A 72,089-nucleotide genomic window follows, 5' to 3' on the forward strand; every position below is an offset into this window, starting at 1 on the left:
CTGGGGCCTTTCCTAGCCCAGTAACCAGTGCTCAGACCAAAACCAGTTCAAGGACTCTTCCTGGATGTGTTTCTTTTCCTCACACTCAGTAATCAATATATATCAGTGAACTCCATTGGCTCTACCTTCAAAATATATCCACTGCTTCCCTTGTTGCCACTACTCCTAGCCCCTGAGCCTTGACACAGCCTACCAGTTCCATGTCATCCGGCCCGCTGCCACCTTCCTGGGTTCACCTCCTGCCACTCCCCCTACTCTGCTCCGGCCACATTGGCCACTTGCTGCTCCTCAGACACCCCAGCCTCTCCTGCCGTGAGGCCTTTGCACAGCTGTCCTCCGGGCCTGCAGTTTTCTCCCAGGAACTCACAGACTGGCTCTCTCATTTCCTTCGGTCTTTGCTCAAATGTCACCTTTTCAGTGAGCCTTTCCTGGACCACCTATGTAAGACAGCAAACTTTTCCATGCTGCACACTCCAGATCCTTCTTCGTTGCTATTTTTTTTTTTTTTCAATTATAAGAAAAAGTTTACTTAGAAAATCACAGAGGTAGAAGAAGTGATCCGTAGGGAAAAAAAAAAGGGCTCAAGAAGCAAGTTACAGAGGCAAAAGAAGGACCCTTGAAGCTTAGGATAGAGAGAGGCAGGAGAATGTGCCTGGGGGAGGGGTGGGGAAAGACGTGGGCAGGCTCCATAGAGAGAGTTGTGCACTGCATTTTATTTTTTGTTAATCCTCACCCGAGGATATTTTTCCATTGATATTTGTTTACTTATTTATTTTATTTTTTTAATTGATTATTTAGAGGGAGGAAAGTAGAGAGAGAGAAAAACATAGATGTGAGAGAGAAACATCAATCGGCTGCCTCCTGCACACTCCCTACTGGGGATCGAGCCCACAACCCAGGCATGTGCCTCGACTGGGAATCGAACTGGGACCTCTCAGTCCATGGGACAATGCTCAATCCACTGAGCCACACCGGCTGGGCTTCCCATTGATTTTTATTTTTTTTTTATTTTATTTTATTTTTTTTTAATCCTCACCCGAGAATATTTTTCCATTTTTTGTACAGATAGAGTGGGAGGGAGAGAGAGGAAGGGAGAGAGAGAGAGAAACATCGACGTGAAGGGACACATTGAGTGGCTGCCACCCGCACGACCAACCAGGGCCGGGGACAAACTGCAACCGAGGTATGTGCCCTTAGCGGGAACCGAACCCGGGTCTCTCCGGACCGCAGGCCGACACTCTAACCGCTGAGCCAAACTGGCCAGGGCCCCATTGATTTTTAGATAGAGTAAAAGGGATGGTGGGGCAGAAAGAGAGAGAGAGAGAGAGAGAGAGAGAGAGAGAGAGACATTAATGTGAGAGAGACACACTGATTAGCTGCCTTCTGCAATGACCCCAACCTAGGGCCAGGGATTGAACCTGCAAACCAGGTACTTGCCTTTGACCAAGAATCAAACCCACTACCTTTTGGTCCTCAGGCCAATGCTCTAACACATGAGCCAAATCATCCAGGGTCATTGCATATTTTTGGTTTTAGGATTTTTAAAAATTGATTTCTAGAGAGAAAGGGAGAGGGAGAGAGAGAGAGAGAAACATCAATGTAACATTGATCGATCGGCTGCCTACTGCTCACTCCCTACCAGGGACCAAGCCTGCAACCTGGGCATGTGCCCTGATGGGGAATCAAACCAGCAACCTTTCAGTGCACAGGACAATGACCAGCCAACTGAGCCACACCAGCCAGAGTTCATTGTAATTTTTTATAGCACTTATCACAACCTGGCATATTGTGTGTGTGTATGTACAGATATAAAAATATTTCTTGGTTGCCCACTCAGTGTGGCTCACTGGTTGAGCATAAACCCAGGCACCAAGAGGTCGCAGGTTGGATTCCTGGTCAGGGCACATGCCCAGGTTGTGGGCCAAATCCCCAATGGGGGGCACGCAGGAGATGGCCAATCGATGTTCTCTCTCATCAATGTTTCTACGTCTCTCTCTTACTTCCTCTCTCTTTAAAATCAATAAAGAAAAAATATTTAAAAAAATTTTCTTGCCCTGGCCGATTTGGCTCAGCTGTTAGAGTCTACCCGCGTACCAAGGAGACCCAGGTTCGGTTCCCGCTAAGGGCACGTTCCTCGGTTGCAATTCATCCCAGGCCCCATTTGGGGTTGTGTGGGTGGCAACCAGTCGATGTGTCTCTCTCACATCAATGTTTCTCTCTCTCTCTATTCCTCCTTCTCTCCCTCCCTCTCTATCTGAAGATAAATGCAAAAATGTCCTTGGGTAAGGATTAAAAAAAATTCTTGGTTATTTATTATCTGCCTCTCCCCTCTAGAATATAAAACCCTGTGAGGGTGGAGAATTTGTCTGAACTGTGTACTGCTAGACACAGCATCTAGAACAGTGCCTGGCATATAGTTCCATAGTTATTAAAGTTGTTGAATGAATAAGGCTTAATGAAGCTAAATTAGTTCCCCAAGGCCACACAACTAGCAAATGTAGAAATGCAGAGGATTAATTAACTTTCCCAAAGTCACACAGTGAGGGGAAAAAACCAGAATTCAAATCCAGGTCTGAATTAATCACTGTCTGTAACCACTGTGATTTCTACCCCTGGATCCTCCTAGGGCCAAATACCTGGATTCACCCGACCACCCTCTTCCTGATCAGTATCCTGCCCTTCAGCCTCTACATAGCTTCAGTCCATTCTTTAGAAAGCATAATAGGTTCTTTCTATAAATACAGCATAATATATGTTCAGAGAAAATAGAAAAACATTTTTATTTTTAATCCTCATATGAGGATATTTTTCCATTTGTCTTCAGATAGAGCAGGAGGGAAGGAGGAAGGAAGAGAGAGAGGGAGAAACACCGATATGACAGAGACATATTGATTGGCTGCTTCCTGCATGACCTCAACCAGGGCCGGGGACGAACTGCAACTGAGGTACGTGCCCTTGGCCGGAATCGAACCCGGGACTCTTTGGTCTGTGGGCTGATGCTCTAACCACTGAGCAAAACCAGCCAAGGCTAGGAAAATATTTTTTAAGAGCAGAAAAAAAAAGACTAATTGCCCAGAATCCAGAGACCACTGTGGTTACTATGTTGCTATTTTATTTTAGTCTTTTCTGTGATATTTGTGTATAATAGAATCATCATAATCCGGGCCTCTAGTCACAAATCCTTGGTTCTAACTAATCCCAACATAGTAAGACAGGCAGGCTTTGAACAGAAGACACAAAGACAGAGATCTCCTCAGGCAGGGACAGACCAGCAGGATGGACGAGAGCATCTAAGGGAGAGGAGATGAGGGACGGGGTGGCTATCTCAACAGAAGCACCAGGGAAAGTGAGTACAGTCAGGTAGGAAGAAGGTATGGAGAGCTATGAACTATATCAGGCTGTGGAATCTAAACTCAACAAAGGAAACTTCCGAAGATTCCTGCATGTGGCATGGAGATACTGGATATAAGGAGATCATTTAAGGATAAAGGGTTCTTACCAAAGATCATCCAGAGGCCGAGGCAACTGACCTAAATGTGGGTCATAAGAAAGAAAAATCAACAAATCTTCAAACAGCAAATGCTGGCAAAGATATGGAGGAAAGGGGACTCTAGTACACTGCTGGTGGGAATGCAGACTGGTGCAGCCACTATGGAAAACACTATGGTGTTTCCTCAAAAAATTCAAAATGGAACTGTCAATTTGACCCAGAGATCCCACTCCAAAGAATATATCCTAAGACCCCTGAAACACCCATCAGAAAGAGTATATGCACCCCCTTGTTCATAGCAGCACTATTTACAATTGCTATGATCTGGAAACAGCCCAAGTGTCCATCAGTAGATGAGTGGATAAAAGCTGTGGTAAACCTGGCTGGTGTGGTTCAGTGGATTGAGTGTAGTGCCATGGACTGAGAAGTCCCGATTCGATTCCTGGTTGGGGCACATACCAGGGTTTCAGGCTCGATCCCCAGTGTGGGGAGTGCAGGAGGCAGCCAACTGATGTTTCTATCTCTCTCTTCCTAAAAAAAAAAAAAGCTGCCTGGCCAGTGTGGCTCAGCGGTTGAGCGTCAACCCACGCACCAAGAGGTCATTGGTTTAATTCCAGATCAGGGCACATGCCCAGGCTTTGGGCCCAATCCCCAGTGGGGGCCATGCAGGAGGCGGCCAGTCGATGTTCTCTCTCATTGATGTTTCTGTCTCTCTCTCCCTCTCCCTTACTCTCTCTCAAAAATCAATAAAGAAAAAAAAATTTAAAAATAAAAAAGCTGTGGTACATTTACACAATGGAATACTATGTAGCTGAAAGAAAAAAAGATCTCTTATCCTTTGAGGTCACATGGAGAGACCTGGAAAGTATTATGCTGAGCAAAATAAGTCAGAGAAAAAGACAAGTACTACATGATCTCACTTATTTATGGAATATCATGAACAAAATAAGCTGTCGATCAAAATAGATCCAGAGACATGGAAGTAGGGAACAGATTGTCAAACCTCAGAGTGAAGGGGGGTGGGGGAGTTGGGAAGAGATAAACCAAAGAACCTATATACATATGTGCACAACCAGTGGACACAGGCAATAGTGTGGGGAAGGCAGGAGGGAGTTGGGAGTGGGGAGGAGGGGGAGTCAATGGGAGAAAAAGGGAGGACATCTGTAATACTTTCAACAATAAAGATTTTTTAAAAAGGAAGGAAGGAAGGAAGGAAGGAAGGAAGGAAGGAAGGAAGGAAGGAAGGAAGGAAGGAAGGAAGGGAGGAAGGGAGGAAGGAAGGAAAGAGTTAGGCCCTGGCCGGAAGCTCAGTTGGTCAGTTGGCTAAGAGCATCCTCCTGATACCCCAAGGTTTCAGGTTCGATCCCCAGTCAGGGCACATACAAGAATCAACCCGTGAGTGCATGAACCAGTAAAACTATAATTCTCTCTCTCTCTCAAATCAATCAATACTTTTTTTAAGGGAAGAGTCAGAGACCACTCTGTAGGTGAGTGGCTGAGTGACTGGGTGAAAAGTGGTCGTTTTTATTGAGACTCAGAAGGAGGGAGGAGCCTGAAGGGCCAGTCCGCGCTTTGAGACTTGGCAGAGAGCAGCTGTGCGAGCTGCCACATCCTAGGGAGGCAGTGAACACAGGTGTGTCCCTGAGAAGGAGAGACTGGTGAGAGGAACAGAGAAATCTGCATAGAAGAATTTCCAGACAAGACAGTCCCAGGACCCTTCAGCCCACCAGCCCGAGCTTGCACTCCCTTGGCTGGTCTGCAGGACCCGCGCACCCCAGGACTCCTGCCTCCCAGTCAGGAAGGCCCTCCACCCGCAGGGAGCAGCGCCTTCTCCAGCACTAACTCCTCCACACAGATAACATAAGCTGGGCTGCTGTCCTCTCTGAGGGGTTCCCATGCCTTGCTCCCCAGCAGGCACACAGCAAAATCCCCACATACGCCCCTTAACTTGGCTTCTCTTTTCTGCTCTTCTCTTGCCATCCAGTTCCTGACTTGGTCAGCTCCCCTCCTTGCTGATGGCCCAGCTACGGAGAGCTACAGGCAACCTTGCGTATTTCTGCCAAACATCGCTGAGGGGCCCACCTAGCTGTGGAGGGCGGCGTCCAGTGCAGACCCCTCTCACGACTACAGACAGCCTTAGTGTGCCCGCACATTGCCGGGGGTTCATGTTTAAGTGCAGATTCTGTTCCTGTGGCCCGAGAGCCTGTGTTTCTGACAAGGTCCCGGGTGATGTTGATGGACTACATTTGGGGACAGAAGGACCTGGGTAGCTTCGAGCAGTCAGTTTAATCCCTCTCGGCCCCAGTATTCTCATCCGCCAAATAAGACTGACTGCTTCACTGGGTCATCACAGGATCAAATGAATCAGTGTTCATGAAAATAAAACAAAACCGAAGCCACTGAACAAATGTCAGATGTCATCCTCTATTCTGTGTGCTGCTGCCGGGATGGATGTGATAAAATACACGAAAGGCTGTAGCAGGTGTGCAATTGAGGTTAGTTGCTCCCCCTCCAGAGCCTCCGACATCGTGTACGTAACAGTAGGATACCAGGTAAAGAGGCTGCTAAGAGAGACCATTCTGCCTTTCAGGCAAAGGACTACTCTGAGCCGGGATGGAGGCAAGAGGGTGGAAGGAGGGATGTGTTAGGGGCACATAGTTCCACAGGCCTGGATCTTTCCAAGTGGGACTCCCCCTTCCCCAGCAAGGAAAACACTGTCCCTAGAAGCCAATCGGAGCTCCCATGCTCTGTCCTAAGAACCCCCAGCAACTCAGCTCTTGGCCCATGACTTCAATTCTTACACTTGCCCCACTTCTCTGACCTTCCTTACCCTGGGATTGACCTTGACCTTGACCATATCTCCCTATCTCCTCCCATCACCCTGATCTTTTCCATTATCCCATCATCACTGTTACACACCACTTTCAATGTTCGTGACAGACTCCCATGCTGATGCCAGCCTGTCCCAGGCGGGGTTCCATTCCGCCGGATCTGCATGACAGGTTCACCTGCTGTCACCTCACAGCCAGTTATAAGGGATGCCTGTGAAAGCCATTACCAGCAGCTAATCAAGCCATGCTGATTATGCCACGGTGACTAACTGTTACCTGTGGCAAGGGAGAGTTGAAAATATTCCTACGTTTCAAGAGTCTCAAGCAGACTGTACTCTGTCTCAGGTCCTAAATGGTTTCCATCCAGGCCTGTCATGCAGGGGGCTATAGGGCAGCAGACAGCAGGACAGTTGAACGTGGGTCTCACTTTGCAGTAGGTACTCAAGTCAGTGTTTCTCCCTTGGCCTTCCCTTTTGTCCCTCTGCCTGCTCCAGCTTGTGTTTTTAGACTGTATTCTCCCTCATCTAATTCAGTAGAAGCAGAGACTCAGAAGTTTCATATGGACACCCAGCTCCTACCCCAGGAGCTGTGAGGGGGCCCTTTGCCTCCTGTCCCCTCCCTGTCACTTCCACCTTCGCTCTGGCTAAGCAACAGGATGGGGAAACAAAAAGAGCCTCAGATTTCAACCACAGAGTTTTCCAAAAGGCTTGATATTGGAGGCACCAGGTACCACTCACTCGAAGTAAAGTTAAAGGTGGGCTTAAAAACAAAACTGATTCGCCCTGGCCGGTTTGGCTCAGTGGTTGGAGCTTCGACCTGCGGTACAGAGAGACCCAGGTTCGGTTCCTGCTAAGGGCATGTACCTCGGTTGCAGTTTGTCCCCGACCCTGGTTGGTCGTGTGGGTGGCAGCCACTCAATGTGTCCCTTCACATCGATGTTTCTCTCTCTCTCTCTCTCTTCCTCTCTCTCCCTCCCGCTCTATCTGAACAAAAAATGGAAAAATGTCCTCGGTTGAGGATAAAAAAACAAAAAAAACAAAACTGATTTGCCCATTTGGTATGGCTCAGTGGCTGAGCGTCAACCCATGCACCAAGAGGTTGCTGGTTCGATTCCTGGTCATGGCACATGCCCAGGTTGTGGGTCAAATCCCCAAAAGGGGGCATGCAGAAGGCAGCCGACTGATGTTTCTATCTCCCCATCTCCCTCCTCCTTCTCTAAAATCAATAAAAAAAAAGTTTTTTTTAATGTTTTAAAAAAACACAAGACTGATTAAATGCCTATTATTTATTTATTTATTTTTATCCTCACCCGAGGACATTTTTCCATTTTTTTGTTCAGGTAGAGTGGGAGGGGGAGAGAGGAAGAGAGAAAGAGAAACATCGACACATCGAGTGGCTGCCACCTGCACGACCAACCAGGGCCGGGGACAAACTGCAACCGAGGTACATGCCCTCAGCGGAAACCGAACCCGGGTCTCTCTGGACCTCAGGCCGATGCTCCAACCGCTGAGCCAAACCGGCCAGGGCAAATGACTATTATTTTTAAGAAGCAATTAGAAATAGAGTGGGGAAGGCAGGAGGGGCCGGAGCAGGGAGGAGAGGGTCAATAGGGGAAAGAAGCAGGGACATCTGTAATATATTCAACAATAAAGATAAGTTTTAAAAAAATTCTTCTAGTTTGATGGCCAGAAAGTATTTTCTGGTCACACTACTCACTTCCTTGGTTGAGCTTCATACATCATTGGCCCATTGCTAAACCACATGCTTTATTTTTTTCTGTGTGTTATGGGTAATAAGCCTGTGTAGTTTGTTACTGTCATGCGTCTTTGTTTACAGAGACTTCCTCTTAGGAAAAGTTCCATTTCTTATGTGGTCAAACCTGCCGTGGCTCCCTTTCTACTATTTGAGTTTTGGGTTCCTCTTACAGGGGTTTTCTCCTCCCCCAGCCCCCCCAAATTGTACTTCATTCTAAAAAAAAAAAAGAAGAAGAAGCAATTAGGCTCCTAATCCCTCCTCCACTATCCTTAGTGAGTGACTGTTCCTCCTCCATCCCAGCAGAAGACACCAGGGACTTCCATTAAGAAAAGATGAGTCCGGCCAGTGTGGCTCAGGGGTTGAACATCGAGCCAGGCACCAAGAGGTCGCTGGTTTGATTCCCGGTCAGGGCACATGCCCAGGTTGTGGGCCTGATCCCCAGTGGGGGGCATGCAGGAGGCGGCCAATCTATGTTCTCGCTCATCGTTGTTTCTATCTCTCTCTCCCTCTCCCTTCCTCTCTCTCTAAAATCAATAAAGAAAAAAAAATTAAAAATAAGAAAGAAAGAAAGAAAGAAAGAAAGAAAGAAAGAAAGAAAGAAAGAAAGGGAGAGATAGAAAAGATGATCCTTGCCCAGCTAGTGTGGTTCAGTGGTTGAGTGTGGACCCATGCACCAAGAGGTCACCAGTTCAATTCCTGGTCAGGGCACACACCCAGGTTGTGGGTCAAATTCCCAGTTGGGGGCATGCAGGGCGGCCAGTCGATGTTCTCTCTCATAGATATTTCCATCTCTCTCTTCCTCTCCTTTCTTCTCTCTCTAAAATGAATAAAGAAAAAAAAAAAAGAACCCTGGCCAGTGTATTCAGTGGTTAGAGCATCAACCCTTGCACCAAAGGTCTTGGGTTTCACTCCTGGTGAAGGGCATGTACTTGGGTTGCAGGTTTGATCTTTGGCCCAGGTTACGGCATATACGGAAGGCAACCAATCAACGTGTCTCTCTCACATCGATGTTTCTCAATCTCTCTTTCTCTCTCTCTTTTTTCTCTTCTCCTCTCTCCCCTCCTCCTCCCTCTCTTCCACTCTCTCTAAAAATCAATGGAAAAAATATCCTTAGGTGTGGATTAGCAACAACAACAACAACAACAACAAAAAAAGAAAGAAAAGAAAAGATGAAACATTTTCTGGACTAGGTGACATTAGCCACAGTGGAGGACACAGGTGTCCCACCAGCAACAGGGTGTTTAAGCAGGGATACTCTATGTACTAAATGAGGAGGCCACCACCTCTCTGTTCCCATCCTGCAACCAGAACACTGGCAGGCAGCCTCATTCCCTCTACGCAGCACATTGGAAGAAACTTTTCTGTCAACTCGGACCAAGCCAGAAAAAGAGCTACAGATATTGACATCAGAGGTTTCCCAATGAACTGACCCAGCCAGATCACTCTGCAGCGAAGCCCTCAGTTGACCTGCCCCACATATGCCCATTGGCTTCCAATTAGCCTTTTCTGTGCCCCACTCTTAAATATGTGTGCAGACAGGAGTCCTCAGGAAAATGGCCAAGTGAGACCCAAGGACCACCCTAAACAGCAGGCCTAAAGAGCCGTGCATACGGACTGATCAGGTCAGAAGCACTGGAGAGATGTCCTCAAGATGATGAAACTGATGGAGCACCTGTTACATTTGAACACACGGAGAAATCTATACCACTCTGGGACTGAATTAGCAATAAGTATACAGAAAGCCAGGCAAATGAAAAATAAGACATTTAGTAACTCTGGGGATACCAGAATTATGCAGGAAAGGGAATATATCCATTGGGATAACTGAGAGGTTGGGGTAGGGGGTGGGGTAACAAGGTATGGGAAGTCTGTGGGAAGTCATTCCTCACCTTCCATAAGAAGAAGTCAAGATAGAGCCCCTGAAACTCTTCCATGGGTGCTAGAGGCAACACCACCAGCTTTCCAAGACATTCTCCCTTTTTTGCTTAAGTTCATCAGAATTATTTTCTTTTTTATTTTTAATCCTCACCGAGGACATTTTCCCATTTATCTTCAGATAGAGAGGGAGGGAGAGAGAGAGAAACATCGATGTGAGAGAGACACATTGACTGGTTGCCTCCCGCCGACCTGACTAGGGCTGGTGACCAAAAGCACAAATGAGGTATGTGCCCTTGACCAGAATCGAACCCAAGACTCTTAGTCTGGCAGGCCGACGCTCTAACCGCTGAGCCAAACCGGCCAGGGCAGAATTATCTTCTATTACTTTAAACTGAAGGAAATGTAGCTAAAATGTCAGCCCGTGGTCTTGGGCTACTCGCTTCCTATCCCCCAGCCTGGCGCTCCTACCTTTCAACAGCTTTCAACAGTCACCTTTCTCCACCTCCTCTCTCCCTTCTCAGCCTTCCTATCAGTATCTGCCACTCCCATTTACCAAAACTGACTTCCTTTGGTGGGCGTGCCCTGGCCTGTGTGTGTCACAGGGCAAGATGTTGAGAAACCTTCAATAGAGGAAGCCTGCCTAGACAGTCCTTGGCGGGGAGGGCCCAGGCGACAACGGAGCTGAGTTCCTAGAATTTAGGTTTGATTCCACTCATTTAGTACATAGAGTATCCCTGCTTAAACACCTTGTTGCCTGTGGGACACCTATGTCCTCCACTGTGGCTAATGTCACCTAGTCCACAAAATGTTTCATCTTTTCTTTTCTTTCTTTTTTTTTTTTTTGTTGTTGCTAATCCTCACCTGAGGATATTTTTTCCAGTCTTGAACTTCAGCTTTGACTGTCTACACTTCAAATCCCAAGTTGCTTTATTTATCATTTTTATCCCACCTATATCTTAGACAGATGTGAATCAACTTTAAAAATTAATAAAATAGAGGCGCAAAGACAATAAAAAACAATGAAGACAGACCAAAACTCAAGGAAAAAGGTCAGAGAAATGAATGTTTCAAGGAACCTGTGATGATAAATTGATATGACGAAGTGGTAAATCTTGTTCCAAGTTTGTTGGTGGATAAAACAAAATAGAAATCACATAATTTTGGAGTAACTCCGCATTAAAAAAACATATTGACTACTGAATTCGTCTGGATTTTGTTTGGCTGCATATAACAGAAAAAAAGTAATAGCAGTATGTTTCCTTTGAGGGTAAAAGACATCGGGAAGTAGGAAAACCAGGGTTAGTGTAGCACCTGGTTATCAGGGACCTGAGATCCCTTCTTGTTCAATACTCCCTGTCAAGCTACAGCTATCACACTTGCATTCCAGATGCGCGTAGACATGAAGAGTGTGAGGGTATTTCCCTTCTATTTTAAGGAGACTTCCAGGAAGTCCCATATAATATTTCCACATACATTTTAATACCTTGAACTTAATCACATGAACACACCCAGCTACAGAGGAATCTGGGAAATGTCATCTTTTAGCTGGGTACATTGCTACCCCAAATGGGATCATGAATGAAGGCTGAAGTAAGCAACTAGCAATTTCTGCTGCAAACACTCACTACATGGCAGGTGCATCTGGGCTCAAGAAATACAAAGGTGAAGATGACACAGCCCTTGGCCTTAAGAAATTCACAAATGTTAGTACGACACTAAAAATCAACTGAATATAATACCATCAGGAAAAAAAACACCATTTTATAAAGATGTGAACACAGAATTGTGGGAAGAGAAATGAGGCAGCAATGAGTTTTGTCTAGAGAGTCAGGAAAAGAGTCATAGACAAGACGACCGTTGAGTTGGGCCTTAAACAGAATAGAAATTCAGAGCAGAGGCGGAAGCATTCCAGGTGCAGGAAGGAGCATGCACAAAGAGAAGCATCAAAACAGGTAGATTCTTTGAAGGTAATTTTCATGAGTTTTGTGTGTCTTTAAATAGGGTTGTCAGAGCCCTGGTAGAAGATGAGGCCAAAATAATGTGGTGAAGGACCCCAAAATCTCCACTGAAAGGAGTGGCGATTCGGAGGGAACAGGAAGCCTTGAAGGCTTATAAACAGGAATATCATGGGATGAGGTCCTTATGTTCACGAGAGACCATTCCATGAGAGAAGTAATGAACTAAGACAGAGGGGACATGGGAAGCACAGCAACTGGCTAAGGGGTGAGCTAACTGTTCAAGTGACGTGTGTTACAGACCTGAACTAGGCAGGGGAGCACATGGGAATGCGGGCAGGGAATAGTTTTGAGAGACAAAAGTTGGCTGATCACAGGTTGGATGTGAAGAGTGAGGAAAAGGCAGAGACAACTAGAGGGCTCCAAGGTGTCTCGTTAACCCCTCAGTGGCTTTTGATTCTCAGTCTCTTCTACCCCTTCCTTAAACAAGGTACTACCATGCTGGCCGGTGTGGCTCAGTGGCTGAGCATCCTCTCCTGCACCAAGAGGTTGCAGGTTGGATTCCCAGTCAGGGCATATGCCTGGCTTTAGCGTTGGATCCTCAGTAGGAGGAGTGCAGGAAGCAGCTGATTGATGTTTTGCTCTCACATAGATGTCTCTCTTTCTCTCTCTCTCCCTCTCCCTTCCTCCCTCTCTAAAATCAATAAATTTTAAAAAAGTGTTTTTTAAATAAAATTAAATTAAGAAAAGGATAACATTGAAAGTTTTGAGTCATTTTAATTTTATTTATATATTTATTTAAAATCCTCACCCGAGCCCTGGCCGGTTTGGCTCAGCGGTTAGAGCGTCCGCCTGCGGTCCGGAGAGACCCGGGTTCGGTTCCCGCTAAGGGCATGTACCTCGGTTGCAGTTTGTCCCCGGCCCTGGTTGGTCGTGCGGGTGGCAGCCACTCGATGTGTCCCTTCACATCGATGTTTCCCTCTCTCTCTCTCTCTCCCTCCCACTCTATCTGTACAAAAAAATAAAATAAAATAAAATAAAATAAAATCCTCACCCGAGGATATTTTTCCATTTATTTTCAGACAGAGTTGGGGGAGGGGAGGAGAGAGAGAGAAAGAGAAACATCAATGCAAAAGAGACACATCAACTGATTGCCTTCCGCATGACCCGGACCAGGGCCTGGGACCAAACTGCAACTGAGGTACATGCCCTTCACCAGACTCGAACCCACAAGTCCTTGGGCTGAGGGTTGATGCTCTAACCGCTGAGGCAAACTGGCCAGGGCTGATTTTTATTTTTATTTTTTAGATAGAGTGGGAGGGAGGTCAGGGGAGAGTGAGAGAGAAACATTGATGTGAGAGAGACACACCAATTGGTTGCCTCCCACACCACCCCAGGGAGTCAGGGATCAAACCGACACTGAGGTATGTACCCTTGACCAGGAACGGAACCCTCAGTTCTTTGGTCTGTGGGCTGATGCTTGAATCGCTGAGCTAAGCAGGCCAGGGCAGTTTTGAGTCGTTTTTAAATACAACATTTCAACTTTCAGCCAAGAAACATGAGAAAATCACACACACTTGCTTTAATTTCCTCTCCCCTTGCCTCCTCCTTCTAATTTTGTTGGTCATATTATTTTGATATAGGAAAGGTTAACAATGTTTACGTTCCATTATTTCACCACAATTCCCACAGGTCGGTTCTTTTTGAAACGGATCTGGTGTTTTTACCATGACTTCATTTCTATTTTTGGAGCTATTCCTTTATTGATGGGATTTTGTCATCAAGTGGTGTTTTTTGTTTTTGTTTTTTAATCCTCACCCAAGGACATGTTTATTGACTTTAGAGAGAAAGAGAAACATGGATGTGAGAGAGAAACATTGATCCGTTGCCTACCACACACGCTCGACCAAGGATTAAACCTGAAAACTAGCTACGTGCCCTAACTGGGAATCGAACCTGAAACCGTTTGGTGTACCAGGACTGTGCTCCAACCAACTGAGTCACCCAGCCAGGGCAACTTGTGTGTGTGTGTTTTTTATATAGGTCTCACAGATTCTTGCATGCTTCAAAGGGTCTGTGTCTTTGTACTTAAAGGTCATGTCGGGTAAGATCTTTCTAGACGTTCATTATTCCTTTGACATTACTCTAGACCAGCGATTTTCAACCTTTTTCATCTCATGGCACACATAAACTAATTACTGCAATTCTGCAACACCCCCAAAAATATTATATTTTTTACTGATCTGACAAAATAAAATAGGTATAATTTTGATTCATTCACACTGAACGGCTATTGTTGTATTGGCTGCTGTAATTTTTTAAAATTTGATAATCTAAAGGAAAAAAGGTCAGTGCCCCTGACTAAATAGTCAAGTATTTGTGTTTTAAAAATTCTTTCAGCACATCAGTTGAAAACCACTGCTCTAGCCCTGGTCAGTTTGGCTCAGTTGGCTCCCATGCACCATAATGTCACCAGTTCTATTTCCGGTCAGTGCACATGCCTGGGTTGTGGGCTCAGTCCCCGGAAGGGGGCATGCAGGAGGCAGCCGATGGGTATTTCTCACATTGATGTTTCTCTCTCTCTAAAGAGCAATAAAAGATATTTGAAAAAAAAAGAAAATCACTGCTCTAAACATCACTCCACAGATCTTTCTAGACATTACTCCTTTATCGTCTCACATGGGTGTTGCTTTCGGGGTAGCCTAAGGCCAACTGACACTTATTCCTCTTATTGACTTACTTCTACTTGGACGTACTTAAAATTTTTTCTTTACTTCTGCATTTCAGCAACTCACCAATATCGACCTAAATCAGTGTATTATTTAGGATATAAATTCAGACAGAAACCCAAAAAATAGTGATTTTCAAAGAGATAATGTTTGTGTTTCTTATTTAATGATATAAAATGATATAGCAGCAATGCTCTAATGAAATTGTCAGGGGTTCAGGCTCTTTCTATTTCGTTGTTCTACCGTCTTTGTCGACAGAGACCAAGATGCATTTTCTAGCCAATAGGAAGGGGAAAGAGAAAGGGAAAAAGAATACAATCTTCCTTCTCTTTAAGCATATACCCAGAAGTTTCACATACTAATCTTTGGCTCACATTCCATTGGACAGAACTTTGTCATATGACCCTACCTAACTACAAAGAAAACTGGGAAACCACATATCCAGTTAACAATATTCTACTATAATAAAAGAAGGGAGGATGAATATGGAGAAAAATTAGCAGTCCTTGCTATGATGAATCTAGACTGGTGTTTTCCTGGGATATGGTCTGTCTTTTTTTTTTTTTTTTCAATGGTCTGTCCTTTCAATCTGTAAATTCAAATCTTTATTTCAGGAAAGTTTTTTTCTATAACATCTGTGAATATTTTTTTTCTGTTCCATTTATTGTATTTTCTACTTTAGGAATGCCAAGTATACATCTTTTGTACTTCTGTATGTCTTTTTTATTTTAACATTTGTACCTATTTTGTATTCTTTGTACATGTCTTCCATATTGATTGTCTTTCCTCTAAATATTTTTACAATGCTTTTTTTTCAGTTTCATTTTATTTTTGTGTTTTCAGTTATATTCATTCAGAAAACCATTTCAGTTGTATTTATTCCACTTTTTATTGCTTCTGATTGGGTGTTTATCTCTGTGAGCTTGCTATGTTTTGTTTTCTTTCCTTCTGAACTGTCAGCCTGGTTTGTATCTCTTTCTGTGGCCTTAGAATCTCTTCCTTCTTTCGTCTTTGAGTTCTTTGGTCAGAGAGAGACTATTTCATCTCACATTTCTTGAGATCATGGAGAATTATTAGCTGAACTCTGTTTCTTGAAATAATCCTTCTTCTGATGTATGTTTTTCATCTGATTTTTGCTTATGTGTCTGTCCTTTTTGGGGAGGTGGAAGTCACTTATGGTCTAGGAGCAGAGTGAAGGAAGTTGCATCATTCTGGAGACAGACTTACATTTTCTTTATTTTTTGCCCCATGGTTAATATTTTGGCATTTATACTTCAAGACAAATACATACATATTCTTTCCTTACAAAATGAGATGGCAATATACATACTATTTTTTCAGTCTGTGTTCTTCATGTCATATATAACAAAAATATTTTTATGTCATTAAATATATTTTCCCCAGCCTAGCTGGTGTGGCTCAGTGGTTGAGCTTTGACCCATGCACCAAGTGGTCACCGGTTCCCAGACAGGGTACATGCCCTGGTTGTGGGCCCAATCCCCAGTGTGGGGCATGCAGGAGGCAGCCAGTCAATGCTCTCTCTCATCGATGTTTCTATCTCTCTCTCCCTCTCCCTTCCTCTCTCTCTAAAATGAATAAAGAAAAAAATATATATATATATACACACATATATATATTTATATATCTCCCAGATTATTTAATTTTTTTTTTTTATCCTCACTCGAGGACCTTTTTCCATTTCTTGTTCAGATAGAGTGGGAGGGAGAGAGAGAAACACTGATGTGAAAGGGACACATTGAGTGGTTGCCACCTGCACGACCCATCCAAGGCCGTCTCCCAGATTATTTAAATAGTTCCATTCATTCCACTGGCATGAAATGACCAGTCTCTATTTATGGACATTTCTGTTGTTTCCAGTAATTTGGCACTGTAATTCAGGTGATGCATAATTTAAACTCTTACTTTGATTCTCGAGACTTAAAGCTAAAGTTGTAGAGTATCTCACAGGTTTCTCTCTCTCTCTTTCTTTGAGATATAATTCACATACCATTAAATTTACCATTTTAAAGTGTACAAGTCAGTGGTTTTAGTATATTTATTTTGTGCAATCATCACTTCTATCTGTTTCCAGAACATTTTCATCACTCTATAAAGAAACCCCATATCCATTAGCAGCCACTCCCCATAACCCTCTCCTGCTAGGTCCTGAGAATCACTAATCTACTTTCTGTCTCTATGAATTTACCTATTCGGAACTTTCCACATAAATGGAATCATGTATAAGTGGTCCTTTGTGACTGGCTTCTTTCAATAACCATAATGCTTTCAAGGTCCGCCCGTGTTATAGCATGTATCAGTAATTCGTTCCTTTTCATGGCCAAATAATATTTCATTGTCTGAATATGCCAGATTTTGTTTACCCATTCATCAGTTGATGGACATTTGTGTTCCCCCCACCCCACTTTTAGACTATTATGAAAAAGCTTCTATGAACATTTGTGTACATGTTTTTGTATGGACATATGTTTTTAATTCTGTTGGGTATATACCTAGTAGTGGAATTGCTGAGCAGACTTACTTTTTAAAAAAAATATGTTTTTATTGATTTCAGAGAGAGAAAGGGAGAGGTAGAGGAAGAGGGGGAGAGAGAGGTAGAAACATTGATGAGGGAGAAAGATCCATTGGCTGTCCCCTGCACGCCCCCCATGGGTGATTGAGCCTGGAACCCAGGCATGTGCCCTGACTGGGAATCAAACTGGTGACTTCCTGGTTCATAGGATGATGCTCAACCAACTGAGCCACATCGGCTGAGCTCCTTTTTTATCTATAATACATCATCTGTATATTGTATCATGTGTTCACCACCCCAAGTCAAGTCTCCTTCCATCACCACTATCCCCCCTTTACCCTCTTCTACCTCTCCCCAGGCTCCCTTTCACTCTGGTAATCACCTTACTGTTGTCTGTGTGTGTAAGTTGTTTTTTCTTTGCCTAATCCCCTCACCTTTTCCACCCAGCCCCCGATACCCTTCTCCTCTGACAGCTGTCAGTCTGTTGTCTGTATCTATGAGCCTGTTTTTATTTTATTAGTTTATTTTGGTCATTAGATTCCACATATGAGTGAAATCATATGGTATTTGTCTTTCTCGGACTGGCTTATTTTACCTAGCATAATACTCTCCAAGTCCATCCATGCTGTCACAGATGGTAAGATTTCCTTCTTTTTTTACAATCGAGTCTACTGATAAGCACTTGGGCTGCTTCCAGATCTTGGCTATTGTAAATAGTACTGCAGTGAACATATGGGTGCATATATTTTTTTGAATCAGTGTTTTGTTTTTGTTTTTTATATATTCCCAGAAGTGGAATTACTGGTCCATTTTTAATTTTTTGAGGTAACTCCATACTGCTTTTCACAGTGTCTGTACCAGTCTGCATTCCCACCAACAGTGCATATCCTCACCAACACTTATTTGCTATTATATTGATGATAGTCATTCTGACAGTCGTGAGGTGATACTTCATTGCTGTTTTAATTTGCATTTCTTTGATGATTAGTGACACTGAGCATTCTTTTCATATGTCTATTGGCCATCTGTATGTCCTCTTCAGAGACTTGTCTATTCAGGTCCTTTGCCCATTTTTAAATTGGATTGTTTGTTTTTTTTGGTGTTAAGTTTTATGAATTATTTATTAATTTTGGATATTAAGCCCTTATCATATGTATCATTGATGAAAATGTTCTCTCATTCAGTGGGTTGTCTTTTCATTTAGTTAATGGTTTCCTTTGCTGTGCAAAAACTTTTTAGTTTAATGTAGTCCCATTTGTTTATTTTTCTTTTTCCCCCCTTGCCTGAGGTGATATATCAGAAAAAAATATTACTACGATAAATGTCTTAGACTTTACTGCCTATGTTTTCTTCTAGGATTTTTATGATTTTGACCCAACACCATTTATTGAATACCACCTTTATCCCATTGTATGTTTTTGCTTCATTTGTCAAATATTAATTAACCATAAAGGCGTAGGTTTACTTCTGGGCTCTGTATTCTGTTCCATTGAACTATATGTCTTTTTTTTTTTTTAATTCCCATCTGAGGATATTTTTTCATTTATCTTCAGATAGAGTGGAAGACAAAGAGAAAGAGAGAGAGATATCGACTGGTTGCCTCCCCCATAACCCTGACCAGGGCTGGGGACTAAACTTAACTGAGGTACATGCTCTTGACGAATAGAACCCACGACTCTGTATGATCTTTTTAATGTATTGCTGTATCTGGTTTGCTAATATTTTGTTGAGGGTTTTAGCATCTATATTCAACAAGGATAGTGACCTATAGTTTTCTTTCTGTGTAGTGTCTTTATCTGGGTTTGGATAATGCTGGCCTCATAAAATGAGCTTGGGAGGCTTCCCTCCTCTGGAATTTTTGGGAATAGTTTGAGAAGGATAGGTGTTAGTTCTTAAAAAAAAAAAAAATTGTGGGGAGCGATGGGGAGGAGGGTGTCAATGGGGTAAAAAAGGAGAAACATCTGTAACAAAAATAAAATTAAAAAAATTTTTTTTCTTTATTGATTTTAGAGCGAGAGGAAGGGAGAGGGAGAGAGGGATAGAAACATCGATGTGAGAGAACATCAATCGGTCGCCTCTGCACGCTCCCCACTGGGGATTTGGCCCACAACCTGGGCATGTGCCCTGACCGGGAACTGAACCAGTGACCTCTTGGTGCATGGGTCGACGCTCAACCAGCGAGCCACACCAGCCGGGCAAGTTAGTTCTTTGAACGTTTGGTGAAATTCATCTCTGAAGCCCTTTGCCTCACTCCCACCTTGCATGGTACCTGGTGCTCTCAGAGTGTCTGCAGACATTGTGAACCACAGCTTCCTCCGGTTCGCTAATGTAGTTGCCTCTTGCTACTCCATCCTCCTTCTGTCTTTCGAAAGTTTGTTGAAATCTCTCATCTACTAATGTCTCCTGACTCCTGTGGGGAGTAAGCCCTTTTCTATTCCTTCACTGTCATTTTAGAAGGGTTTGGAGGAGAGACTATAAATAACAGCTTGCTTAAATGAAAGTTTCACTAATTACGCACAAGTCTTCCTGATCGTGGCTCATCTTTGAAAGAAACCAGCTATTTGTTAAAAATTAATTTCAAGAAAGATGAGGCAAGTGATCTGGACAGACCACAGTTTTAAGTTGACATTTTTCCTCAAACACTTTATCACCAAATCTGTTTTCTTCTGGGTCTGGGGACATACCCCTTCAGCTTTCAGGATATAGGAAGTCAGTGTGGCAATACTTCCTAAGATAAGTTTTGTTTTAATCCATTTGGTCTGCTATAAATAGAATACTACACACTGGGTGTCTTAAATAACAAGCATGTCTCACAGCTCCGGAGGATGAAAGTTCCAAGGTCACGACCCCAGCACATTTGGTGTCTAGTGGGAGCCTGCTTCCTGGTTCACAGACTCTTGTTTTCTCACTATGTGCACACGTGCAGAAGGGATGACAGAGCTCTCTGGGTCTCTTTTATAAGGGGCACAAATCCCATTCATGAGGGTATCAGTGTGACCTAATCATCTTTTATTTATTTTATTTTATTTTTGTTTTTTTGTTCAGGTAGAGTGGGAGGGAGAGAGAGGAACAGAGAGAGAGAGAGAAACATCGATGCGAAAGGAACACATCGAGTGGCTGCCACCCGCACGACCGACCAGGGCCAGGGACAAACTGCAACCAAGGTACGCGCCCTTAGCGGGAACCGAACCCGGGTCTCTCAGGACCGCAGGCTGACGCTCTAACCGCTGAGCCAAACCGGCCAGGGCCTAATCATCTTTTAAAGGCCTCACCTCCAGATATTATCACATTGGGGATTAGATTTCAACATATGAATTTTATTTGGTTGGGGGGAGGGGAGAGACATTCAGTGTAGAGCAGAGTTTCTGATAATTACTGTTCCCTCATTTCCCCTCCCTCATCCTCCCTCACCACCTGCAGGTTCCCCTCAGCTGGGAGGCCAGAGACATAGGCAATTAACATGGCTTATTTATTACTTTCTCCTCCGCACTAGGGTGGAGCTATTTCTCTGGAGTTGTTCCAGCTGTTTGTCATATGTTTCCAAACAATGGACCATTATGATGGGACTTCCAGAACCGTGTCTTCACCTTCACTTGGCAGTGCACAGCTTGCTTGTGTCATTAAAGCTGGAGACAGGTATCAGAATGGTTAGCACTGTCTGTAATAACAAAAAAATAGAAACATGCAAATGACTGCCATCACGGGGAAAGGTTGACACAGGATCACGTCCAACGGAACACAAGGCACCAATGAAAATGAGTGAGCTGTCGCTGCACGCAGCAGCAGAGATGCGTCTTAAAAACACACAGTTGAAGGGAAAAAATGAGTCACAGAGAATTATACTTTGTGATGTTCATAAAATAAAAAACTCTCCCAAATTAAAATATACATGAGTAGTAAAACTCTGAAGAACAAGAAGGCAATGATTAAGTCAAAATTCAGGATAGTAGGTACCCCTGGAGGGAGAGAAAAGGGTGTGACCAGGGAAATGCATACAGGACCTTCGAAGTCACTAGTTAAATTAGATTTTCTTTCTCTGGCTTATTTTTTAAAATTAGATTTTTAAAAGCTGGTTAGATACAACACAACAAAAAGAAGACAAAGAATTCAATTTAAAAATGGACAGAAGACCTGAATAGACACTTCTCCAAACAGGACATGCAAATGGCCAAGAGGCATGAAAAAATGCTCAACATCACTAATCATCAGAGAGATGCAAATTAAAACGACTATGAGATATCACCTCACATCTGTCAGAATGGCTGCCATCAACAAGTCATCAAACAAGTGCTGGCGAGGGTGTGGAGAAAAGGGGAGACTGCTGGTGGGAATGCAGACTGATGCAGCCACAGTGGAAAACAATATGATGTTTTCTCAAACTATTAAAAATTGAACTGCCATTTGACCTAGTGATCCCACTGCTAGGAATATATCCTAAGAAGCCTGAAACACCAATCAGAAAGAACAAAAGCATCCCTATGTTCATAGCAGTACTGTTTACAATAGCTAAGATCTGGAAACAGCCCAAGTGTCCATCAATAGACTAGTGGATTGCCCGGCTGGTGTGGCTAAGTGGTTGAGCATCAACCCGTGCACCAAGAGGTCACCAGTTCGATTCCTGGTCAGGGCATATGCCCAGGTTGTGGGCCTGATCCCCAGTGTGGGGCATGCAAGAGGTAACCAATTAATGTTCTCTCTCATTGATGTTTCTATCTCTTTATCCCTCTCCCTTCTTCTCTCTCGAAAATCAATAAAAAAAAAAATTAAAAAAAAAAAGATGAGTGGATTAAAAGCTGTGGAACATTTACACAGTGGAATACTATGCAGCTGTAAGGAAGAAAGATCTCTTACTCTTTGCGACGACATGGAGGGACCTGGAGAGTATTATGCTGAGTGAAATAAACCAGTCAGAGAAAGACAAATATCACATGATATCACTTATTTGTGGAATATAATGAACAAAATAAGCTGATAAAAAAATGGACCCAGAAACATGGAAGTAGGGAACAGATTGACAAACCTCAGAGGGAGAGAAGGTGGGAGGGCAGGAAGAGATAAACCAAAGAACTTCTATGCACATATGCATAACCAATGGACACAGACAACAATACTGTGAAGGCGGGGACAGGCGGGGGGAACTGGAGCGGAGAGAAGGGTGTCAATGGGGGAAAAAGGAGAAACATCTGTAACAAAAATAAATAAATAAAAAGGGGGGGCTGATTAGTAGGTACATGTGTTCATTTTATTTTTATTAAAGTGAACCTATATATTAAGTACATTCTTTGGTTAGGATGATATTAGATAAAAAATGGAATAATTGCTCTATTTTTTCTCATCTTTTAAAATATAGAGTTAATTGTTTTTCATTCTTTTGAGGGTGTTAAGGGTGGGGAAAGCAGTAAAAATGCCTCCTCCCTTTTATCAGCGACTCTCCCCAGGGATTTGAAAATTGAAAGCATGGCACACAAAGGCTTGGGGTATTAGGGAGCTCGGCTTTCCATACGACACTGAAGGAAGAGAGTCCATGGAAAACTGACATCAAGAAGTTTTGTGACTTCCAAGATTGTTCATTTTTGAAATCCTTGAGAAGAAAATGGCTGTCGATGAGAAAATGGCTCATGCCCTTCTTTGGAGGGATGTAGTGAGGTAGGATTGATACTACCGTGATGGAGGGAAAAAGCTAAGGGACCTAACCTCCACCTGGGCCTTGATGACTCCCAGAGGGAAAGAGGGAGAGAGAGGGTAGAATGGAAGCCTGGGAGAGAGGTGGTCTAGGCAAGAACTGCTGGTTGCCATGCCCAAGTGGACCGGTGCCCACTCAAATGGCATGATGCCTGCAGGAAGGGTCCATGTTGAGGAAAAGAGGGGGGAAAATGGAGTCACATGGCCAGGCTGCTAAACTATTAAAATCAATGAGGCTGAGGCATGAGAAAATTACTCTATTCTTGCTTTAAGTAGCCTAGCAACTTAAACTTTGGGACTTTTCAGTCGTGCCTCTGTGCCTGATGTACGTAAATTCCATAGGAACTTTTGAAGAACTTAGGAAAAAAAGGTCGGTGTGCTGCTGCAGCGTATCTCTCACAGATGACCACTGGACGTGCTTAAGAAAGAATGTTTCATTTTCCCAGACTACCTAGCATCTGTTACTCAGACCACTGGACACCTGGAATGTGGCCGTCCCGAGCCAATCTGCAGGCTAAAAATGCAGGACGGACTTTTCTCAAATGTCTGCTTTCTACTATAAAAACACAGACCATTTGCTTTCTTTTTGGAAACACCCTGGGTGTTACCTGGAGTGTTTTTGATTTGCAAATCCTAAAACTCTTGAATAAATCTTTGTCATTTGTTTCTAGCCCAAGCCTCATGTTTTGAACTCTTTTGACTGGATCTTTCCCGCTCAGGCGCTCTGGCTCTATTCGTGCCAGGACAGGGGTTGCATTGTATGCCGAGGGCCCTGAGCCGCAGCCTGGAAGAGCCTTCATGTCAGAGCTTGGTGCATAGGCAAGGGTGGGTGCCGCAGATGCCAAGAGAAGCCAGGAGAATCTTGCAGTGCCTGGGAGGGAATCTGGACTTTATCCTGAACAGTGAGGAGCTGTTAAAGGCTTTTTTGTTTGTTTGTTGTTAATCCTCACCTGAGGATACCTTTCCATTGATTTCACTGGTTTTTTAGATAGAGTGGAAGGTTGGGGGTGGGGGGAGGGGGGGAGAGAGAGAGAGAAACACCATGTGAGAGAGATACATTGACTGGTTGCCTCCCTCACGACCCCAACAAAGGCCAGGGATTGAACCTGCAACCCAGGTATGTGTTCCCAACTGGGAATCGAACCCAAGACCCCTCGAGTCCAAGGGCTGACGCTCCAACTGCTCAGCTAAACCGGCTAGGGCATGTTAAAGGTTTAAGCTAGGAAGAGGCAAGATAAAATTTTAGTGAGAAATAGGCAATGAAATAATGGAGGACTTCATTGATTCGTTTAAAGGGTTCTGTACTGCATTAATCACACCAGCATCTACACAGGTTAAGTAATGTCCATATGTGGGCAAAATATGTTTCATTCTCTGCACAATAACTGGTGCACATCAGAATTCAGAGACTCTTTCTAAAACTTCGTGCCTACACCCTCCACTCCCCTGGGGGTTCAGTGCTCACAGGCTAGGCACTGCGGGTCTCCTCAATGTTAATGCTACACTGTTCTTCCTAGTAGCAATTAGCAACAAGTTCGGCTCCTTTCCTTAGCTTGAGAAGACTATGTCCTCAGCATAAAGAGGAATGCTGTCTTCCCATTTGCTCTAAGGAACACACATCTAAGTCACATGATGGCTGTTACTTCTAACCACTTAAATACAAGTGACTCTTGCCTGGCTGGTGTGGCTCAGTGGTTGAGCATTGACCCATGCATCAGAAGGTCGCCAGTCTGATTCCCAGTCAGGGCACATGCCCAGTTGGGGGCATGCAGGAGGCACCCAATCGATGTTCTCTCTCATCGATGTTTCTATCTTTTTTTCCCCTCTCTCTTCCTCTCTATCTAAAATCAATAAAGAAAACAAAAAGACATTAAAAAAAGATACAGTTGACCCTTGAACAATGTGGGGGGTAGGGGTACGGACCCCCACACACAATTGAAAACTCATGTATAACTTCCGATTCCTTCAAAACTTAACTACTAATAGCCTACTGTTGACCAGAAGCCTTACTAATAACATAAACAGTTGATTAACACGTATTTTATATGTTATATGTATTATATTCTGTATTCTTAAAGTAAACTAGAGAAAAGAAAATGTTATAAAGAAAATCATAAGGATAGAAAATACATTTACAGTATTGTACTTATTTATTGAAAAATATTCATGTATTAAGTGCCCCATCCCCCAGTTCAAACCCTTGTTTAAGGGTCAACTGTATATACAAACAATTAGGAAGGACTAATACCCAACACACATTTATACTAATTAGGACTGTTAGCAAAACTAATAAATATTATTATGACATCAGTTTTTAATTTGCCTTACTGATTTTTTTCTTTTTCTTTATTTGTTTTAGAGAGAGATAGAAACATTGATTGGCTGCCTCTTGCATGCCCCCACTGGGGATCAGGCCCACAACCTGGGCATGTGCCCTGACCGGGAATCGAACCTGTGACCTCTTGGTGCATGGGCCGATGCCCAACCACTGAGCCACACCGGCTGGGCCTGACTGACTCTTAATCCTCACAACATTTTCTGGGTAGATGCTGTTATTACAATTGGAATTAACTACTTAATTGTGTGATCTCTTATTTAGTAGCCATGTCTTGTGATAAATTGAGGGCAAGGAGCATATCTTTCTTGTTTCCCCTGGTGCTTAAAACAGTGCCTGGTAGCCCTGGACGTTTGGCTCAATGGTTGGAGTGTTGACCCGAGGACTGAAGAAGAGTTGTGGGTTCAGTTCTGGTCAAGGGCACGTACCTGTGTTGCAGTTCATCCCTGGTTCCTGTCGGGGTCGAGCAGGAGGCAACCAGTCGATGTGTCTCTCTGTCTGTCTCACGCTGATGTTTCTCTCTCTCTTTCTCCCCCTTCTTCCCCGTATGAAGATAAATGGAAAAATATCCTCTGGTGAGGATTAAAAACAAACCAAAACAGTGCCTGGTATGTGGTAAACATTCAAAATAGATTTATCCCAATGGACACAGACAATAGTTTAGGGAAAGCAGGGAGGGGGTGGGAGCAGGGAGGAGGGGGCCAATGGGAGAAAAAAGAGGAGACATCTGTAATACTTTCAACAATAAAGATGAAAACAAACAAACCATGTATTTGTGAAATAGATTTTGAGTCCTGCTTTTACGAGTGAGAACACCAAGGCTTAGAGAGGGTAAACAGCTTACCAACTGTTAGGTCAACGGCTAATCCAAACTCACATCTGCTGGACTTCATCTTCTTACTGACTCCCAAAGGGTCTAAGGTTTTATAAGGATCACATAGCTTGGTTAAGTTCCTAGTTATTAAATAGAAGACTGCTGAAAGATTAACACCTTTTAAAAAATCTTAGGCATTTTGAGAACATAAAACAGAATTCAGAGGTGAGCAATAGTAAAATGGTTGTGTTTAAACTTGCCACGTTTCATAAAGATATTACATTGGGAAATCCACACCTGGCATCTGAGAACAAAAGCTGGCATAGAACTTGGAGGATGGATTGTCAGATATTTACCCAAGTAAATCTTCCTAAGTTTATTATCAATAAAGAGGGTGCTTTCATTAAAACAGAGATCATTATGGTATTGTGGCTCTTTTTCCTCAACTGCAATCCTTATCAGGGATAGATTCAGTTTCCAGGGGCCACATGGCATTCATCATTTTTACCTTACAAAATAGTTGGCCAGGGAAGGCTGGGTCTTGATTCTGGTCCCTTCCCCATACCCAGCCTGACCTGGGCACAAATTCTTTTCTAAATACTAAGTACTACCGGGCCTCTGGAAGAAGCATAGAAAAATAAGCCCATTTCCCGTAGGAAGGATATTGAAGTAACTTGGGCAAGCTACCTATGGTGAGAGAGGTACTTAAGTCCTGGGAAAGGGTTCCATTGGGATTAAACAATCAGCCTTGGGCTATTCCCATTCCATGCCATTTCTAGGCAGGAGTCTAGCCGAGCTGCCAGGCAGGCCCTCAGCCAGACAATGCAAGAACATGCAGGTGCTACACCAATCAAGAGATGAGCACAGACCTTGCTTTCTCTCCAGGTTCCCTCACTCAGAGTGTGAGTAGAAGGAGAAATGCAACCCACCAGCCTATGACTCCACATTTTCTCTCTTCACTGCAACGTGGGGAGAAGTAAGAGTGCGAAGTCTCAGAAACTTGAATTCCCTGTAATTTTAGAAATGAATATGGGCCTAGATTTTGATGGTCTCTGAGCCATCTCTGAGATGCAAAGTATTTTCACATGTACCTTCCCACGGAGTTAGCTGGACCAATGTTATTATTTCCAAATTAGAGACAATGAGATTATATTACTCGTCTAAAGCTATGCTAGTCCCCCCAAAACCAGCCTCCTGGTGGACTGTTGCTCAGTCATTGTGTTTGGCTTTTCTTCCTCTTCAAGTCAATTATCTACTGCTTTTACATCATTGGTTCTCAGCCTTTGGTGTATCACCACTTAGAGAATCTAATGAACACTTTGGATTCTCTTCCCCCCCAAAAGCATATCTATTCACCAACATCCATAGGCACATACACACACACACACACTTTCAGAAGTAAAGTGTGTGAGACCAAAGAGGCCTAGGAACCAAATGCAATGGATGAACTATATTTTCTAGTTCAGAAATCCAGCTGCAGAACACATTTTAGGTACTGCCAGAGAAATCTGATTTTGGAATATATATATTTAAAATTTTTTCTTAGGTGATATTACATTAATTTATTTTTATTTATCCTCATCTGAGGATATTTTTACATTTATCTTCAGATAGAGTGGGAGGGAGAGAGGGAGGAAGAGAGACACACATCGATTGGTTGCCACCCACACGATCCCAACTGGGGCCAGGGATGAACCGCAACAGAGGTATGTGCCCTTGGCCAGAATCAAACCTGGGATTCTTTTGTCCGCGGGCCAACACTCTAACTGCTGAGCCAAATCGGCCAGGGCTGCATTAATTTTTTTTGATGTAATAATGGTGTTTATTTATAGAGAAAAATATCTTTTAAAAATATTTTTATTGATTTTAGACAGAGAGGAAGGGAGAGGGAGAGGGAGAGAGAGAGAAACATTGATGTGACAGAGAAATATGGATTGGCTGCCTTCCATATGCACCCTGACCAGGGATTGAACCCAAAACCTGGGCATGTGCCCTGACCAGGAATCAAACCGGCAACCTTTCAGTGCACAGAACAATGCTCAGCCAACTGAGCCACACTAGCCAGGGCTAGAGAAAAATATTTTTATTTTTAGGAGATGCTTAAGTATTTAGAGGTGGATATCATGAAGTCGAGAATATATTTTCAAGTGGTCCAGAAAAAATATAGAAAGGTATAAGATTGAACCATATGATATTTGCCAATATTATATCATTTCTAATCAATGAAAGGAGATATTTCATTTTATTTAACCTAATTTAAAAGTAAATATAGCAAACTAGTAATAATTTAATCTATGTCATGTAAGATGGATGTTCATTGATAAAGTCTTTCAACTTTTCTGTACATGGGAAATTTCCATGTTAAAATGGGGAAAAAAGAAGTTTCTGTTTGTGATATCTCTCAAATCTACTCCTCTATTAGTTATCTATTGCTATGTAACAAATTATCTCCAAATTTAGGGCCTTAAAACAACAAAGTTCTGGGTATGTATCCAAAAGAATCAAAAGCAGAGGCTTATTAAAGAGATACTCGTGCCCTGGCCGGTTTGGCTCAGCGGTTAGAGCGTCGGCCTGAGGTCCTGAGAGACCCGGGTTCGGTTCCCGCTAAGGGCACATACCTCGGTTGCAGTTTGTCCCCGGCCCTGGTCGGTTGTGCGGGTGGCAACCACTCGATGTGTCCCTTCACATCGAAGTTTCTCTCTCTCTGTTCCTCTCTCTCTCTCCCACTCTACCTGAACAAAAAATGGAAAAATGTCCTCAGGTGAGGATAAAAAAAAAAAAAAGAGATACTCGCACACTGTACACTCATGATCAGAGCAACATTGTTGACAATAGTCAAAAAGTGGGAGCAACCCAAGTGTCCATTAGTGGATGAATGAATAAACAGGATGTGAACGATACATATAATGGAATATTATTCAGCCTTAAAAGGGAAGGAAATTCTGACACGTGCTACAATATGCGTGAAACATAGGAACAGAAAGTAGAATAGTGGTTGCCAGGGACTGGCGACCTCATAAGGTCCTCAAAAGCTGCATCCCATTACAGCACTAGTTCAATACCCGGAATTTCGTTAATTAAGTTGGGGCCAGGTATGGATCTGGTTCCTAGTATAGTTTCTTTCTTTCTTTTTTTTATCCTCATCCAAGGACACTTTTCCATTTTTTGTTCAGATAGAGCAGGAGGGAGGGAGGGAGGGAAGGAGGGAGGGAGGGAGAGAGAGAGAGAGAGAGAGAGAGAGAGAGAGAGAAACATCGACGTGAAAGGAACACATCGAGTAGCTGCCACCCACACGACCCAACCAGGGCCGGGGACAAACTGCAACTGAGGTACGTGCCCTTAGCGGGAACTGAACCCGGGTCTCTCTGGACCATAGGCTGACGCTCTAACCACTGAGCCAAACCGGCCAGGGCAAGTTTCTTGAAAGCACTTCCTCTCCATTTGTGGACCTGTGAAACTAGACATGTTATTTGCCTACCCCTGGATATACACACTAGTGGAGCAGGCGTGGGATAAATGCTGTGGACATTCCTCTTGAAAAATGGGGAAAGTGAGAGCCATAAAGGATCCCTCAAAGGTTCATAGCAGTTCCAAAGCCCAGCCAGGCAAATGCTGGAAGTTACATAATTAGGTTTCGAGGACCGGGAATAATTCTCCACGGTTCTAGATTTTGCCATCTGGGCCTTTCTTTTTCATGAAAGGTAGCACCTGTGTTTGGAGATGTGTTGTTTTCTCAGCCTTTTCCCTGGCAGTTAGAATTTTGGAGGTCCAACGGCCTTTTTTTCGGCGTGTACCATCCCTGTCCCTTTCATTCCGAGTTGACACTGTTTTTGCTGATAGCATTCTCACAAAAACTTACTGGGTCTCATGTGATTCTCATTAGGGTTCACCCCATTAGCCAAAGCTACATCCACAAATCTCTGAGATAAGCCCTTTCCCTTTCCGATGGAGACAGCAAAGGAACAATACTTTAAGTGTCCCAGAGGTCCTATTGTTTGAGAGAAGCTGTAAAGCACATATCTGTCAAAAGGGTTCTTTGCGTGCTCGGATGCTACTACGAGCGCCTACCACTGATATTTGTGAGATCTTAACAAGAGACTTACAGTCACACCATTTGCTCTATCTCTAGATCACTGTTGGAACTGCCCCTTGGATTTACATTTTTCTCAGAAGCCATTTCTTTTGTTTGTTTGGGTTTTTTTGTTGTTGTTGTTAATCCTCACCTGAGTATATTTTTTCCATTAATTTTTTTAGATAGAGTGGAAAGGAGGAAGGGAGGGAAGGAGAGAGAGTGAGAGAGAGAAACATTGATGTGAAAAAGGGATCGAACCTGCAACCTAGGTATGTATCCTTGACTGGAATTGAACCCTTAACCCTTCGGTCCACAGGCAACACTCTAGCATCTGAGCCAAAACTGTCCAGGGCTCAGAAGCCATTTCTTAATTTTAGTATCTTCTGCCTCTGGAGAGGCTGAGAATTTGTAAAGACATCAAAGTCTAGCTCCTTTTTGTTTAATAGTCCTTCCTCCAAATTATCTCTGTCCTCTTGTGTTTTGCCGTACGTGGCAAGAAGAAATCAGCCATCACTTCAGTCGCTTCACTTGGAAATCTCCATAGCTGCCAACCACTGTCCCTTCCCCTTCATTCCCACTGTTACTACTCTCTCTAGATGAGCAGTTCCAAAGTTTTGGGGGTCGGGACCCCTTTAAACTCTAAAAATTATTGAGAACCCCAAAGAGTTTTGTTTATGTAGATTCTATCTATTAATATTTATTGCATTAAAATTGTGTGGGAGCCCTGGCCGGTTTGGCTCAGAGGTTAGAGTGTCGGCCTGCAGTCCAGAGAGACCCAGGTTCGGTTCCCACTAAGGGCACGTACCTCAGTTGCAGTTTGTCCCTGGCCCCGGTTGGGGTTGTGCCGGTGGCAATCAGTCGATGTGTGTCTCTCACATCGATGTTTCTCTCTCCCTCTCTCTCTCTCTCTCCCATGCTATCTGAAGATACATGCACAAATGTCCTCAAGTGAGGATTAAAAAAAAAATTGTGTGGGAAATTTTAGAAATATGTATTAGTTTATTAGAAAAACCATTACAGGCCCTCCTGTAGCCAGTCATCCTTGTGAGAGTGACATTGTCTTTAAACCCCGCATGGTGCTCAGCCCGTGTGGCTCAGTGGTTGAGCATCAACCCATGTACCAAGAGGTTGCTGGTTTGTTTCCCGGTCAGGGCACATGCCCAGCTCTTGAGCCCAATCCCCAGTTGGGGGCACACAGGAGGCGGCCAATCCAATGTTCTCTCTCATCAATGTTTCTATCTCTTCCTCTCCCTTCCTCTCTCTCTCTAAAAATCAATAAAGGAAAAATATTTTTTAAAAAAAAAACAAACCCCACATGGCAATCCCTGATATACCATTGTGATGCCCAGGAAAACAGGCTGAGTTGGAAGTTTGACTGCTTCCTTAAGATCATCCAACTTCTGGATGATTATCCAAATGCTTCATTGTGGGAGCAGGTCCGCACGTTCCTCCTGGGAAGGCTGTGCTGCTGATGGGCACGGACACCATGATGTGCAAGGCTGTCCAGGGCATCTGGAACACAACCCAGCTCCGGAGGACCTCCCTGAGATCAGCCACATGCTGCTGGCCTACAAGGTGCCAGCTGCCGCCCGTGCTGGTGCCATTGCGCCCTGTGACGTCACTGTGCCAGCCCAGAACACTGGGGCCCAAGAAGACCTCCTTCTTCCAGGCTTTAGGCGTCACCACTGAAATCTCGAGTGATGTGCAGCCAGAGACAGAGTGGGAGCCAGGGAAGCCACACAGCTGAACATGCTGAACATCTCTCCCTTCTCCTTTGTGCTGATCATCCAGCAGGCATTTGACAGCACAGCAGCTGCAACCCCAGAGTGCTTGACATCACAGAGGAAACTTCGTTCCCGCCTCCTGGAGGGTGACTGCAATGCTGCCGACGCATGTCTGCCGACCGGTCATCCAACTGGTTGTTGTATTAGTGCCCCACTCTATCATCAATGGGTGCAAGCGGGTCCTGGCTTTGTCTGTGGAGACTGACCGTCTCCCACTTGCTGAAAAGGTCAAGTCCTCCTTGGCTGATCCATCTGCCCCTGTGGCCGCCGCCCCAGCCAAGGTTGAAGCAAAGAAGAGTTGGAGGAGTCAGCCGAGGATATGGGATTTGGTTTCTTTGAGTAATCACCAAAAAGCAACCAGCTCAGGCAACTTTATTTGGGAAACAAGGAAATAAAGGCTAATTCTCTTAGAAACAAAAACATAAAAATATTACATGTTTGAACATTAGAGGGATGATATCATCACATGTCATGTAGCCTCTGGAAAACTCAATGGCATACTCAGGATAGCATGAGAATAAAAAAGGTAAATAACATCTTAGTGTTGTTATGAAAGTAGTTTGACCTCATAACCCCCCTGGAAGGGTCTTCAGGACCATGGGGTCTCTGAACCACACTTTGAGAACTGCCATCTGGATAATCCTCCTCAAAGCAATGACTCCTCATCCCCTCAGGGTCAACTCTCAGTCGCTCTTCACACCTGCTTCCTCCTCAGCTTTCCACTCACCCCCAGGACTCCAACCCTCTGGCCATCCCCACTCTGCTTGTGACCTTTCTTCTTTCCCCTCATACTCCCGTTGCCTGGAAGGTCCATATCCCCCTTTTCCGCCCACCCCATGGCTCAGTGGTCACTCCCACCACCAGACTCCCATCTTCTCCAGGACCAGAGGAGCCTGGGGTCACGAAGCACCTTGGATTCCTTGTGCCTTGCCAGCTTTGTTTACATTTTTTAATTGGAATAAAAATTACATAGTAGCATATGCTTCTTTAAACAATTTTTTTTCTTTATTGATTTGAGAGAGAGAGGAAGGGAGAGGGAGAGAGAGATAGAAACATGGATGAGAGAGAACATTGACTGGCCACCTCCTGCATGCCCCCCACTGGAGATTTAGCCCACAACCTGGGCATGTGCCCCAACCGGGAATCGAACTGTTGACTTCTTGGTACATGGGTTGATGCTCAACCAGTGAGCCATATTGGCCAGCCAGTAGCATGCTTCTTAAAGAAAAAGTCATACAAAAATATATAAGATGCAAATTTAAGTCTCGACTCCCATTCCCCAGTGGGTAACTACTGTGGACTGCTTGTCAAGTGTCCTTTTAGTACACACACGCACATATGTCATGTGCACATTTCTTTTTACTTTTATTTTTTTATCCTCCCTTGAGGACATTTTTTGATATTTTGTTCAGATAGAGTAGGAGGGAGAGAGAGAGAGAGAAACATAGACGTGAAAGGGACAGACACATCGAGTGGTTGACACCCGCATGACCCAACCAGGGCCGGGGACAAACTGCAACCGAGGTACGTGCCCTTAGTGGGAACCAAACCTGGGTCTCTCCAGACCGCAGGCCAATGCTCTAACCACTGAGCAACCGGCCAGGGCTTCACTTTTATTTTTTGACAAAGAAGAAAGCACTTTCCACTAAAACAAGGGTTATTTATTTGAATGATTTTATTAAATAAGTCCACAGGGTAACAATCCTCAGGACAAAGTACATTTGGACAAAAAGTCCAGGGGTTTGAGTTGGGGCAAAATGTCCAATTAGTGATTGGACCAGAAACCTCTAATATTTAAACTTATATTCCTTTTTACTGTATGTATTTTTTTTAATTTTTTTCTTTATTTACTTTTAGGGAGAGAGAGGAAGGAAAAGGGAGAGAAAGATAGAAACATCGATGAGAGACATCAATCAGCCGCCTCCTGCATGCCCCACACTGGGGATTTAGCCCACAACCTGGGCATGTGCCTTGACTGGGAATTGAACCAGTGACCTCTTGGTGCATGGATCGATGCTCAACTTCTGAGTCACACCAGCCGGGCTGTATGTATTTATTTGTTTATTTATTTATTTACTTTAATCCTCACCTGAGGATATTTTTACATTAATCCCCAAATAGAGCTGGAGGAAGAGAGGGAGGAAGAGAGAGAGAGAAACATCGATGTGAGAGAGACACATCAATTGGTTGCCACCCACACGACCCCAACAGGGGCCGGGAATGAACAACAACTGAGGTATGTGCCCTTGGCCGGAATCGAACCGGGGACGCTCTTACCGCTGAGCCAAACCGGCCATGGCATGGCTGTCTGTATTTAAATAATATATTTTTTTTAACTCTAATTCAGAAAAAACTTAATGTAAATAAAAAAGACACTCAAACTAGAAACAAAATAATTTACACAGTTTGGAGACCCAGTCTGTACCGTAGGAGGAACCTAAGGGAAGACTCTCCATGCTAAGTGTCCTGGGCTGTCCTGCCCAGGGATGTCTCCTCGCCCACACTGCTGGAGATGCCCACTTCCCGGTTGTTCGGAAGCTCCTCTCTTCCTTCCTCCTTGCCCTCTCCCAAGCAGTCATGAGCAAATTAGCAGGCCAGGTGGATAGATTTTCTTAAAAAGTGTACGGAATTCCTGCCCTCTTTCTTTCCACCTTTCAAACACCTTCGGCTTGAGCTGATCTCATTTTGCAGCACAAGGACTCAATGAAAACCACCCACGAGGGAGCAGGCTGTATCTCCCCACCTGGGTGAGGCGGCTCCTTGTGACTGGAGCTGAGTAAAGGGCTAGAAATGTACAGTTTCTCCATTCGAGGAACAGGAAGAGCACCCAAGAAACTGAGTCCCAGCCTCCCTCCCCATTTGCAGAGCACTGTGGAGCTCCCAAACAGAACCACTTAGGCGAGAATTTATTTAGAGCTTTGAGTTCTTTATAATACTGACATTTTAAACTGTTACGAAAGTTGTAAACCTGTCAGCTTTGCCCCTTTTTTTTTATGGCTTTTGTATTTTCACTCTTGCTTGAAAATAACTTTCCTAATTCCAAGATTTAGCAGAAAAAAGAAGTTAGGTCATTAATTTTAGTATTTTCACAAGATTGAACTCCTCAGTCTATGTGGAATTTATTTTGGGGTCTTTTCCCAAATTGATGGGTCAGCTAACCCTCTAGTAGCATTTTCCTATTTATTTGAAATGCCCCTTTTAACAGATAAAATATTCTTTTATTCCTAAGGCTGTTTCTGGACCGTACTCTGTTCAATTGATTCTGTCTGCATTGCATTGTTTTCATTGCTATAGCTTCAAGGTCTGTTTTGATATCTAAAAGGATATGTTCTCTCTTTTTTTTTTTTTTAACCCTCACCCGAGGACATTTTTCCACTTTTTGTTCAGATAGAGTGGGAGGGAGGGAGAGAGAGAGAAATATCGACGTGAAAGGGACACATCGAGTGGTCGCCACCCGCATGACCCAACCAGGGCCGGGGACAAACTGCAACCGAGATACGTGCCCTTAGTGGGAACCAAACCCAGGTCTCTCTGGACCACAGGCCAACGCTCTAACTGCTGAGCCAAACCGGCCAGGGCTCTTCTCATTTTTAAAAATTATCCCAAATTTTCTTAGCTTTTTTGTTTTTGTCTGTACTTCATTGGTTTTACAACCTAGAGTAAAACTGAGTGTGTTTTCTCATCTGAAAAGATTAAGACAGGGGGCTCAATGATCATTTTATCTAGGTATCAGTAAGGTGCACCTAGGAAAATGAAAAGTCTTCTTGGTCTTTCAAGCAGAGGGGATTTCATACAGAGAACTAGTGACATGAGATGAAAGGATTAAGAAGCCTAATGCAAGAACAGGAAGTTATTCCACTGGGGATGCAATTGGAGGAGGAGGTAAGGTTGTTGAAGCCCAGAGTAGGAGTCATGGAGGCACCCTGGTGAGAGCTGAGACCATAGAGGAAGGGCTTGTAGGGCAGATTCCAGAGTTGTAGAGGAGACACAGCTGTTGCCAGAGATACAACAGGAAGGAGAGACAAAGAGAGAGAGAAAATAATAAGGCTTCTCTCCTCTCTCTAAGCCTTCACTGGTCTTCCCATTGATTGAATCAACCTGGAAACCAGAGAGCAAGGGAGCCTGGGAAATGTAGTCCTCTCTAATGTAGCACAGAGGTTAGGAGAGGCAGGGAATGAATCTGAGCAAAAACAGGCAGTTGGCTACAACTACATACCAGTAACCTTGGGAAAATTGCTTAACCTCAGTTTGCTTCTGTCTTGTCTTCCAAAAAGCGGGGACAAAGAATAATAGTACTAACCTCACAAGGCTGTTGTGAGGATTATATACATTAATGCGCGTTAGCATTTATTTTTTTTTTTTTTTTTTTTTTTTTTTTTTTACAGATAGAGTGGTAGGGAGGGAGAGGGAGGGAGAGAGAGAGAGAGAGAGAGAGAGAAACATCGACGTGAAAGGGACACATCGAGTGGCTGCCACCCACACGACCAACCAGGGCTGGGGACAAACTGCAACCAAGGTACATGCCCTTAGCGGGAACCGAACCCGGGTCTCTCCGGACCGCAGGCCGACGCTCTAACCGCTGAGCCAAACCGGCCAGGGCAATGCGCGTTAGCATTTAATAAATATTATTTATTATTATTATTCTGTAAAATGCAAATAACCATACCTATCTTGCTGAGTTATGGTCAACAATAAAGTGAGGTAATGACTGTAGAGTGTTTACATGGTATTGTGTACATGGTACTAGATACTTTATAACTGTTAGCTCTCCTTGTGGCTCCCCTGCCTCACCCTTAGTTCATGCTCAATAGTGTCTGGAGCTGACAATAATGATGGCCTGGACCTGAGGAGGGGCAGCCTCCTGAGAGTTGGGAGGGACATTCTTTTTTTTTTTTTTTTATCCTCACCCGAGGACATTTTTCCATTTTTTGTACAGATAGAGTGGGAGGGAGAGAGAGGAAGAGAGAGAGAGAGAGAAACATCGATGTGAAAGGGACACATCGAGTGGCTGCCACCCGCATGACCAACCAGGGCCGGGGACAAACTGCAACCGAGGTACATGCCCTTAGCGGGAACCGAACCCGGCTCCCTCCGGACCGCAGGCCAATGCTCTAACCGCTGAGCAAAACTGGCCAGGGTGGGAGGGACATTCTTGATTTGTTGGAGAGCTAGGGGGACTCCTGAGGGCTGGGACTTCAAGGGTCTGGGCAGTGCACAGCGCTACATCAACCAATACATGCACACATGGAGGTGCATTTGGAATGACATCCTGCATCCTTTTCAGGGGTTTCTTCTCCTCCCGTTGGTGCCCCTTCTTGGATTTTAGTCTGTTCTTCTCGGCTCATGGTAATAACTGTTCACTTCTGTGTTTACATACATGTGTGATTCATGAGTGTACTATCCCCTGTGTGTGTGTGTTGAGTGCTTTGCCATTTATGGACATTGCCCCATCTGATCCTCCCAATAAACCCTCAATGCAGACTGAGCAAACTTCACTATTACTGCTGAACAGCAATGGAAGCCAAGACTCCGAGAAGACAGAGGACCCAAACACTCAGGGACCGGGGCAAAGCCACTGCACTCCAGTTCAGGTTTCTTCCTACTAGTATCTCAGGATGCCTCCCACAAACATGTGTGAGTTAATGTACACACACACTCTCACACACACACACACGGACATTCCTCCACCACCACACACATTCATTAGGTTCACTGCTCCTGAAGAGAAGGTTCATGCCTTTCCAGTCTTAATATTCCCTGCAACAGATAAAGTGTCTGGCAGCTAGAAAAGAATAAGTGGTTGTGGAATTGAGTTGACTTTAACTCCTGAAATGGACCCTCCTGGGGAGGGGGAGGGGCACATAGATGAGGATCACCGCCAGAGGTAGAGTTCAAGTCCAACTTGATCGAATTCCAACAGTGGCCTGGCCTGGATTCTGGTTCTACCCAGACCCTTCTCAGGCCACGAACAGAGAAGAGGGGCCTCGTCACCAGGAAAGGTTGAGATGCCCAGGAAAGTGGATCTGCCCACCTGGCTCTGCCCCAAGGTGTATAACAGCTTCTTCTGGAGAGTGGGGGCCCTGGAAGACAGGAACTTGCTCTAAAACTACAGTGCTAATCAACTAGCTGCCCAGCTGCCAGCTGCCCACCTCGGGCCTGGCATTCACACCAGTCAGAGCAGAGGCCTCACTCACATGAGCGTGGAGCCCTGGCAGGAAGCACGGAGCACTAAAATTTACAAGCCTGAATGAATAAAGTGGCTCTTCACTAGGGCTCTTCTACCTAAATCTACCTGGTTCTACTCTTCACTCAGCCAAGGCAGAAATGCTGCTGAACTCTGACCCTGCCCTTTGCACTGGCTTCAGCTATGAACCTGCTCTCATCGACATTTTGCAGAATCTACATACTCAACTGATTTGACTTGGCTTTGCATCTGAGCTCTTTCTCCTAACCTCAGATGGGAGGCCACAGCGTCCCGTCAGCCTGAAAGACATCTGGAGGAGGGGTGTGGGGGCGGGCCCAGCACAGGTGGTCCAGGCAGCTGCCCACACCGCTCCATGCTTTGGAGAGCCCTGCTGGCTGCCACTTTCTCCCCTCCGCCCACAGAAGTCCCAGCACGCTTGAGAGTCAACAGGAAAAGGCAAGGTCATGAATTAGACCACAAGTAGGGAAGAACTAAAGCCAAAGGCTTCACGACAGACTCTGAGACCCTTCAGCCGGCCCCTTTATTCCTCAGGCCCCATTTCCTCTTCTCTCACATCACTCTGTGTCCGGAACATGCCAGGCCCACTCCTGTCGCTGGGTCGGTGTGCCACTCGGCACCCAGAAGCCCCATGCTACTTCCTGTTCAGGGCTCTGTTCTAATGTCTCGTTCTCACTGAGGCCTTCCTTGACCCCCCTCTCTACAACTGCAAGCCCCCATCCCCTCCTCTGCTGTTTCCTGGCACCTCTCACCACTCCCTTATCTCAGTGGCTGTTGGTCCCCCACCTCAGCAGTTTGGTCTGTCTGCTCACTGCTGCCTCTCCAGCACCGAAACAGCACCTGACCGTAGAACATTCGGTGATATTTGTGAAATTCTTGCATGAATGAGGCTGAACTCTGAGTCGATACCAGGAAGCCATGGTTTGAATTAACTTCACTCCCTTCAGGTCTGACTCAGTTCATCTGTCTAATGACAAAGGCACATGTGCTGTTGTGCAAGCTGCCTTCCAGCAGTAATAATTGATGATTCCAGGCAATATCCTCTTACACCCCAGAGAGGCTCAAGTACAGGCAACGAGGGATGGGAGGCGAGAAGCAGCTGCCAGTTGACTAACAGGGATCTCAGTCATCCACCCCGAGTGTTAATCCTTATAGTCCTGAGGGAGGCTCAGGATTATTAGCTCATGCGACTCACAGTGGCCTCTGGCTTGACCTGGTTCTAAGTGACCATGAGCTGTACTTGAAAAAATGACTCCTTCATAGGGAGGTGACACTGAGGCCTGGAGAAGAAACAGAGTTGCTGGGCTTTGCACAGAAATTGTGCAACATTAGACTTGATCTAGCTCTCATTCAACAAATGCTTATAAGGACTTCCTCTGCGCCAGGCACTGTCCTAGGCCGGAACAGAGCAGTGCACCAGAGGGACAAGGTCTGGACACGACCTGTGTGTTTACTGGGAGCCATTCCTCCCCAAGGCCTGGGGCTGATTCCCTTTGACATCTGCTCTCTGGTATCTTAAATCTCCCTTGACCTCCTCTTCTCTCAAAAACAAAACAACACCCACCAGACCTATGAGATTCCGCACTGATGTTGCCAGATCCCCTCCTGGGTCCCGGTCACATCAACTTTGTACTCCTGTCCAGCTCTCGGGAAACTCCAAATCTCTTCCTCATTCTCACCACCTTCCTATATTTGGCCATAGAATTCCTCCAGCAAACTCCCCTTCTCCTCTCTGGAGCTAATTGCCTCAGAGGCCTGCACGCTAACTGCAGGTCTGCCCTCTTCAGCACCTTCCTCTGGTTTTCCCTATCTGACCATCTCCCCTCCCTTCCCTCTGTCTCTTCCAAGCTGCTCATCACAGCTAAGCCAACGTTCTCATCTTCAGGGCAGACAGCCTTTCTCAGTTCCCCAACCTTTGGTAAGATGTCCCCTACCTGGAATGCCTGCTCTCCACGCGTGTGTTGTTATTTGTACCACACCCCTTTCCGTGTAGTCCTGGCCGTCTGACGTTGTCTCGTGGGTCTATGCCTCATCTATCCAGGAGACAACTTTCCTTTTTCTGTGTTGTACAGCCCAGGACCTACTCACAGGCAATCAATCAGTGATAGATGATTTGACCTGGATTTACTTTTTTTTCTTATATAGATGTAAAGAGAAAAATGTGGAATGCAAGGTTGTATTATGGTCTGATCACCACAATGTCAATGATGTATTCATATGGGTAAAACGGGAAGGCAGTTGGTAAAAATAAAGACTTCTGTTAGAGCTCTGGCTGTTGTGGTTCAGTGGTTATAGCATAGGCCCATGAACAGAAGGGTTGCAGGTTCAATTTCTGGTCAGGGGCACCTACCGAGTTGCAGGTTCGACCCCGGCCCAGTCAGGGAGGCAACCAGTCGATGTGTCTCTTTCACATCAATTGTTTCTCTTTCTCTCTCTCTGTCCCTCTCCTTCCTTCCCTTTTTTCCACTCTCACTAAAAAAAAAAAAAAAAAAAAAAGGGTTGTGTTAGAGTTGTTAAATTATGAATGATTTGTTTCACTAATCTGTGAATATTGTTAGTGCATTTTGTCGACGTAAGCACACGCAAACCTGTAGAGAATTTTTATGAGTTTATTTCAGCCAAACGGACAACATGAGAAAGCAAGGTTTCAAAGGCTCTGGAGAATGACAGCTTTGCAGTTCCCTTTATACATTTGGAATTGAAGAGGGAAGTCAGGGAGATTACACAAAAGTGGGAGAAAGCGAGACAGAGAAATCTCTATGATTGAATTACAGGACAGTTAACAAGATTATGTGTTCCCTTGAGGGTAGGTACACCTCCAAGGGACCTGAAAAACAGAATTATTCTGGTTTTTCAAAGGTGTATTTACCTAGAATCAGATGCACTAGAACAATGAGCAAGGCTTGCTTAAGGCAAGGATAAGCCTCTTTATAGTCCTGGGATATGACTACCCACCAGGACCTACCCAGTTGGGCATTTATGATCAAATCACCCTATGAAGTTACTTTCAGTCGGATTTATTACAGAGCTCCCTTTTTTGTCCACAATTGTTTCTGCATTTGAAAAAAAATTAAAAATACACGGAGGGCTTTAAGAGTCATGGAAACATTCCTTTCTAGTATAAACTCATTAAGTCTTTTTTAGGAAGAGGGAGGAGGGTGGGGTGGACAGGATTGACAGTACTTTAGAGACTTTACTCAAACCATATTTAAACACAAATAGCAGAGCAAAGGGGGAAACAACCCAAAGTTCACTTTTGCTTGCAAATGTTATTTCACTGGGGATGGGACAGAAAAAGAAACAGTTTAAAATAACCCAGGGAAATCACATGAGCTTGAGGATTTTCTCTCAGCAAGAATGGGAGTGTGCGCTTTCTCCTCGCGTTTCCTGCTGCTCCTGAAGCTCCGGCCGCGCAGTGGGGCCAGGAGAGGGGAGGTTGGCTGCACCCATCCACCTAGGCAAACACTGCTCGAGACACGGGCTTTTTTGGAGTCCCTAACCTTTTTCACTTGTTTATTTTGCCCATATCAGATGTGGGCTCTCAAAGATGAGGACATACTTTTCCTGCAAAAAAAAAAATGGCCCCACAGTACACCTAACATCTAAGAAGAACCCGAGAGGTCATCGGTCCAGTCCCCCATCAGACACAGGAGGACCAAAAGCAGAAAATGAGGTGAGAATGAGGTGCATGCTGAGGCCATGCAGCCAGGGATTCTCTGGGGCGCTGGTTTTAGAGAGCTCTATAGAGTGCTCGGGCTTAGCCCTCACACTGTTACCACATAGCCTGAATACTTAGAACATCCCTCTGGTAAGACGGGCAAACGACAAACAAACCGTGCTCTCTAATGTTAAGGAGCTTAAAATTCAGAGGGAGAGATGGGGCAAGTTCATGGATGAGCACAAAGCAAAAAGGAGGAAGGATGGCAAGAGGCATGTCAAGGAGGTTCAAAAGAAGTTCTGTGAGCATTAAGCTGGGCCTTGAAGACAATGCAAATGAGGTCAGAGCTACCAAACCAGTTGCATTGAGTTAACAAATATTTACTGATCACCAACTACCATGTACCAAGCAAGGTTCAAGGCACTTGGGAAGCAAATCTCTGCCCTCATGAAGCTTACGTTCAAGTAAAAGTGGGAATAGATACTTCACAAAATATATAACTAAAAGCAAGTTACACCGGCTGGAGAGAACACGAAATTGTGCAGCCACCTAGAAAACAGAATGGCACCTTCTCAAAATATTAAACATGGAACTGTCTTTTGATCTAGCAATTCCACTTCCGGGTATATACTCATCCTAAACAGAAATCTGGGGTAAGAGTGGTCCAAACAGAGGGACCACAAGTGAAAGTCCTGAGGCAGAAACAGCAAGGAAGTCATTGTGCTAGAGCCCTTGCCAGGAGAATCCTTTGGTTTAGCTCTGTGCCTCTTCAGTCAATTCCAACAGTACTAGGGAAACTACTTAAGGCTAGAGCTGGGAGAAACCTTCCTCAGCCCCGGGGGGAAATGCACAGTGCACAGGGCTTTACTTGTGTGAGGGGTTGGGGGGACAGATTTGGTTTTATTAAAATTATATCAAATTATTGTAGGCACTAGCAATTATGCTTCTTTTAGGAACATGACCACTCAGGCCGTAAGAGCTGCATATGACCATAACTTCATTTCTCTGGAAATAATTCTGCTAGGACAGGAACTGAGAATTCTTTCTTCATGACCTCTGGGTGAGTTTGTATTCCATGAGAACATTGTGTTTTGCATTTCTCATTAACTGCTCTGATAGTTCCTGGATTTAACTATCATTAAACGCTTTTATGACTTTCACCCCCATGGAACCAAGAATAAAGGTGAATAGAGAACTCATCTAATGTAGAATACTCCATTAGCCTCAGATGATTCCTTTTCAAAGAATCTGAAGATTCATGCCAGGGGCATTACAGAAAAATAAAGCCAGAATAGTCCAATGCAAATTATAGTGTTATAGGCAATGATGTTATATGGAGTCTTTCTTTTAAAATACTTTAATTGTCAGATGCAAAAGATAGTAGATACTTTTCTTGAAACTTTGCCAGCGTTGTGGCTAATGCCCAGTGTAGGTGCCTTAAGAACTCTAGAACATCTCCGCCAACATGTAATGGCCAAGGGCCAGTAATGGCTTCAGAGTGTGCTTTCTCAACCTGCCAGCCCTGCCATCTTGGCTGGGCCTAAATACCAGCTGCCTGGCTCAGTCTGATTTGCAGCTCCCATGAATTGTTAGTCTGTCCTCATATAAAGGCTGATACAGCTAAGATTTTAGGAAACTAGCCTAAAGATGAATGCTGAGGGATGTTGTGGGACTAATGGAGATCTCTGGAGGGATCTTCTCTCTAAGCCACAGTGTTCTGGAAAGAGCATGGGAAGGAACAGAAGACAGGAGGTCTGAGGTTTAACCGTGAGTCGCATCTGTGGTGGATATCTTTAGTTTGCTTAAGCCACCCCAGAGTTGCTCCTTACTTTTGTCTAACCTGCTCTATGCTCCAGGAGGGTGATCTATACTGATCTTAACAGGCTCCCTGGCTTCATTGAGGCCAATGAGGATCTCCCAGCAGAACAGACTGATTGACTGTTAGTTCCCCTGATTTCCTAGGTCTCTGCGAGCTGCCGTATCCTCCCACTGAAGGTCTCTCTCCCTAGGTTCTGGCAACTGTGCCTTTCTCTCTCCCTTGCAGGCCTAGGTAGCTCTGCATGGCACCACACTGTCCCTTGTGCTTGTCCCTACTCCCACTTTATTGAAATCTGATGCAATTATCCAGAGCCCTGCTAAAGTAAGTCTTGCTCTGTGTGGTGGGCTTTGCACAGCTGATCCTCCAAGGTAGTCAGATGTCAGTGGTCAGTGGGCACAGCCAGTCCTTACAGCTGACCAGCCTGAGTAAATCCCTCCCACTGATGTGTCAACAGCAATCAAGATGCAATTACAGCAGAAGGGTTAACAGTACACACAAGGGGTGCACCTCAAGAGCCCAGCCTACCATAGGAAGCCTAGGAGACATAGCAACTCTACCCAATATATAGTAACAAACAAAGGGAGGCAGACAAAATAAGGAGATAAAGAAACAGGTCCCAATGAAAGAACAGAACAAAACTCTAGGAAAAAAACTAAATGAAACAGAGATAAGCAATCTAACATATGCAGATTTCAAAACACTGCTTATAAGGATGCTCAATGAATTTAGTGAGAATTTCAAGGAACATAGTGAGAACAGCAAGAGCATAAAAAGGACCAGTCAGAAATGAAGGATGCTCTGACTGAAATAAAGAATAATTTACACCCAGCTAGTGTGGCTCAGTGGACTGAGCATCGTCCCATGAACTGGGAGGTCCCAGTTCAATTTTCGGTCAGGGCATATGTCTGGGTTGCAGGCTCGATCCCCAGTGGGAGGCGTGCAGGAGGCGTGCAGGAGGCAGCCGATCAGTGTTTCTCTCTCACATCTGTTTCTATTTCTCTCTCCCTAAAAAAAATCAATAAAAAAATTTTTTAAAAATTAAAAAGTAAAAGGAATAGACACATACTTCTTTAAAAAAATAAAATTAAAATAAAAAGAATAATTTACAGGGAATCAATAGTAGAGTAGGTGAAGCTAAGAAGCAAACCATTGATTAGAAAATAAGGAAGCAAAAAACACCCAATCAGAACAAAGAATCCAAAAAAAATGAGGATAGTGTAAGGAGCCTCTGGGACTACTTCAAGTTTTCCAACATTCACATCATTGGGGTACCAGAAGGAGAAGAGAACAAGAAATTGAAAACCTATTTGAAAAAATAATGACAGAAAACGTCCCTAACTTGGTGAAGGAAACAGAAATACAAGTCCAGGAAGCACAGAGAGTCCCAAACAAGATGACCCCAAAGAGATTCACATCAAGATACATCATCAAAATGCAAAAGGTTAAAGACAAAGAGAGAATTTTAAAAGCATCAAGAGAAAAGCATTTAGTTACCTACAAGGAAGTTCCCATAAGACTGTCAGCTGATTTCTCAAAAGAAACTTTGCAGGCCAGAAAGGAGTGGCAAGAGATACTAAAAGTGATGAATAGCAACGACCTATAACCAAGATCACTCTATTTTGCAAAGCTATTATTTAGAATCAATAGACATATAAAGAGTTTCCTAGACAAGAAAAAGCTAAAGGAGTTCATCACCATCAAACCAGTATTATATGAAATGTTGACAGGTCTTCTTGAAGAAGAACAAAAATATGAACAATAAAATGGCAATAAATACATGTCTATCAACAATTAGATCTACAAACAAAATGAGCAAGCAAAACAGAAACAGACTCACAGATACAGAGAACTTTTTGTTACTTGCCAAATGAGTAGGGGCAGGGGGAATGGGTGAAAAAGGTGAAAGAATTAAGAAGTACAAATTGGTTGTTAGACTGATGAACCTCAAAGGGAAGGGGGGAGAGAGGGCAGGAAGAGATAAACCAAAGAACTTCTGTGCATATATGCATAACCAATGGACACAGACAATAGTGTGGGAAAGGTAGGAGGGGGGTAGGAGGGGGGAGAAGGAGGTTAATGGAGGAAAAAGGGGGGGACATCTGTAATACATTCAATAATAAAGATAAGTTTAAAAAGAAAAAGAAAAAACAGAGGACATGCAGATGGCCAATAGATATATGAAAAGATGCTCAAAGTCACTAATCATGAGAGAAATGCAAATTAAAACCACAATGAGATATTACCTCACACCTGTCAGAATGGTTATCATCAATAAATCAACAAACAACAGTGTTGGTGAGGAAGTGGAGAAAAGGGAACCCTCTCGTGCTCTGTTGGAGGGATTGCTAATTGGTGCTACCACTGCGGAAAGCAGTATGGAGGTTCCTCAAAAACTTTAAAATAGAACTACCATATGACCCAGCAATCCCACTTTTGGGTGTTTATCCAAAGAAACCCAAAATACTAATTCAAAAAGATATATGCACCCCTGTGTTCACTGCAGCATTATAATAGCCAAGATATGGAAGCTACCTTAAGTGTCCATCAATAGAAGACTGAATGGAGAAGATGTGAAACACGTATGCAATGGAATATTATTTGGCCATAAAATAATGAAATCTTGCTATTTGCAACAACATGAATGAACCTAATGGGTATTATGCTAAGTGGAATAAGTCAGACAGAGAATGACAAATACCGTGTGATTTCACTTACAAGTGGAATCTAGAAAAACAAACAAACTAACAAACAGAAACAAAACAGATCGAACAAAACAGAAACAAGCTCATGGATATTAGAGAACATCTTGATGGTTGTCAGATGAAAGGGGCATTAGAGGACTGGAATGAAAAAGGTAAAAGAATTCAAAAGTACAAATTGCACCCTGGACAGTGTGGCTCCATGGATAGAGCGTCAGCCTTCACACCAGAGCATCACAGGTTCGATTCCTGGTCAAGGACATGTACCTGGTTTGCAGGTTTGATCCTCAGCCCTGGTTGGGGCACGTATGGAAGGCAACCAATCAATGTATCTCTCTCACATCAATGTTTCTCTCTGTCTGTTTGTCTCTCTTTCCCCCTCCCTCTCTTCCACTCACTCTCTCTATAATTCAATGAGGAAATAATATCCTTGGGTGAAGATTAACAACAACAAAGAACTACAAGTACAAATTGGCAGTTACAAAATAGTCATAGGGATGTAAAGCACAATATAGGGTATATAGTCAGTAATATTCTAATAACTATATAAGTCCCTGGCCAGTGTTGCTCGGTGGTTAGAGCGTCGGCCCAAGCACCGAAGGGTTGCAGGTTTGATTCCCAGTCAAGAGCACATACCTGGATTGCAGGTTCAACCCCCAGCCCCAGTCAGGGTCGTGCATCGTGCAGGAGGCAACCAATCAATGTGTCTCTGTCACATCGATGTTTCTCTCTCTCTCTCTCTTCCCCTTCTCCCTCCCACTCTCTCTAAAAATCAATGGAAATATCCTCAGGTGAGAATTAAAAAACAAACAAACAAAAAAACTGCATATGGTGTCAGGGAGGTACTAGATTTATGGGCGGACTGGATCAGTTCCTAAGTTACTTTTATGTCCAACCACTACACTGTACATCTGAAACTAATATAATATTGAATGTCAACTGTATTTGAAAAAAATAAATAGAAAGTGTAAGCATTTCTAGATTAGAAAAATGGCGGCGGAGTGAATGGAGCTACACAGACCATCTCCCAGGACCAAACTGGATTCACAACAAAAATAAAGGCAAATCGTCAGGAAGGGGCAACCGAAAGACACCTTGGAGGACCACATAACCAGGACACCGACTCAATCCTGGTAGGCTTGCGAGGACGCCGAGGGGGCCGGGAGCCCACAGTCCTCAGCGGCCTGGGCGGGGACGGGGGACTCCGAGGCGAGAAGTTGCTGCTAAAACCTCCGCTGCGACCCCGCCCAGTCCTGCGAACTCTGCTGCCTCCCAAACCCTCGGCTGGTGCCGCCCGGGCTGGCACGGACTGGCTCCGACCAGGGGACTCAACTGGACGCTGCTACCCAGGCTGACTCCTGTGAACTCTGCGTGCTAAGCCCTCGGCTGGTGCCGCACAGACTCGTGGGGACCAGGGGACTCTGCTGGAAGCTGCTGCCACCCCGGCAGTGTCCCACTACTGCGGCTCAGTCCTGGGGCTTCTGCTGAGTGCAAAACCCTCTGCTGGTGCCACAGCCGTGGCCGCCCTTGGCAGGAAGCAGCGCTCTCGGGTTAAAATTCACAGGCGGCTCCACAACGCAGAGTCTAGACAGAGGCTAAATTGGCAGCAGCCACTCACCTTGGGCTTCAGCAGAGGGAAGGCAGACTGGAATGGAACTGTGTGGGGACACTCGGGTTTTGGAGGGTGCTAAGAGCTTTCGCTGAGTGCAGCCACACAGGACTGTGGTCATTTTACTCCTTCCCAGGGCCCTGGGGAGAGGCCAGGTGGAGGCCCCTCCCTCAGAGATTCAATCCCACCGGGTGGCCATTGAAATGCTAATTGAGGCCCATTAACAACCAGCAGCTGCCCCAAACTCTTACACTGAGCACCTGAGGGAGTTTTTCAGGCAACTCAGAAACCAAGGGTCTTCAGGTAACCTCTACTAATAGCCTCCAGGCAAAAAAAAAAAAAAGTTAGAGGATAACTACCATTCCCTGGGCCAGCAACAGTAACCAGAAAAACTAAGACTTGAAGGTGGTGTTTAAAGTGGGTCCTCCCTGGCTCATCCAAACCCAGGAGAGGGAACCACAAAGAGTAGAACACCAACACCCACAGGGAAAATTTGGCAGACTCCAAAGCCCACTGTGATAGCCAAAATGGTGAAAAACAGAAACAAAAGCCAAATGAAAGAACATGAGACCTCTACGGAAGATGAGATAAATGAGGTGCAGTTAAGCAAGTTAACGGAACTAGAATTTAGAGCCATGATGTTGAGGAAGCTCAACAGCATGTGTAAGGATATGAGCACCATGCGTAAAGACATAGAAATGTTGAAAATCAACCAGATGGAAATTAAAAACCAACAGGAAGAAATGAAGAAGGACATATCAGAAATGAAAACACATTGGAAGGTCTAAAAAGCAGAGTAGGGGAAGCTGAGGACCGGATCAGTGAATTAGAAGACAGGCTAGAAAAAATCAACCAATCAGAAAACCAAAAGGAAAAAAATGATTAAAAAACAGGAAGACAGCTTAAGAGAAATGTGGGACAACTGGAAACGGAATAATATTTGCATCATAGGAGTCCCTGAAGAAGAAGAAAGTAAGCAAGGGTTAGAGAATATATTCAAAGAAATAGTGACAGAAAACTTCCCTAATTTGGTGAAGGAAGGAGGCATTCAAGTTCATGAAGCACAGAGCCCCAAGTAAGAAGAACCCAAACAGGCCCACACCAAGACACATAGTAATCAAATTGCCAAAAATTAAAGACAAAGATAGAATCCTAAAAGCAGCAAGAGATAAGCAACAGGTCACCTACAAAGGAAACCCCATAAGGCTCTCAGCTGACTTCTCACAAGAAACACTACAGGCAATAAGGGAATGGCATGAAGTAATCAAGGTCATGAAAAAAAAAGGATCTGAATCCAAGACTACTCTACCCAGCAAGGCTATCATTCAAAATAGAAGGTCAAATAAAGAGCTTCCCAGACAAAAAAAGGCTAAGGGAATACACTAGCACCAAACCAGCACTGCAAGAAATGTTAAAAGGACTGCTGTAATTACCAGGAGAAATGGGAAGAAAAACAGAACCACACTAAACAAAAATGGCAATAAATAAGTACATATCAATAATCACCTTAAATGTAAATGGACTGAATGCTCCCATAAAAAGACACAGAGTAGCTGATTGGATAAGAAAGCATGATTCATCTATATGTTGTTTACAAGAGACCCACCTCACAACAAAAGACTCACATAGATTGAAAGTGAAGGGATGGAAAAAAATCTTCCAAGCAAACGGAAAAGAAAAAAAAGCTGGGGTAGCAATACTCATATCTGATAAAATAGATTTCAGAATGAAGGCCATAATTAGAGACAAAGAAGGCCACTACATAATATTGAAAGGATCTATCCCACAGGAAGATATAACCTTGATTAACATATATGCACCCAATATAGGAGCACCAAAATATATTTAAAAACTTCTGGAGGACTTCAAAGGAGAAATCGATAGCAATACAATCATAGCAGGGGACTTCAACACCCCGCTGACATCGCTGGATAGATCCTCTAGACAAAAAATTAGCAAGGAAACAGAGACTCTAAATGAAGCACTAAACCAAATGGATTTAATAGATATCTACAGAGAACTACACCCCAAAACTACAGAATTCACATTCTTCTCAAGTGCACATGGGACATTCTCCAAGATAGACCACATGTTAGGGCACAAACTAAGTCTCTACAAGTTCAAGAAGATTGAAATTATATCAAGCATCTTCTCAGATCACAATGGCATGAAACTAGAAATCAATTGCAACAAGAACATACAAATACATTTGAACACATGGAAGCTAAATAGCATGTTATTAAACAATGAATGGGTCACCGAGGAGATCAAGGAAGAAATCAAAAAGTTCCTGGAAACCAATGAAAATGAAGACACAACAGCACAAAATCTATGGGATGCAGCAAAAGCAGTTCTGAGAGGGAAGTTCATAGCACTACAGGCCTACCTCAAAAAAGAAGAAAAATCTCTAATAGACTATCTAACTTCACAACTTAAAGAACTAGAGAGCAAACAAAAAGAAAACCCCAGAGCAAGTAGAAGGAAGGAAATAGTAAAGATCAGAGCAGAAATAAATGACATAGAGACCAAAAAAAACAATTCAAAGGATCAATAAAACAAAGAGCTGGTTTTTTGAAAAGATAAACAAGATTGATGGACCCTTAGCTAGACTCACCAAGAAACAAAGAGAAAGAACCCAAATACACAGAATCAGAAATGAAAGAGGAGAGATAACAACTGACAACACAGAAATACAAAAGATCGTTAACAACTGCTATGAACAATTATATGGCAACAAATTCGACAATCTAAGCGAAATGGACAAATTTCCAGAAACACATAGTCTCCCAAAACTAGATCAGGAAGAGATAGAAAACTTGAACAGACCAATAACAACAGTAGAAATTGAAGATGTAATCAAGACTCTCCCAGCAAACAAAAGCCCAGGCCCGGATGGCTTCACGGGGGAGTTTTACCGAACATTCAAAGAAGAACTAATACCCATTCTCCTCAAACTATTTCAAAAAATTCAAGAACAAGGAAGACTTCCAAACTCGTTTTATGAAGCCAGCATAATTCTAATTCCAAAACCAGAAAAAGACACAACAAAGAAAGAAAACTACAGGCCAATATCCCTGATGAACATAGATGCCAGAATCCTAAACAAAATACTAGCAAATCGAATCCAGCAATACACCAAAAAAATTATCCACCATGACCAAGTGGGATTCATCCCAGGGATGCAAGGCTGGTACAATATTCGCAAATCCATAAACGTGATACACCACATAAATAAAATGAAGAATAAAAACCACATGATAATATCAATAGATGCTGAAAAAGCCTTCGACAAAATCCAGCATCCAGTTCTGATAAAAACGATCAGCAGTGTGGGAATAGAGGGGTCATATCTAGACATAATAAAGGCCGTATATGAAAGACCTACAGCCAACATCATACTCAATGGGCAAAAACTAAAAGCATTTCTCTTAAGAACAGGAACAAGACAAGGATGCCCACTTTCGCCACTCCTATTTAACATAGTACTGAACGTCTTAGCCACAGCAATCAGACAGGAAGAAAAAAATAAAAGGGATCCAAATTGGAAAGGAGGAAGTGAAATTGTCATTATTTGCAGATGACATGATACTATACATAAAAAACTCCAAAGACTCCATCAAAAGTTTACTAGACTTAATAAATGAATTTGGCAAAGTAGCAGGATACAAAATTAATGTCAAGAAATCGATGGCATTCTTATACACCAATGATGAACTCACAGAAAGAGAAACTAAGCAAAAAATCCCATTTACCATCACAGCAAAAAATTAAGATACCTAGGAATAAACTTAACCAAAGAAATAAAGGACCTATTCACAGAAAACTACAGGTCATTGAAAAAAGAAATAGAGGAGGATATAAAAAAGTGGAAGCACATACCCTGTTCATGGATTGGGAGAATTAACATCATTAAAATGTCCATATTACCCAAAGCAATCTATAGATTCAACGCAATCCCCATCAAAATACCAACGGCATACTTCACAGAATTAGAACAATTATTTCAAAAGTTCATATGGAACCAAAAAAGGCCTCGAATAGCCACAGCAATCTTGAAAAGGAAGAACAAAGTTGGAGGGATCACAATACCAGATTTCAGGTTATACTACAAAGCCACTGTAATAAAAACAGCCTGGTACTGGCACAAGAACAGGCATATAGACCAGTGGAACTGAACAGAGAACCCAGAAATGGACCCAAGGCAATATGCTCAATTAATATTTGACAAAGGTGGCAAGAGCATACAGTGGAGTAAAGACAGCCTCTTTAATAAATGGTGCTGAGAAAATTGGACAGCTACTTGGAGAAAAATGAAACTAGACCATCAACTTACACCCTACATGAGAATAAACTCAAAATGGATAAAAGACTTAAATGTAACCCATGAATCCATAAAAATCCTAGAAGAGACTGTAGGCAACACAATTTCAGACATCATATGCAGCAGAATTTTTACTGACACATCACCTAAGGCAATAGAAACAAAGGAGAAAATGAACACATGGGACTACATCAAACTCAAAAGCTTCTGCACAGCGAAAGATACAATCATCAAAAGAGAAAGGCTACCCACTGTATGGGAGAGCATAATTGCCAATGATACATTAGATAAGGGGTTAATTTCCAATACATATAGAGTGCTCATACAACTCCACAAAAGGAAGACAAAGAACCCAATTAAAAAATGGGCAGAAGAACTGAATAGACACCTCTCCAAACAGGACATACAAATGGCTAAGCAACATATGAAGAAATGCTCATCATCACTAATCATCAGAGAGATGCAAATTAAAACAACAATGAGGTATCACCTCACACCTGTCAGAATGGCCGCCATCAACAAATCATCAAACAACAAGTGTTGGCGAGGGTGTGGAGAAAAGGGGACTCTAGTACACTGCTGGTGGGAATGCAGACGGGTGCAGCCACTATGGAAAACAATATGGTGTTACCTCAAAAAATTAAAAATTGAACTTCCGTTTGACCCAGTGATCCCACTTCTAGGAATATACCCTAAGAAGCCTGAAACACCAATCAGAAAGAATATATGTACCCCCATGTTTGTAGCAGCACTATTTACAATAGCTAAGATCTGGAAACAGCCCAAGTGCCCATCAGTAGACGAATGGATAAAAAAGCAGTGGTACATATACACAATAAAGTACTATGCAGCTGTAAGAAAGAAAGACCTCTTATCCTTTGAGACTACATGGAGGGACCTGGAAAGTATCATCCTAAGTGAAACAAGCCAAACAGAGAAAGACAAGTTTCATATGATCTCACTTACTTGTGGAATATAATGAACATAACAGTCTGAGGAAGGGGGTAGTCCCAGAGACGCGGAAATGGGATACAGACTGACAATCCCCTAAATAGGGGGGTGGGAAGAGATAAACCACAGAACTTATATGCATGTGTGCATGAACAATGGACATAGACAACAAACTGGGGAAAGGGCAGGGAGGGTGGGGGAGGGGGGAATCAGTGGGGGAAAAGGAGAAACATCTGTAACAAAAATTAATTAATAAAAAAAAATAAAGTGCAAAAAATAAACAAACAAACAAACAAATAAATAAATATATAAATAAAATACACATGGGTTTATATTAAACACCCAAAAAACTAACTGGATTTCACTGTGACAAACATAAGGAAATTAGGTGGCCAATAACACTCAAATCCTAAAATCTATCCCCAAACCAGGAAGGTTGATAAGACAAAAACATTTTCAATATTTAATACCCATCAGGGTAGTAATGATGATCATTTTACTAGGAAAAAAAAATCTAAACATAGATATGAACATATTTCCCATTGTAAATAAAAATGGCTTTGTTATCACCATTGACTACCAAGAAGCAACTTGCGTAGCATGAAAAGGATGTTGCTAGGCTTAAAAGATTGGTGTTGACTTTAAGTGCCAGTCCTGACACATCCTATATGTGTAACCTTAAGCAAAATACTCAATTCCTGAAACGCTTTTATCAGATCTGTAAAATGAGGGTGACAGCTGCCTCCCTTATTTACATATGAGATAAGTGAAAGTCCCTGTAAAGGAAATCAAGCCATTTTGTAATTGCTCCCTCATGGCTTCTGTAAGGCAGTCATCTCTGATTATTCTCATCTGATTAATGTAAGTGACGACTGACCTGATTCGAGAGAGAGAGGGCTTAGGTCTTGGGGGAAGACACTGAGGGGCCAAGGCAGAGGAGGGCCAGATGTCCGGATTACCTTAGCACAGAAGAGGTTTTAGCCCCTCTAGGCTGCCTGCAGTCCAGACACTGAAGGGAGTTCAACAGTAAGACCAGCCCTTGCCCTTGATGACTTTATCCTTTAGCCTTTAGCCAGGGATCTAAGAGTAAGGCACTGAAAATCCTTCAAGAGAGGGTTATAGTTGCCAAATTGAGTGGTTCCCACAAAGCTCCATGCTGGCTGTGCAAGGTAATATCCACCTCAGGCTGAAAGAAAGAGCTGAGCCTCCAGGAAGCCTGGGGACAGGGGTGGGGTATTGGCACCAGCGAACCTGTGCACCCAGCAGGGAGGAGGCTGGCTGTGAAACAGGGTGATACTCTAGGAAGGCAGAAGAGGCCAGATTGCTGGGGCCTCACAACCAGACTTGATCACGTCTATTCCGTGCATTAGGAAACAGAAAACCACCATAAATTATTGAGCAAGAGTCCCAAGGTGAAAGCAGATTTTTACCAAGATGGGTTTTGCAAAGATGGGCAAGACGGAATCATGAAAAGACTACCAAAAAAAGAACAAATAACAACAACAAAAACCAGGGTTTTTTTTTTCACTCTTTTAAAGAAACCTAGCCCGGTCCGTGTGGCTCAGTTGTTGAGCATTGACTCATGCACCAAGAGGTTGCCGGTTCAATTCCCGGTCAGGGCACATGCCCAGGTTGTGCGCCCAACCCCAGTGGGGAGCATGCAGGAGGCAGCCAATTGATGTTCTCTCTCATTGATGTTTCTATCTCTCTCTCCCTCTTTGTTCCCCCCCCCTCTCTAAAAATCAAAAAAGAAGAGGAGGAAGGGAGGAAAGGAGGGAGGAAGGAAGGAAGGAAGGAAGGAAGGAAGGAAGGAAGGAAGGAAGGAAGGAAGGAAGGAAGGAAGGAAGGAAGGAAACCTAAATCATTACACTATAACCCATAAATTAGGATAGGTGGTTCTACTTCCTGTGAAACAACTCTTCCAGAGTATTTGTTTTCTCTTTAAATGAAGTTTATCTGCCTTTCAAAACAAGAAGCTTACACCACTGTGAGGTGATTGTCATGGCTCTGCAGGTCCCAAATCAGATGAGGTCCCTGCTCAAGGCCCTAGGTCTTTACAACTGCTTGTCACACTCTACTTACCAAATGTGTGTGTGTGTGTGTGTGTGTGTGTGTGTGTGTCAGGGGGCGGGAGTATTAAAAACCATTTGGGTTTATCTAACATTAACCCACTGGTATGTCAGAAATGACCACTGAGGTTCAACTTTGCACTTTTTTCTTTTGTAATCAGCTTTCCTCTAGTGCTAGCTCGTCCTGCACACTTGGTTTAGTAGCCGACGCCTTTCTGGCTGTCCAGCCAGGGTTTGGCTTGGCTCAGACTCAAAAGTACCTGGATTGCTTCCCTTTTGTCTCAGGTCCAAGTTGTTATCTTCCCTAGGCTATTTGAGTCATTAAAATAAATATATTAGTTTGTTTTTGCAACTTCTCTTTTCCCTAGAATTTTGTTTCCTTATTTTGCACAGGATCCAATAGATATTTTATGGCAGAATTTGGGGATGCAGGTTGGGAGGAGAGCCTGATCTGAAATAGAGAAAGGGGAAATTATTCTTTTATTTGTTTGTTGTAGTTGTTTTTACTCCCTCCATTATTATATTCACCATAATGTCGGGAAACGCAACATCTATTTGTACAGAAGACACGGAAGGTACTGACCTACATAAACGTCATGATTCCTGTCCTCTGGGGGCTTACAATCCAGTTGGATGGTCTACATGGAATACATGATATATTCTGGGTCAGGACAGAAGTCTAGAGGAGGGGACAATGGTCAAAGGCTAAGGGAGTCTGGGAAGGTTCGGAGGAGGTGGGCCCTGATGGATGGATGGGACCTGAGAGACAGAAAGGGTGGTGGGTTCTGGGCAGAGAGAAGCCTCAAGCAAAGCTGTGGAGGATTACACAGGCTGGCTGCCTCTGATGAACTTGGTGTGAGAAGGGTACTGGAGAGGAGGTGTGTGGGGGGGAGAGTGAATGAGAAAGTAGGGCCATGTCACAGAGCGGGGACTCTGAGACCCTGGTCTGTGACTGGTTTCAGGGGCCCTGAGCTCTGAAACTGCTGAAAATGAGGTATGTGTGTGCAGGCTTCTGCAGAGATCGCCACAGAGGTCAAAGGAGTTCGGGGAGAGCATTGCATGCCTTGGCTGAAGGTTCTGGATTTCATTCTGTGGAAGCCAATGAGTTTGGGGGCCAAAAAGAGAGGTGTCGCAGGGAAAACAGTTATTGTGTATGGTTTTTGTTCTTGCTGTTTCTTGGTTTCTACTTTTTAAAGATTCATCCAACCGTGGTGGGTTAGAGTGAGGGGAGACTCAGGCAGGGAGAGCTTTCAGTCTCCTGTGGTTCAGGCATGAGGTGAAAAAGGCCCAAACACAATAAGGAAATGAGCAGGAGAAACATAAAAGCACTGGCAAGAGTCTGTGGCTGCAAGTGAATGGGAGGGACTGTGGCCTCTGCCCGGGCTGGCTGTAACTAGGTTCATTGCACAATACTGGCTTATTTCTAGATCTTACTGCTTTTTTTTATTTTTATTTTTTTATTTTAGAGAAAAGAGGTAAGGGAGAGAGAGAAAGAAAGAATCACTGATTTGTTGTTCCACTTATTTATGCATTCATTGGTTGATTCTTGTATGTACTCTGACTGGGGATCAAACCCACAACCCTGACATATGGGGATGATGCTCTAACCCACGGAGCTACCTGGCCAGGGCTATAACTCACTGCTTTTAACAACAGATTTTGCTTACAAACTACCCCAATTTCAGTTTCCAGAGGATCATGTTCTTGAATAATCAAAAGGATATGAATGACCAACAAACTTTGAGCTCCTTCCTAGACAGAGAAGCTGAGCCAGGACAGCTAATGAGCCGACAGCGACCAAACAGGTAAGGGCGTCATGGAGGAAGTCACAACAAGGCTGAGGGATTCGTCAGCCTTCACCGTGAAATCTCTCTTCCAAGTTGTTATTATAATGGCAACATAAAGCCATCGAAGATGGCCAGTCCTGGTGTCTGAATGGTTCCCAGGGCCCAGCAAAGGGACCAAGTTTCCAGAGTCCTGACGACAAGAGGTAACACCCCAAAATATGGATTCATTTTGGGTTTAAAACAATTTTTTTTTCTTTATTGATTTTTAGAGAGAGAGAAAGGGAGAGGGAGAGAGAGAGAGAAACATCGATGAGAGAGAACATGGATTGACCGCCTCCTGCATGCCCCCCACTGGGGATCGGGCATGTTTCCTGACGGGGAATCGAACCGGCGACCTCTTGGTACATGGGTCAACGCTCACCCCCTGAGCCACCCCGGCTGGGCTGGACTCATTTTCCACTCCACCTTCATTGGCTGAGCAGCTGCCAAGAACAAAGCGGCATCTCCCAGTACCTGGCAAACAAATACGGTGTTGCCTCTCGAGTTGATTGCCTCTCTGAGGTGCCCACAGTGTGTTTGGGGAGAAGCTTCGAGAACAAGTGGAGGACTGGCTATCCTCCTGAGGCTGGAGTGATCCCACGAAAGAAGCTGGAGGTCCTGAAGGAGGCAGCGGCTCGGGCAGAGGAAGGGCCGCCGAGATTGCGAGGAAGCTGGAGAAACAGGAGCAGGAACCTTGGAGAAGGAGAAAGGGCGGCACGGTGCCTTCGCTCCGGAAACAGCAGCAGGTCCCCAGAGGGGTGAGGAGACAAGTGAAAAACCCAAAAAGAAGCAAAAGCAAAAGCTCCAGGAGAGGCCTCGGAAGAACGGAATGGGAGACCCACCTGTCTCTTTATCCAAACCCAAGAAAAAGAAATCTTTTCCCAAGGAGGAGCTGGCAACTGGCGGCGGAAATCTTCCCAAGAGGAAGAAATCTTTCCCCAAAGAGGGACCAGTTAGTGACCCTGAAGAGGCAGGAAACAGGAGTGTCCCCAAGAAAAAGAGGAAGTTCTCTGCAGAGGAGGAGCCTCTCCGCAGTGGACGTGAAGAGGCTGCTCGTAGCAAGAGCAGCGGCTCCAAGGAAAAGAAAAAGCTCCAGAAACGATCCCAGGAAAATCAGAATGGACAGCACCCTGGTGGGTATCACCTCCCGGTTACCCAACCCCTATCCCCCAATACAGATAAATCCCCTGGGGGGGGGGGGCATTGAAGAGAGTGGAGAAAACAGAAAAAAGAACTCACATTTTTGGCATTGGTAGACAGATTCCTAAATAATCCTGCTGACCGAGGCTGCAAACACCCAGAATTAAAGTCAACATTTGTCAGAAGCCTGCTACAATCAAGACACTGGATTTTTTTAATTTTTATTTTTTGTATTATTATCTTTATTTTTATCCTCACCTGAGGACAGTTTTGCATTTATCTTCAGATAGAGTGGGAGAGAAAGCGGGAGGAAGAGAGAGAGAAACATCAATGTGAGAGAGACACATCAGTGGCTGCCACCCACACAACCCCAACCGGGGTGGGGACAAACTACAACCGAGGTAGATGCCCTTAGTGGGAACCGAAACCGGGACTCTCTGGCCCACAGGCCAACGCTCTAACCGCTGAGCCAAACAGGCCAGGGCAAGACACTTTGGATTTTAAAACAATGAGTTCAAAGGCATGCTATAACAAGGAAATTAATGTTTTGTTGTTGTTGTTATTAATCCTCACCCAAGGATATTTTAATTTTATTTTTTATTGATTTTTGAGAGAGAGGAAGTGAGAGGGAGAGAGAGATAGAAACACCGATGACAAAGAACATCGATTGGCCGCCTCCTGCCTGCCCCCCACTGGTGATGAGGCCCACAACCTGGGCATGTGCCCTGACCGGGAATTGAGCTGGTGACCTCTTGGTGCATGGGTTGATGCTCAACCCCTGAGCCACAATGGCTGGGCTTTGTTTGGTTTTTACTGGGCTTTGGGTTAAGAGTTTGCTCCTGTCTGTGGGGCTCTGAGTGCTGCTTGTGAGCCGGAGGGAACCCACCTAAGTCACAAGGGGATATTTTTTAAGTTGCCCGGGCATGTCGTCACCTCTTGAGCCCAGAAGTGGGGGCCACTGCAGTGCAAGCTCAAAGGCCCTTCCTGACAGGTTTGATAGAACACCAGAAGAGGTTCGCCCTGGCTGGTTTGGCTCAGCGGTTAGAGCGTCGGCCTGTGGTCCAGAGAGACCCGGGTTCGGTTCCCGCTAAGGGCACGTACCTCGGTTGCAGCTTGTCCCCGGCCCTGGTTGGTCGTGCGGGTGGCAGCCACTCGATGTGTCCCTTTCACGTCGATGTTTCTCTCTCTCTCTCTCTCTCTTCCTCTCTCTCCCTCCCACTCTATCTGGAAAAAAATGGAAAAATGTCCTCGGGTGAGGATAAAAAAAAAAAAAAAGAACCAGAAGAGGTTCAACGTAGCATTGTCTAGGTAAGTTGAAAATGTAGAAACCTTAGAATCCAGAAGAAACTCCTGAGAAAATCTTGACCATGGGCCTCATAGTCACATGTAAGAATGCCCGCAGCAGCACTGCCAGCAATAGCAAAAAACTGCAAACGACCACACAGCCATCGAGGGAATGCAGAAGAAGACAGCAGGGCATTCACACGGTAGAAGAGGACACAGTGCGCACCACAGCATAGACAAATGCCACAAACATCACCAGTGGTGAGGAAAGCAAACCAAAGAATACATACTATATGATTTATTTTACATAGAGTTCAAAAGCATGCAAAACCAGCCTATGTTCAGGGATAGGTATTTTTAGGGTTAAAAATAGGATGAAAAGCAAAGAAATATCAACAAAAATTTGGAGGGGTCTGAGATGGGGAAAGATGTACAAGGGGGATTCAACAGAGTGGATTTTAACCTGGTTGTAAGTGGTTAGGTGTTCATTTTTAAATGTGTTGCTCATATAACCTATTTTTAGGAATGCATTTAATATTTAATTAGATTTTGAAAAACTAGAGAGGGGCGGAAGTCTCCTGCAAAAGACATAATTACAAAGCCTTATCTTCAGCACCCCGGAATTTGAAACTTATTAATTCTCTCTTTATTTAACAGTTAGACAAACAAAATGAAAAGGCCAAGTATATGAAGGAAATATATTTGAAGTAAAATGACCCAAGAGCCTTAAGTTTCTTTGTCTTCTGGATCACATTTGCCTTTTAGCATCCCCCCCCCATCCTCCTCCCCCTCCCCCACTCCTCCCTTCCTTCTTCTTCTCCCTCCTTTTTAAATATGGAACACTTCGCGAATCTGCATGTCATCCTTGCGTAGGGGCCATGTTCATCTCTGCACCATTCCCATTTGTAGTACACGTGCTGCCATAGTGAGCGCTAGCATTTCTTCTTTTTATTTTTTATTTTTTTTTATCCTCACCCGAGGATATTTTTCCATTTTTTGTACAGATAGAGTGGGAGGGAGAGAGAGGAAGGGAGAGAGAGAGAGAAACATCAACGTGAAGGGACACATCGAGTGGCTGCCACCCGCACGACCAACCAGGGCCGGGGACAAACTGCAACCGAAGTACGTGCCCTTAGCGGGAACCGAACCCGGGTCTCTCCGGGCCGCAGGCCGACGCTCTAACCGCTGAGCCAAACTGGCCAGGGCACATTTCTTCTTTTTAATATTTCATTTATTATTGTAGTCAAAAACATTTCTTGAGTCTCTCATGGGCTGAACACAGTTTAGATCGTAAGGATTGGACAGTGGAAAACAAGACAGACATGGCTCCTGCCCTCGTGAAGACAGAAAATTAAGCAATAAAGATAAAGGAGGTCGGTGCCACACAGAAGTACAGGAGGCTGGGAGACAGCAGACAACTGAGCCTGGGAGATACGCTGTAGAGAAGGGTAAGAGCAGATGGTTATTGCATGCCAGGCCATGTTCTAAGCACTTTACATATTCTATACACCATATGTTAATTCACTGAATCCTCACAACAACTTTAACGAGGTCAGAGCTATCACTACCCCCATTTTACAGATAAGGAAACTAAGTCATGGATGGGTTCAGTGACTAGCCCAAGGTCACACAGCTAGGAAGTGCTGAGCCAGGATTCTAATTCTGGCACACCGGTGTTCTTTTTTTCTTTAATCCTCAACCAAGGATATTTTTTCAAATATTTTCAGATAGAGTGGGAAGAGGAGAGAGAGGCACATCAATTGGCTGCCTCCTGCACCACCCGACTCTTTGGTCCAAGGGCCAACGCTCTAACCGTTGAGCCAAACCGGCGGGGGCATGCACTGATGTCCTTAAGCTCCACACTCTGCTGCCCCTCAGGCTTCCCTGAGCAAATGACATTCTGGTTGAGACATGAGAGACAAAGAGCCTTTAGGCAGAAAGAGAGGAGGGAGGTGAGATTCTGAGCAGGTATGCATGCATCACTTGAAGGTGGTACAGGAGCTAAAGTAACTACTTTGCCACAAAAAGTGTGAAAGACCCTTCCAGCTAAAAAAGTTTTTTTCTTCTTTTCTTTTCTTTTCTTTTCTTTTCTTTTCTTTTCTTTTCTTTTCTTTTCTTTTCTTTTCTTTTCTTTCTTCTTTTTTTCCCCCTGGACCTTGGCCTAGAAGACGCAGTGCAGGGCTGAGGGGAGGTGGGGTCTAGGGGCGGTGGTCTGAGCTCTGTCAGTTTCTCTGGGCGAAAAATAGGCCCTGGTGCCAGGGCTCCAAGGGTTTCCAAAGGCTCATGGCAACAACTGCCAGGGCTCCTGGGAAAGTCCCCAGGCATCCAGGATCCTGCGGCCTTGGCAGTCCTCCTGCCCCCTCTTGGCCTTGTTTCCCAAATGGACCCAACATCAATAAAGGACGAGAACCTAAGGCATGACCTAGCAAACAGCTGGCAAACTAATTTAAAAATCCAATTTAAAACTGTATATGTACAACTCCCACTGTATTTCTCTGGAGGATTCTATCTTTCAAGCAGAATTTTTGAAAGTCAAATAAGGTAATCTCTACTTTGATTCCCATCAAGCCTGAGGGCCGGGCCCTACAGCTTCTGGTAAGTGCTAATCCCCTTAAGTATGAGCAAGTGGCAGCTTGGGAGTCAGGGTGACTCCAGGGCCCAGACAGAAAGGGCAGGACTGCTGATATTTATTGTGTTAACACTGTAAGTGTGTGTTTGGCTTTATCTGGCAGAAGAGAAGAAATAGAAGACATGAAAATTGGCAGCGGGAGTGGGGGAGAGCGAGGCTTCTAGGATCTTCCATACATTGTCCAGTTTCCTAAATCTTGGACTCCCTCTGGCCTCCTTCAAAAAAATAAATAGTCCGGCCGGTGTGGCTCAGTGGTTGAGCTTCAGCCCATGCACCAAAAGGTTGCCAGGTTGATTCCCGGTCAGGACACATGCCCAGGTTGTGGGCCTGATCCCCAGTGGGGGGCATGCAGGAGGAGGCCAGTCGATGTTCTCTCTCATCGATGTTCCTCTCTCTCTCTCCCTCTCATTTCCTTTGTCTCCAAAATCAATAAAGGGAAAAAAATAATAATTAATTAATTAATGACTCAGAAGAAACAAGGGTGAGGGGAGAGTGGGGTTCCGGGCAGGGGCTGCAGCAGAGAAAGCGAGGGGGCGGGCAGAGAGGGGACACTGCCCCTGCACGTCACAGCACCTGCTTGTCTAAGTCAGACGCTGGCTCTCTGGTGGTTCTGCCGCTGCCAGGTCTTGGCCTGAGGGGCCAGTGGCAAGATAAAGCGTCTTGTCCTGGGGCCAGCAGCATTTTGCTTCTCCTAACAAACTCCTTTTGCATTCAGCAACTCTGGATTTATTTGTCTGGGCTTTTCTTCTTTCTGAGGCCTAAACTAGTTAGATACATCTGGAGAATTTCTCCAGGTTTCTCCCCAATCCCCCAGGCACTTTCTAAATTTCATTGTTCCTGCCTCACACTTTTTGTCTCAAATGAACAAAGTTTAGGATAACCCCAAATGACCCTTGGCTACCTGAAGGGCCAGGCCTGCTGTGGCCAGCCCACTACCCCCCACAGCCAGAGTCATCATCCACTCAGGTGGAAGTTCTGAGTTTCTGGAAGAAGAGAGCAATGCCGGACGACAGCCTGGGGAGGAGAGGAGAGGGTCCTGGCCAGGCAGGTGGACCCAGAGTAGAAGGAAGCTCCCGACAGAAACACTTGATAATTTGCTTGCTGTAGGGGGACCCAGTGACTTCAGGGGTCACTCTCAGGAAACAAGGCAGTTCTGTTAGGAGGTGAGCAGGGCAGGGAGCCATGTCAGAGGAGGGCTTTTCCATGACCCTTTACATGTGACTTCCTAGGACACATGACCACCCGTGTCTGCAGCCAGGAAGTGATCATAGTCTCACTAGGCCGCTCATGTTCAAGTCTCCTCATTAAAAATGTCATTCTCCTATTGGACTAATGGATACCAAGCCCTAAGCACATGCCAGAGCCTGGTGTATGGTAAGCAATCTCTAAACATGAGCCAGTATTGATTACTGTTGAGCAGAAAGCTGCCTCCCCCAAATATTTAGCCATTGGCCCAGTGCTGTCTTCAAAAGCAACCTGGTCCATGTTTGATCCCCTCAGTTTTTGTTTCCATAGTAAACACCTCGGTGCCTTCCAACATACCTGACTCTGGATGGCTTCCGGACACACCGCCATGGCTACCCTCTCTAGACAATCCAAGTTACCAGTGGTCCCTTTTAAACATTTTAAACACAGTACCCAGGACTGAATCTAATATTTCAGGTATTATCTGACCATCCAAGAATACAGTGGACAAGCCCAGCCGGTGTGGCTCAGTGGTTGAGCATTGACCTGTACACCAGGATGTTGTTGGTTTCATTCCTGATCAGAGCATATGCCGAAGTTGTGGGCCAAATCCCCAATGGGGGGCATACAGGAGGCAGCCAGTCGATGTTCTCTCTTATCGATGTTGCTATTTCTCTCCCCCTCTCCCTTCCTCTCTCTCTCTCTCTTTCAAATCAATAAAGAAAATACAAATGAAAAAGAATACAGTGGCCCTGGCCGGTTTGGCTCAGCAGTTGGAGCGTCGGCCTGCGGTACAGAGAGACCCGGGTTCGGTTCCCGCTAAGGGCATGTACCTCGGTTGCAGTTTGTCCCCGGCCCTGGTTGGTCGTGCGGGTGGCAGCCACTCGATGTGTCCCTTCACATCGATGTTTCTCTCTCTCTCTCTTCCTCTCTCTCCCTCCCGCTCTATCTGAACAAAAAATGGAAAAATGTCCTCGGGTGAGGATAAAAAAAGAAAAAAAAAAAGAAAAAGAATACAGTGGACAAGAACTTCTTGCATTCTCCCTTCTGTTTATACACAAACCATTATGGCGGTACGTGTGAAATGCTGGAGATATGAAGATGAATAAAACATAGTCCCTGCTATTTCCAATAGCCCCAAATGGGGCTTATCACCATACTTGAGTGGATCGGTAAATTGTGGTCTACTCACACAATGGAATAGCATATGGCAATGGAAATGGACTGTCTATGACTGCGTGCAACGACATGAATGGTTCTTATACAAGTGATGTTGATCAAAGAAGCCAGACACAAATGAGTACATACTATTTTCGGTCTATTTTTTTAAATGTATAAAAACAGCTGAAATTAATCTATGCTGTTGAAAGACTGGATAGAGTTTCCCCTGGGGAGAGACAGAGAGAGTGAGAGAGCACAGGAGGGTTCTGGAGTTCTAGTCTCCTTCGTTTCTTTCTCTGGGTGCTGATTGCATGTATATGTTCAGTTCGTGAAAATTCTGTGAGCTATACATTTACAATATGTGCATTCTATTTTTCTTGGATGTTATGTTATATATCAATAGTTAGAAATGTCATGCATAGGGTCAAACTAATTGGAGGAGACAAACAGGGAGATAACTTTAATTCCTAATGCTAAATGCCATGAGAGAGAAATACATAATGTGCGATACCATGACATAGAGAGAAGAAGGAGCAAATAGCTGGGGCTCAGGGATGGCACGGCCTCAGCAGGGCCTCCTGGAGGGACTCTGGAGCGACACAGGAGGCTGAATACTTGGGAAAGGAGGTGAATACTGTCTTAGATACATGTATAGAGAGGGCCTCCTTGGCTCCCTGAAGAGAGTGGAAGTGAGATGCGAGAAGTGAATATGGAGATGATTTGGAATAACTGGGGAATGAGAGGCAGAGCCAACCAGAGATAAATATAAATAAGCTGATAGGTGGTACGAAAAAGCCCTGAGGAGGTGTAAATCATAAACTGGAAGTGGGACCATTCCCATCGGTTGGGTGGCCTTTTTCAGGAGCATAAACAAAAATCCAGGTTTGGGATTTTACTGGGAAGATGTGGCCAAAGCAGGGCAGTTGGCACCAGTGAGAGAGCGGCTTCAATGTCAGCCCCAGTGTCACCCCAGGAGCAGAAAACAACTGTCTGTGACCCAATTTCCTCATGACCCGTTTCGACTACCTAACCTCATCTGATGTGTTCCATCTTCAAATCAGAATTTTCTGAACTCCATACCTCTATGTCTATTCAATATGATCAAATATGTTCCTCAACTCAACATGTTCAAAAATTAAATTCATTATTTTCTTCCCCACCCTCTTCTGGTCTTTGACCCTCTCCTTCCTTCTGTGTGTTTCCTTGAGCAGCATCGCTATCCACTCAGTTGCCCAAGGCAGATGCCTGGGCCTCTTAATCCTCCTCATCCAATCAGGCATCAAGACGGTCAGTTTTCCTTTTTATTTTTTAATTAATTAATTAATTAATTATTTTTTTGTTACAGATGTTTCTCCTCCCCCCCCCCCGCACTGATACTCCCCTCCCCCTCCCTCCCTGCCCCATCCCCGGCTTTGTTGTCCATGTCCATTGTTCATGCATACATGCATATAAGTTCTGTGGTTTATCTCTCCCCCACCACCCCCTCTTCTGGGGATTGTCAGTCTGTACCTCACTTCCACGTCTCTGGGACTACCTCATTCCTCAGACTGGTATGTTCATTATATTTCACAAATAAGTGAGATCATGTAATATTTGTCTTTCTCTGCTTGGCTTGTTTTGCTTAGGATAATACTCTCCAGGTCCCTCCATGTCATCTCAAAGGATAAGAGATCTTTCTTTCTTACAGCTGCATAGTACTCCATTGTGTATATGTACCACTGCTTTTTTATCCATTTGTCTGCTGATGGACATTTGGGCTGTTTCCAGATCTTAGCTATTGTAAATAGTGCTGCTACAAACATGGGGGTACATATATTCTTTCTGATTGGTGTTTCAGGCTTCTTAGGGTATATTCCTAGAAGTGGGATCACTGGGTCAAATGGAAATTCAATTTTTAATTTTTTTGAGGTAACACCATATTGTTTTCCATAGTGGCTGCACCAGTCTGCATTCCCACCAGCAGTGTACTAGAGTCCCCTTTTCTCCACACCCTCGCCAACACTTGTTGTTTGATGATTTGTTGATGGCGGCCATTCTGACAGGTGTGAGGTGATACCTCATAGTCATTTTAATTTGCATCTCTCTGATGATTAGTGATGTTGAGCATTTCTTCATATGTCTCCTAGCCATTTGTATGTCCTGTTTGGAGAGCTATCTATTTAGTTCCTCTGCTCATTTTTTAATTGGGTTCTTTGTCTTTCTTTTGTTGAGCTATATGAGCACTCTCTCTATATATTGGAAATTAACCCCTTATCTAATGTATCATTGGCAATTAGGCTCTCCCTTAGAGTGGGTTGCCTTTCCATTTTGGTGGTTGTTTCTTTTGCTGTGCAGAAGCTATTGAGTTTGATGTAGTCCCATGTGTTCATTTTCATCTTTGTTTCTGTTGCCTTAGGTGATGTATCAGTGAAAATTCTGCTGCGTATGATATCTGAAATTTTGTTGCCTACATTTTCATTTAGGATTTTTATGGATTCATGAGTCACATTTAAGTCTTTTATCCATTTTGAGTTTATTCTTGTGTATGGTGTAAGTTGATGGTCTAGTTTCATTTTTTTGCGTATAGCTGTTCAATTTTCCCAACACCATTTATTAAAGAGGCTGACTTTACTCCACTGTATGCTCTTGCCCCCTTTGTCAAATTTTAATTGACCATATTGCCTTGGGTCCATTCCTGGGTTCTCTATTCTGTTCCATTGATCTATCTGCCTGTTCTTGTGCCAGTACCAGCTTTTTTTATTACAGTGGCTTTGTAGAATAACCTGAAATCTGGTAATGTGAAACTTTGTTGTTCTTTTTCAAGATTGCTGTGGCTATTCAGGGTCTTTTTTGGTTCCATATGAACTTTTGAAGTATTTGTTCTAGTTCTGTGAAGTATGTCGTTGGTATTTTGATGGGGATTGCGTTGAATCTATAGATTGCTTTGGGTAGTATGGACATTTTAATGATGTTAATTCTTCCAATCCATGAACAAGGTATGTGCTTCCACTTTTTTATATCTTCCTCTATTTCTTTTTTCAATGACCTGTAGTTTTCTGCGAATAGGTCCTTTATTTCTTTGGTTATGTTTATTCTTAGGTATCTTAATTTTTTTGCTGTGATGGTAAATGGGATTGTTTTTTTAATTTCTCTTTCTGTGAGTTCATCATTGGAGTATAAGAATGCCATAGATTTCTTGACCTTAATTTTGTATCCTGCTACTTTGACAAATTCATTTATTAAGTCTAGTAAATTTTTGATGGAGTCTTTGGGGGTTTCTACGTATAGTATCATGTCATCTGCGAATAATGACAATTTCACTTCCTCCTTTTCAATTTGGATCCCTTTTATTTTTTTCTTCCTGTCTGATTGCTGTGGCTAAGACTTTCAGTACTATGTTAAATAAGAGTGGGGAAAGTGGGCATCCTGGTCTTGTTCCCGTTCTTAAGGGAAATGCTTTTAGTTTTTGCCCATTGAGTATGATGTTGGCTGTAGGTCTTTCATATATGGTCTTTATTACGTTGAGATATGATCCCTCTATTCCCAGATTGCTGAGCGTTTTTATCAGAAATGGGTGCTGGATTTTGTTGAATGCTTTTTCAGCGTCTATTGATATGATCATATGATTTTTATCTTTCATTCAGTTTTCCTTTTTAATAACTCTCCTCTCTGGGGCGGTCTCTTCAACTCAACTTTATTTCCTAAATTTGACCCCCACCCCCACCCCCGCTCCCGCTTTGCAAATCTTCGTGACCAGTTGCCCTGATGCTAGTCTCACATCTCCCTTCACCTTCCAGGCTGCTGCCTTGGTGGTCTTCCTAAAGCTCAAACGATCCCGCCACAATGCTTTTATTACTGCAGCTAAAACAAGATTATCTTGTGGTGGGACAAACCATAATCTCTTCTCTAAGGGATCTCTTTTTTCTCTCTTCTTTATCTCTTCATGTTCCTTGTCTGCTTTAAAAATATTTAAGAAAAGTCTTACATTCACATGGTATTGAAAAAAATCGGATATTATAGAAAAGTGTAAAATAAAAAGTAAAAGTTACCTTTCCATCCCTCCAAACTCCAGGGCTCCTCTCCAAAAGTTACTACCACTTCTTCTGTATCCTTCCTGAAAAAAATGTCTGTATGCCTGTATATCTATTTTTTTATTTAACACAAATGAGATTATATTGCAATGCACATTGTGGGGTGTGTGTGGTTTTTTGTTTTGTTTTGTTTTGTTTTTTTAACAAAACACATTTAAAAGATCTTTCCATATCCACATAAATAGTTCTACCTCATGTTTTAGTTTCTGCATACTTTTCCATTACATAGATACATTTAACCTGCTGATTGATATATGGGTGCTTTCCGGGTTTTTTTTTTATTACAATGTTACAGTAAACATCCTTGCACATGAGTTTGGCATAATTTTGCCAGTATATCCCTTGGGTAAATTCCTAGTGGTAGAATTGCTGAGTCAATGAGAACAAGCATTCAAAATGTTGACAGACATTACTAAATTGCCCTCCAGAAGAGTTCAATCTGTTTACACTCCCAGGAACAGTGTACGAGGTGCCTATTTCCCCATAATCTTGTGAACGCTTGGCATTACTAAACTTTTACTTGCCAATATGATAGATGACAAATGGAATTTCATTGTTTTGTGATCTTGAACCAGGAGTGAGGTTGAAGACCTTTCAACATGTCTATTAGCTATTTCTTTGTCTTATAGACTGCTCATATCCTCTGCCTGTTTGGTGATTAGTTTATGAGTCTGGGTGTTTGAACTATTATCTAGTCTCCCAGGAAACTTAATATATTGATAAAAGTCCATGAATTTCATCTTTGCCTAAGTAAGAGCCTCAGCTAATCAAAGACAATTGAGTGGCCCCTGAAAGTTCAAATAAGGACCTACTCTTGGAGCTTGGCCTACCCAGCTGACCACTCCCTACTTCTTGTGCAACAATCATCCCCCAAAAGAAACCTCATACCTATTAGCGATCACTCTCCATTCCTTTTCCTCTCAGCCCCTGGCCACCACTGATCTTTCTATCTCTGTAGATTTACCTATTTTGGACATTTCATATAAATGGAATCATATAATATGTGATCCTTTGTGACTAACTTCTTTCACTTAGCATGAAGTTTTTGAGGTCTGTCCATGTTGTAACATGATTTAGTACTTCATTCCTTTTTATGGCCAAATAATATTCCATTGTATGGATATACTACATTTGTGTATGCATTCATCCATCAATAGATATTTGGTTTGTTTCCACCTTTGGGCTGTAATGAAAAAACTGCCATGAACAATTGTGTACAAGGTTTGCATGAACATATGTTTAATTCTCTTGGGCATATACCTAGGGTGAAATTGCTGGGTCACATGGCAACTCTATGTTTAACTTTCTGAGAAACTACCAAACGGTTTTCCATAGCAGCTACACCATTTTATATTCCCAGGAACAATATATGAGTGTCCCAATTTCTCTACATCTTTGTCAACACTTGTTATTGTCCATCATTTTTTTTTATCCTCACCCGAGGACATTTTTCCATTTTTTGTTCAGGTGGAGTGGGAGGGAGAGAGAGGAACAGAGAGACAGAGAGAAACATCGATGTGAAAGGAACACATCGAGTGGCTGCCACCCGCACGACCAACCAGGGCCGGGGACAAACTGCAACCGAGGTACATGCCCTTAGCGGGAACCGAACCCGGGTCTCTCAGGACCACAGGCCGACGCTCTAACCGCTGAGCCAAACCGGCCAGGGCTCCATCATTTTTATTATAGCCATGCTAGTAGTTGTGAAGTGGTATCTCATTATGGTTTTGATTTGTATTTCCTTAATGACTGATAATGTTGAGCATCTTGGCATGTGCTTATTAGACATTTGTATATCTTCTTTGGAGAAACATCTACTCAGATTCTTTTCCATTTTACTTATTTATCTTTGTTCATCCTCACCCAAGGATATTTTTTCATTGTTTTTGTTTTGTTTTGTTTTGTTTTGTTTTGTTTTGTTTTTTAGAGAGAGTGGCAGGGAATGAGGGAGGGAGAGAGAGAGAGAAACATCAATGTGAGAGAGACACATTAATTGATTGCCTCTCACACGACCTCCACCAGGGCCAGGGATTGAACCTGCAACCCAGGTATGTGCCCTTGGTCCAAATTGAACCTGTAAACCTTCAGTCCACAGTTCAATACTCTAACCACTGAGCAAAACTGGCCAGGGATCTTTTGCCCACTTTATGATTAGATTTCTTAACAAACAAGTGTTGGCAAGGATGTGGAGAAAAGAGAACTCTCATGCACTGTTAGTGGGAATGCAAACTGGTTCAGTCACTATAGAAAGCAGTGTGTGGTTTCTTCAAGAAATTAAAAATGGAACTGCCTACGACCCAGCAATTCCAGTTCTGGGAATATATCCAAAGAAACCTGAAACACTGATTTGAAAGACTATATGCATCCCTATGTTCAATGCAGCATTATTTATAATAGCCAAGATGTGGAAACAATTCAAGTGCCCATGAGTAGATGTGTGGATAAAAAAGTTGTGGTACATTTACACAATGGAATACTACTCAGCTGTAAAAAAGGGAAAAAAGGAAATCTTACCTTTTGCAAGAGCATGGATGGGCCTGGAGAGTATTATGCTAAGTGAAATAAGCCAGTCAGAGAAAGACAAATACCACACAATTTCACTTAGATGTGGAATCTATTGAACAAAATAAACTAACAAACTAAATAGAAACAGACTCATACAGAGAACAAATTGACAGCGGTCAGAGGGGAGGGGAGAGGGTGACTATGTGAAAAAGGTGAAGGGAGTAAGGAAAAAAACCTCATTGACAGACAACAGTATCGTGATTACCAGAGGAAAAGTGGGATGGGGGGAGGTAGGAGAGAGTAAAGGGAGGGAAAATGGTTATGGAAGGAAACTTGACTTGGGGTAGTGAACACACAATATACAGATGATATATTATAGAATTATACTCCTGAAACCCATATAATTTTATTAACCAATATCACCCAAAAAAACTCAATGAAAAATAGAATCAAATTAGATTTCTTGTCTTTTTATTGTTGAGTTGTAAGAGTTCTTTATATATTCTGGATACTAGACCCTCATCAGGTATATGATTTGTATTTTTTCCAATTCTTTGGATTGTCTTTTCACTTTGTTGATAATTTCCTTTAACGCAGAAAAGGTTTTAAATTTGGTGAAATCCAATTTATCAATTTTTACTTCAGTCGATTGTGCTCCTGCTGTTACATGTAAGAAACCGTTGTCTAGTGCAAGATCACAAATATTCGCTCCTATGCTTTTTTAAAAAAATGTTGTGTAGTTTTAGTTCTTATGTTTAGAACTTTCATCCATTTAAGTTAATTTTCATATGTGATGAGAGATAAGGGCCCAACTTCATTCTTTTACATGTGGCTGTCCAGTTGTCCCAGCATGATTTGTGGAAAAGACTATTCTTTCCCCCATTGAATGGTGTTGGTACCTTTGTCAAAAATCAATTGACAATAATGTATAGGTTTATTTCCAGACTCTCAATCCCATTCCTCCAAACTTTCTTTGCATATGTAATGTGCTTTACTACATTACATATATAAAATAAACTTATCATATATATAGAGAGAGAGAGCCCTGGCCGGTTTGGCTCAGTGGTTAGAGTGTCAGCCTGTGGTCCAGAGAGACCTGGGTTTGG

General features: G+C 43.7%; 1 non-coding gene and 1 pseudogene across 1 annotated transcript; one reads left to right on the forward strand and one right to left on the reverse strand.

The window, feature by feature from the left end:
- Positions 1 to 29,540: 29,540 nt before the first annotated feature.
- LOC118630570 lies at positions 29,541 to 32,198 on the forward strand (annotated as a pseudogene).
- A 28,063-nt stretch (positions 32,199 to 60,261) lies between these two features.
- On the reverse strand, positions 60,262 to 60,366 carry LOC118631283. Its single transcript, XR_004959771.1, has one exon. It is a non-coding gene; the product is annotated as a U6 spliceosomal RNA (small nuclear RNA).
- Positions 60,367 to 72,089: the final 11,723 nt, after the last annotated feature.

The sequence above is a fragment of the Molossus molossus genome, unplaced genomic scaffold (genome assembly GCF_014108415.1).
Source record: "Molossus molossus isolate mMolMol1 unplaced genomic scaffold, mMolMol1.p scaffold_m16_p_15, whole genome shotgun sequence".
NCBI classification, from domain to species: Eukaryota; Metazoa; Chordata; class Mammalia; order Chiroptera; family Molossidae; genus Molossus; species Molossus molossus.